At 48.4% G+C, this 59589-nt stretch overlaps 1 protein-coding gene across 2 annotated transcripts; it reads right to left on the bottom strand.

Moving 5' to 3' along the window:
- Positions 1 to 9673: 9673 nt before the first annotated feature.
- Tmprss4 (transmembrane serine protease 4) lies at positions 9674 to 44086 on the bottom strand. 2 transcript variants are annotated; one of them, XM_075966095.1, is made up of 13 exons: positions 43799 to 44086; positions 29027 to 29060; positions 24994 to 25107; positions 23539 to 23691; positions 22106 to 22235; positions 19625 to 19726; positions 18146 to 18180; positions 16760 to 16919; positions 15660 to 15826; positions 14703 to 14801; positions 14334 to 14476; positions 13074 to 13223; positions 9674 to 12671 (listed from the first exon to the last, which is right to left on the bottom strand). In XM_075966095.1, the coding sequence occupies exons 1-13, from the start codon at positions 43799 to 43801 to the stop codon at positions 12660 to 12662; spliced, it is 1302 nt and encodes a 433-aa protein (XP_075822210.1). In that variant the 5' UTR covers positions 43802 to 44086; the 3' UTR covers positions 9674 to 12659. The 2 variants fall into 2 exon arrangements, with proteins under 2 accessions (XP_075822210.1, XP_075822211.1); XM_075966096.1 differs by lacking the exon at positions 29027 to 29060.
- Positions 44087 to 59589: the final 15503 nt, after the last annotated feature.

Raw genomic sequence — 59589 nt, 5'->3', positions numbered from 1 at the left:
TTCTTCTCTAAGTTGTGGTGCTTTGTCACAGTGACTGGAAAGTGACGAAGACAGAAGTTCTTCTTGTTTCCAGGAGGCTGTGGGATTCAGCTGTGTGCCCCAGGACACTCCATGGACGTGCCAATTGGCCTCACTGACTTAGGTTGTCCCGCTTCCTGTGTGTTGAAGATGACTGAGGTGTTCTCACCTAGTGTTTTGGTTGCTTCAGGTGGGGAAGGAAAGCCAGTCCTTTCCTGTCACTCTGCTCTTGTTGGAAGAAACTTACAAAAATGTACATTCTTGTAAGGACTCATTCGAGATGTATTTAGACATTTTATTTTGTTTTTATTCAAAGCAAGAAGTAATGTGAATGTCTTTGGACTAGTAAGTAGATGTAATATGTTGTCTTGTGTTTCTCTAACAAAACACCAGATGCTCACTACTAGAGGAAGAACAGTTTTATTTAGCTCACAGTTCTGGAGGCCAGAGACCATAACACTGGCATGTGCTGGGTTCTGGCCAGGCCCTTCTGGTAGACAGCATCACAGGGGTTACAGGGTGTGTTGCAGAGACAAGCAGTGTGTGAGGGGAGATTCAGGGGAGAAGCTAGTCTGCTTTAGAACAACCAACTCTTGAGGCACTCCCAAGTAGGAGCATTATAAGGATGGAGCCTCATGGCCTAATTACCTCCCATGAGGCCCAACCAAAGTTCTATCATACCCCAACGCTACAACGCTAGGGATGAAGTTTCCAGAACATGGACCTCTGGGGAGTAAGTCAGCATTGGGTAAACATACTGTCACAGATACCTACAATGAATATCCTGCAGTTCCAGGCACTGACAAGGGTTGATCTAAAAAGAAACCATTAAGCTAAAAGAAGGAATTCAGATTCAAAAGGGTCTCTACTTCATTGGTTGTGACCACTGCTTCACTCTGGTGAGGGACATGGATGTCTATGGGGACTGTGTGTGTATATGGAGGGGGTCATATATGAGAAGTCATTTGACCCCCTGCTCAGTTTTTCTGTGAATCTAAAATTTCCTGAAAAACTAAAGTCTTAAACACCACCACCACCACCAAATATATTGTATCAGCCACTTTCTCATTGGTGGCACAAAATACCTGACAAAAGTGGCTTGGGAAGGGAGGAAAGGAGGGAGGGAGAGAGGGAAGGAGGGAGGGAGGGAGCGAGGAAGGAAGGAAGGAAGGAAGGAAGGAAGGAAGGAAGGAAGGAAGGAAGGAAGGGTATCTTGGCTTAGTGTTCTAAGGGATGCAGACCCCTGTGTCAGGAAGGCATGGAGGCAGAAGCAAGAGATGGCCGGTGACATTGCACCCACAGAGTGTGATGGATGCTTCCATTTAGCTTACTTTTTCCTTTTCATTCATTCCTAGGCCCCATGCCATGGAATGATGCTACTCACATTTAATGTGGCTCTTCCCCGCTTCCAGGAACCTAATCTAGATAATCAGTCAGAGACATTCCCAAGGACTTGTTTCCCTGGTGATCCTAAATACCATCAAACTGACGATGAAGTTTAACCAGCACCTATTACACAGTTCTGTTTCTATAACATTCTAGAAAAAGCAAACTACAGAGACAGATGGATAACGGAGCAGTGAGTGCCATGGGCTATGGCTAGGGGAAGGGCTGGCATGGAGACATTTTGGAGAGGATGCGCCACTGTGGTGGCTGCTTGCCCTACGTGTTTGTCCACACTGGCAGCAGTGTACACGGAAATGGTGAATGCCATTGTAAGCAGATTCCTTTGGGAAGTCTATGAGGAATCCAATGACATCCCTCTTTGACTCAGAACTTTCCAGTCTAACTTACCAGCCTAGCTCTGGTCCCAGTGCCTGTGATGTTTTCCTTTTCTGAAGCTATCTTGCTGACCCACTCTTTTTTAGCATCCCTGGGATGCATGTGTTTTTCCTCTACTGGAATGTGCAAGCAGGTGATGCTAGTTTGAGGTCTTTGGGTCATTGTGGGGATGCCCTCAAAGGGGATCAAGGACCCTCTGCATCCTCCTTTTCCTCCTATGTGTCTCTACTGTGATATGCAGACTTAGCATAAGCCCAAAGCAAAAACTGATCAAGGACTTCCAAAATTGTGGGCCATAAATGCCTTTTCCGTTTATAAGTTAATTATCTCAGGTATTATAATATAGCATCAGAAAACTGACCAATGTAGTTGGTGTATCAGTAGTAATACCTTCTACCCAGCTCATTGACTTTCTCATTATTTTTATTAAAGAATTAAAATTACAGCTGAGAGAGAGAGAGAGAGAGAGAGAGAGAGAGAGAGAGAGAGAGAGAGAGCGCACACAATTATATTTATGTGTGAAAGTCAGGACATTTATGAGTCGGTTCTCTCATTATACCATATGGATCCTGTTTTATGTTAAAATAGCAAAATATCTGAGGTTGGATATTTTATAAAACAAAGAGGTTTACTTCAGTTATTATTTTCGTGCCTGGATGGTCTAATGGCATGATGCCAGTGCCTTATCCAAGGACCCTGGCTTCCTTACAACATGGCAAGAATTAGGAAGGGGGACAGTTTTGTGCAAAGTGAGAGGCCATGTGATGAGACAGGAAGCCAGAGATTCAGAGGTTGAGCTCATTCCTTTTATACAAACTCCTTCTGTGGGAGCTGAGAGGCCTTGAGAATTGCATCCTCAAAGGTAAGGTTTGCAAATGTGCCCTTCAGGGACCCGCCCTACATGGCCTAACTTCCTTCCATGAGGCTCCACCTTCTTAAGATTCTAAGTGCTCCCAACAGCACTACAGACCAAGTCTATAACACAGGGACATTCAAGATTAAATTTATAGCTACTTCCCATTATAAATGGGTGAGGTTAATATTTATTATGATTATTGGCAATTTTCCAGCTGCCTTTTTCAGTGAACAATGATTCCACACACTTCTTAGTAATTCTTCTTCCTTGTTTTGAGATTGCTTGATTTTTTTTATTTTAAAAAAGCTATTTCTTCCTTTATTGTTTTGGAAGTAAAAGACTTTATTTCCATTCTTTTGATAATTAACCTTTGACCTCTTAGAGTGTACACATTTTACAGACTGTAACTTGAGCCAATATTTAAGCTATGTGAATAACTTAAGAATGTTAGAATATTTTAACTCCAGCTGTCCCTTCTGACGTACACACAATTGCTATCTCACAGTTCAGCCAGGCATTTGGAAATTGACCCCTGACCTTCCTCCATTCCCTGGGGATTCTGTCTCTTGGTGCAGACCCAGGATCCCCCTACATCTTTCCCAGCATCCCTTCTATGAGCAGAGAGCAAGAGACTTTATAGCACTCAGGCCTAATCAGATGTCCCCAGGTTCGGGGATCTATGCAGAAGAAGAGACAGGAAGAATGTAAGAGTCAGAGGCGATGGATGATCCCAAGGACGGTGTCCTCCAGACGCAACAGGACCAGTGCACATGTGAATTCAGAGACTGTGGCAGCACACACAAGACCTGCACAGGTTCAAGACAGATGGGGTCCCAGCGCTGAGAGGAGGATGTGCAAATGAGGTCCCACCCCTAACCCAGAAACTATCTGTAATTGATATCCATTGGCAAAGGGAAGATCAGTTTTCTATAATGGAGTGTCACTGTGTATATCAACTATAATCTAGGGCAGTTCCATGCCCGGGAATAGTTGGCTAATCTGATATAAAACAAATCCATTTTTAAGGGGGTTTTTTATTTTGGCATTTTACTGTTTTTTTTTCTTATTTTGATTTTTGGTATTATGGGTTTTTTTTTAAGAGAGAGAAAACACATAAAGTTAGGTTGGTAAAGAGGTGGGAAAGATCTGGGAGGGATTGGGGGGAAGGAAAAACATAATATATTGTATGAAAAAAATTTTTAATAATAATTGAAACTTTGGTACTTTGAATGAAAATGGGCCCCATAGGCTCATAGGGAGTGTTATTATTTGAAAGGATTAGGATGTGTGGCCTTGTTGGAGGCCTTATTGGCCTTGTGGGGATGGGCTTTGAGATTTCAGATGATAAAGCCAGGCCCAATGTCACTCTCTCTTCCTATTGCTGCCTGCCAATCTAGATGTAGAACTTTCCTTGACAGCTTCTCCAGCACCATGTCTGCCTGTGAACTACCGTGTTCCTCAACATGATACCATGGACTAAATCTCTATGCCTATAAGCTAGTACTAATAAATGTTTTCCTTTATAAGAGTTGCTGTGATCATGGTGTCTCTTCATAGCAATAGAAACCCTAAGACAATAATACTTAGAACGTATACTTTTCTGTGACAGACACTATTCTAAGTGTCTTGATTCAGTTAACACTCACATACCCCTACAAGACTTTATCCACTCAATAGTCTTATCCTCATGCTGTGGATATAGAAAAGGAAAACATTAAGGCACAATAAATTAAGAACGGTACCTGAGGTTAGACTGGTACCATGAGCTCACTCTATCAGCTACCACACTCATGGTAACACCAATACAGTCATTAAAGCTTGCTGGATTGAACCTAGGGCTCATGCAGGCTGGGCAAGCTCCATCACGTAACCATCTCTAGCTCTCCTTTCTTCAACTTTTCTTTTCAGACAAGGTCTCTTTATGCTTCTTGGGATAGCCCGCACAAGCTCACTCAGTAGCCCAAGCTAGCCTTGAACCTGTTATTCCCTTGCCTGTGTCCTAAGTAACTAGGATGATAGGCCTGCATCGCCAGGCCTGGCTTTTATGAGGTGTAGACTGCACACATGCAATGATTGTCTCACCCATTCTTTAGACGTGCTATGCGGCGACGTCAGGCATATTTGTGTTGTGTTGTGACCTCGCCCACAGAACTGCTTTATCCTGTAAAACTAAAACTTTGAGTCAGGTGTGGTGGCACACACCTTTAATTCCAGTACTCAGGAGGCAGAGGCAGGTAGATTGTTGAGTTTGAGGCCAACCTGGTCGCTGGAGTGAGTTCCAGGACAGCTAGGGCTACAAAGAAAAACCCTGCCTCAAAAAACAAAACAAAACAAAACAAAACTTACCAACACCAAACTAAAACTCTGTGCTCAGTAACTGATAACTCGTCATTGCTTCCTCCTTCCACCCCCTGGAAGCCCATTAATTTGATCATCTATCTCACATAAGTGGAACAAAACAAGATGTGTCTTCTAGCAAGCTTATTTCACTCAGCACAGTGTCCTTAATTCAGCTGTGGCATCTTTACCCCTGGCTGAAATGAGGCAGAGATGAGGGAAGGGAGGGCAATGGGACAGGCTTGTGTGGGAAGCACACTTAACCCACGCTGGCCTCCCCAGTCTGCAGCTCACTGTTCCCCACTCAGGTCAGGTTTCTATGTCTCTGTTTACCTCTGCCCACACTGAGAAGTAATTGCCTTTTAGGATCTACTCATCCCAAGGTATGCTGTAGCTATTTCCTCTAAATCGAAATGTCCCCTTCTAGAGAGAGGATGAGATGACAAGACCAGAAGTTAACAAAGTGTACCTCCTTCAGGAAGTTCACAAAACAGCTTAGAAAGCTGTGGACTCCTGAGGCCCCTTCCTGCGGTTACACAGGCAGTAAGCAATTGTCAGGGGCTGGTATGCACCGGGGGTGGGGGGTTGCTTTTCAGTGGTGCTGCCTGCAAGTTGTGCAGGAAAATTCAGTGATGCAGCTTCAGTGAGTTGGCAGCCAGGCTGCCTGGATATTTTTCTGCCTTTAAGTCACCCATGTGACCCCACTAAATTCCTTGTTAGAGTTTACCAAGCTAGACTTGGTGGAATCATTTCTTTGATTTATTTTTGTATACAGACATATACACACATATATGATATATATTATTTTATATATAAATTATATAAAGTTACAAATTAATAATATAATACAATATAATATATATTACGAATAGATACTTGTTCACATCTCCCCTGAAAAACACACTTAGCAAAATTAGTACCCAATAAAGAACAGACAGAACTAAAATGGGTTGGGTAGGGGCAGTTGCATGGATTCTGCAATTTCCTAGCCTTTCTGCCAAGACTGATGTACCTGAGAGTTGAGTATCTTTAGATAACTTTCAGAGTGGCATGGGATGGTATTCTCTGTGACATAGTGACAATTGTGTGTCCCCTGCTGTGGGTGGTAAGACTTGCAATCAAAGCTGAGTTATCCTAGGTGGTGATGAGCATGGGGATAGGGGTGGGGAAGACCAAGGGTGGTCATCTTTCTCTATGTAAATATTGTAAAACTCTGTCCTCTGGACTCAGAAGGGCTGTGATTACTTCCTCATAGCCTTGGGCTCACTAATATTCCATCATAAAGAGGCAGGCAATAGGGCACGAGTAGTTTGAGACAGTACAGTAGATGCAGGGGCATGAACCCCTCCCTAAGGTTATATGAGTTGTCAGTGGTTGTTGAAGGGAGACATTTCTTTAGTGCTATCCCTGCCCACAAGTTCCCTTTACTGCTGTGGGTAAGCCCTCACCTGGGTAGACTAGGGTGGAATCTTCCTTTTGCTTATTGTTGACGCCCTATCTGAGCTCAATAAATGTTTGCTCTTGTGTTTCCAGGAAAAGTTAATGGGACAGGCAGCATGCCTCTTTGATGAACGGGAATGCCTCCCAAACAGTGGATGGACTAGACACTATATAGCAATCGCCTAGTGTAGTACTTTTGAGATAGGGTTTTGAATACATTGTGGCAAGATTTATGTGGCTTCACTATGGGTAATCAGACATGCAGTTGAGGGTGGGCTGTCTGTCCGGAAGAATTTGCCTGAATGAGAAGAATTGCAAGCAGAAGAGATGAGGATGCTATCTATTATCCTCACTAGCCTCTCACTTGGCAGAAAGAGTGGAGGAAAGGGAGCCTGAGGTAGAGGCACCGCCCTGCTGTTTCTACAGTGGGCAGGGTGTAAAGAGAAGGTCCCCCAGATTAGATCTACGCTAAATAGCTCTTCCTGGAGTCTCCAAACCAGAAACTCTTGGGAAGCATCGGACAGTCGGGGATGGGGACCGTGTGTGTGTGTGTGTGTGTGTGTGTGTGTGTGTCGAGAGTGAAGTAGAAGTGTTAGAAACCTCCCTATAGGTCCAATCCTTATACAGAGGAGGAGAAAGTTCACTATTCAACATGCAGACAGGGACCTTCATAATGGCCTAGTATGGGAAGCTAGGATGATGGGAGAATGTGCTGCATAGGCGCTGTTTGGATTGGGAAGGACTTGTTGACAGGAAATGAAAGTGCCTTCACAGCAGAAATGAGTCTGTGGGACCCTGGGGTGCAGGAGGTCAGTCTGAGTGCTGTGGAAGCAGACAGAGTCATAGAACTACCCATCCCCCTTTTAGACAGAGGCTGGATTAGCTGGGGTTAGTCTCTGATGGACTGGTTCTTATGAGGGTTAGCACTAGCTGAGATCCCTATGAATAGCAAGGTCTGGAAGACAGCAAAGGAAAGATAGATGTTACTGAGGGGCCTTGGTATGGATGAGGTGCTGTTGGACCCTAGTTCACTGAGACAGAGAGAAGCGTTCAGAAAGAAGCTAAGCAGCAGGGATCTTAGGGCTGGCATGGGGCTTGAATTCAATCTTTACGACGTAGAAGAGGCTCTGACAGGTCAGCGATTTAGATTGGCATGTCGCTGGGTTTCTAAGGTAGAGTCATCAGGAACATATGAACAAAAAGGGGAAGCCAAACACGGGGCCTGCCTGGGTTACTTGAATGCAAATGAGGCAAAATTTGTGTTGAGCCTGGGCAGGGGGTGGGGAATGACAAAAAGCTAAATGCTGCCCAGGTGAGCCCCAGAAGGGGCTTAGACCTTGAGCAATACTTCACCAAAGGTGTGCATGTGGTGGGTACTGAGTGGGGGCTGGACAGGTGGCTCAGCAGTTCGGAGCACTGGCTGCTCTTCCAGAGGACCCACATTCTGGCTTACAATCTCTTTAGCACCAGTCCCAGGGCATCCAGTGCCCTCTTCTGGTTTCTTTGGGTACCAGGCACCAAGTGATTCATACATACAGACAAAATATCCATACAATATTAATAATTAAATTTCAAAAAGAAGTAGTGAATGACAAAAAAAAATAGGTGAAAATGTTAAGCTTGTCCCGGGGTGCACAATTACTCCCCTAGTTATGCTGTGCTTGTTTCTCCCCTGCAAGAAGGCATATGGAAAGTGAAGCTTTGTTCGGCTTCTTCAGATGCGGATGATGGAGAAGTAACAAGGTCTGAGAACCCGACAGAAGTGGGGAGCTGGCACCAGTGACACCCAAGAACACGTAAAACACTCTGGCTCTAGGTTGGGCCAAGCAGTGCAAGCCAGCCTTGCTAAGCCTGTTAGACGCAGGCGGATGCATAATGGCCCCACAGCGGGGGTGGGGAGCAGATGAGGAGATGGAATGATGTATTGAAAATTACGGTGCATTATTGTGGAGGGCTGGCTAAGAATGGTCCCCCATAGGCTTATATATGTGAGTGCTTAGTCATCAAGGAGTGCCCTTACTTGAGAAGGATTAGGAGGTGTGGCCTTCTTGGAATGGTTGGAGGAAATGGGTCACTGGGGGTGAACTCTGGGGCTTCAAAAGCCTGAGTCAGGCCTAGTCTCTCTTGCTTTTCCTCTTGCCTGCAGATCCGGATGTAGAACTTTCAGCTACTTCTCCAGCATCCTGTCTGCCCGTGTGCCATGTACTCCCTGCCATGACAACAGACTAAACTTCTGAAACTGCAAGCCAGCCCCAGTTAAATGCTTCCTTCTATAAGAGTTGTTGTGGTCGTGGTGTCTCTGCACAGCAATAGAACGCTGACTAAGACCACTGTGGAGATCTGGATGAGATGGCAGTCTCCCATCCCGCCTGCTGTACCTGACCAACCCTGCTCATTGATTTAACAACTGATGCAGTGGTGGCATCTTTCACGTGGCATTGGAGCTTGCTAATGTTTTATTCTAACTGTGCCCTTGGCTGCTGACTCTCAAGACCAATTGGCACTTGTTTGGAACAGACGGTAGTGGGCCTTTAGAGAGGCTGTCTATCTTCTATAAAAAGTTTCATTATATAATGCTAAACCTTGAATATCTTCCAGATTTGGAAAGGCATCTGGAAGAATGGTAAAAAGCAGCAATTAAAGAGCTCAAGGGAAGACACTCTGGGGGTGGAGGAGGCACACCCAGAAGCTGGAAGGTTACCGAACAGAACCATGTGCGAGACGTGGATTACCACCTTAGAAGTCATTGGCTGGGGAAGCCCTGAGGTCCCTCAAACCATAAACGTTATTGCCACTGCTGTTGATTGTACTCCAGAACTAGGTAGCAAGTTCTTCTTGTTGAAGACACCGCACACTTTGACTGGAGGCCAGAGAGAAATGAGAATGTAGCTGACCTGGAAACCTACTCCCTGCCTTTGTTTTCAGTGCCAGACGTTGTTATCCTGACTGCCAGGGGAGAACTGTTGGCAGTCCTGCTGTTATTGACCCTGTGGTAGTGTCATTGACACTACCAGTGTAGTGACTGGTGAGATGTGGCCGTGGTGGAATAGTGACACACTGTCATGGGTGTGGCTAGCTGCTTTCCAGTTGGATTGAAGTCCTGCTACATGGGAGAGAACTCATATTTAGTATGATTAAGCCACAACAAAAACTGGTTGCCAGAGAAGTTTCTGGCTCCAAGGTCCAGGGAAGCCATTGCTGCTATTACATGAATATGATATGCCTATCAAATTGCCTTCTAGACGTTGATGCTTGTATCCATAGATTACTATTGCTGTCAGCCTTAGTTACGGAAGGGGATTTCTTTCTTTTTCTTTTTTGCTGTTGGCAGTAGTTACTGTGGAAACATATAACTAGCTGTTAAGAATAAGTGACAACAGACACTGAGAGAAACAATTAATAAATGGGACCTCCTGAAACTGAAAAGCTTCTGTAAAGCAAAGGACATGATCAATAAGACAAAATGACAGCCTACAGAATGGGAAAAGATCTTTACCAACCCCACATCAGACAGAGGTCTGATCTCCAAAGTATACAAAGAACTCAAGAAATTGGTCAACAAAAGAGCAACAGACCTAAACAGAGAACTCTCAACAGAGGGATCTAAAATGGCTGAAAGACACTTAAGGAAATGCTTAGCATCCTGAGCCATCAGAGAAATGCAAATCAAAACAACTCTGAGATCTTACACTTGTAAGAATGGTCAAGGTCAAAAACAACTTGTGCTGGAGAGGTTGTGGGGTAAAGCGAACACTCCTGCATTGCTGGTGGGAATGCAAACTAGTACAGCCCCTTTGGATATCAGTGTGGCAATTTCTCAGAAAATTAGGAAGCAACCTTCCTCAAGACCCAGCAATACCACTTTTGGGTATATAAAGGATGCTCAACTGTGCCACAAGGACATGTGCTCAACTATGTTCATAGCAGTTTTGTTTGTCATAGTCAGAATCTGGAAACAACCTAAATCCCCCTCGACCAAAGAATGGATAAGGAAAATGTGGTATATTTACACAATGGAGTACTACACAGCAGAAAAAAATAACGACATCTTGAAATTTGCAGGTGAATGGATGGAGCTAGAAAACACCATTATGAGTGACGTAACCCAGAAAGACAGTTATCATATGTACTCTCTCATAAGTGGTTTTTAAACATAAAGCGAAGAAAACCAGTCTACAATGCACAATCCCAGAGAACCTAGACAACAATGAGGACCCTAAGAGAGACATACATAGATCTAATCTACATGTGAAGTAGAAAATGACAAGATCTGAGTAAAGTGGGAGCATTGGGACCTTGGGAGAGGGTTGAAGGGGAGGGGAGAAGCAGGGAGGGGAGCAGAGAAAAATATAGAGCTCAACAAAAATCAATTATATATACACATATATAACTTATATACATACATATATATATATATATATACACACACACATATATATAAAGAATAAGTGACAAGTGAAGTGGAGGTGGCAAATGACTTTAATCCCAGCACAAGGGAGGCAGAAGCAGGCATATTGTTTGTAAATTTGAAGCCAGCCTGGTCTACAGAGCTAGTTCCAGGAGAGCCATGGATGTTACACAGAGAAACAACTGTCTTGGAAGAAAAAAAAAGGAAAGAAAAAAAGAATAAGTGACAATTGTGGCTTAGTGGCCCAGTGAAGTGGAAGAAAATAACCACATATCCTGGTTAGTTTTGTACCAACTTGACACAAGCTGGAGTCAAAAGTGAGAAGGCAAATCTCAGCTGAGAAAATGCCTCCATCTATGCTGCCCATTTGCAAGACTGTAGGGCATTGTCTTAATTGATCGTTGATAAAGACCCAGTCGGCTGTGGGTGGTGCCGCTCTTGGTCCGGGAGGTATAAAGAAGTGAGATAAATAATGTGTGAGGATCATTCCAGTAAGCAGCACGCTGCCAGGGCTTCTCCTTGAGTTCCTGCCTCTAGGTCCTGCCTTGAGTTCCTGCCTTGGCTTCCCTCAGTGGTGAAGTGTGACCTGAGAATTATGAGACGACATAAACCCTTTCCTTTACAAGTTGCTTTTGGTCATGGTGTTTTATCACAGCCATAGAATCCCTAACTAAGATACCACCTGTCTATATCAGCCACTCTGAGGCTCAGGGAATATCACTGAAGAAGAGGTTCAAACAAACAGACAAACAAACAAAAGAGCTGGAGGAAGGGGTGGAGTGTTGTCTGTATCTTCTCTGAATTGAAATATCCCTTCCTGGAAAGAGGAGGAAGGCTTATGACATATAGAAAGCTAATGAAAGGTGTCGGTTATGAAACCTACAAAATACAAGAAGCCCAGAGAGTCGTAAGACTCATGAGGTCCTTTCCAAGTATATGCAAGCAGTCACCAATTGCCAGCAAAGGTGGATCTGCAGGACAGAGTGGTTCTGTTTGAGCTCTGGGTAGAGAATTCCAATGACGCCTCCTTCATGTATTATCGTCTAGGCCGGAGGTGGGCATTTTGGTGACACAGCTGCCTTCAAGTTACCCATGCACCTGCAAACAGTCCCAATAAACTCGTTGGTTCAGCAATCTAGACGTGGGTGAAATCATTTCTTTGCTTTGTCCTTGGTGCCTTATAAGTATTGACTGGACATTTGTTCACTTTTCCGGGGAACAGTCACACAATACCAGGCCAAAGACTAAAGATGTCACAGTCTTAGTTGGATTCTTATCAAGCTGTCCAGGCCTATGCCAAAGATTTTTCATACCTGTTTAATGATAGTGACCACAGTGGTAGGTGGTAACAGCAACGAAAGCGAACCAACACTAGACCATGCGTCTTCCGTTAGAACTGCCTGATTTCCTATCACAGTGGTTTTAAGAATGGGCAAAGAGGACAAAGGCCTTTTGGACCCTTTTCTCCTTGGCTCAGCCCTTAGTGTTCTGGGCTCTCAGGTGAGAGCCGACTTCCATTCTTTCAGTGTGAGAGAGAGTCTCCTTGGCTGAATAGCACATCTGAGAATTGAGTCAACAGTCTGGCTTCCCTCCCTGGACGGCACGTCTCCCTGGGATTGCGGGAGAAGCATGGGTGGTTGAGCCAGCACACCTGACATACTTCTGGGCACTCCTCAACATGTGTGTCTGCGTCCCTGGATGCTGCAGGAAACACCAGGGTTGTGTCCAAGGAGGCCTTTGCCCTGTGTCTGACTTCGACGTATCAGGCAGTGGGCGGGTCTGAGAGGAAGCTGCTTTCGGATGTGGCAGACAGCTGTGTTACATCTCAGACTAGAATGAAAGACAATGGCAAAGGGAAAGTCAGATGTCCTGACAAAGTTGTGACAAGGTCAACATTTTCTTTCCTAAGATCATTTTGCACGCCTGCTCTCCCCTGCAGGGGCCAGGTTAGCATCTTCTCCCTTGGAAAGGCTCCAGCAGTCTTGTTCTAGTTGTAGAGAACGATAAATCTCTGGGTGGGTTCTGCACCCTGAGGTACTTGTATTCCACAGTTCTTGCTAACCCAAGAATCTCCGCTTTAATAGAGAGATCTCAGGCTGTCAGCTTGCTGGGAGAGAAATGCATTTGGGATGTAAAAGCTTGTCAGAGCTATTTAAATCAAATCTAAGGAGGATGCATGCCCTTAGGGGAGATATCTGGAGGGAGGGCTCCCCACAGGACTAAAGCACTCACCTTCCTCACATTGTAGATCCAGTCGAGGTAGGCAGTGACCTTGGTATACACTCCAGGGTTAGTTGGGCTCCCACAGCCATAGCCCCAGCTCACAATGCCTACTATCTGCCAGTGGTTAGAGTGGTACATCAAAGGCCCACCACTGTCACCCTGTGAAAAGTGAGGACAGGAGCTGCAGGGGAGGGCAGGCCAGGTGAAGGGGGGCCTTCTCCTCCTGTTCCTGAACTGGCCCATTGGCTGGCTCCCTTGCACTCCCCATGGCTCTGTGTACTGACTTCCCTACCCTCCTTTGTGCTCGTGGTACTCAGTGTTCTTTACTCTTATGGCCCTTCTGTGGGCAACTAAACTGAGGGCAGCTGCCTGCCTTCTCAGAGGGTCATAAGTCACACTAGCAACTTGAATTTTGTTTAGCCCAGCAGTTCCTACATCGATTGAGCTACCAATGGAATGTCTGTTTATTTTTGATCCCGTTCTGGATAATCAAGGTTCAATTAACTAGGCCAAAGATCCTTGCCCACCCCAGGAAGTTTACAGGTAGGCAGAGCCAATAAGTGAGCAGATGACAAAATAAAGCAGTGAAAACCACACTCACGTCCTCTCTCTGAGCTTAGTAACACTGCTGCGGCCTGAGTGCCTGCTCTCATAGCCTCTCTGTGGCCACCAGGAGTTCCTGGAGGGCAGACACTGTCTCTAAATCTGCTATGTTCATGGCCCACAAGAGATGGCTCAGAGACAGCTAGCTCTTGAATGAGGTTTTTAGTGTCAGGGGATGGGAGTAGGCCGAGAAATTTGAATAAAAAGGACTCCAAAGAGTCTCTGGAGGTATGGGATGGTAAGAAAGGTACATAGGAATTGCTCAAAAGTCCTGGTGGTTATGGAGATGGGAAGAGGGGGTATGTACCAAAGCTCACCTAGCATGACATGGTCTTTCTTGTAAAGTATAGCAGTATAGGGGTAGTCACAGAGAAAACAGACTTGGGGTCAGTCCTCAAAGGGATCACAGATGATGGGAAATGAGGGTTGGGTGGAGAAGGTGGCAATGCCATCTTTACAATAAACATTTAAATTTTCTGCTCACGTAGCTCCGTCTCTTCATCTACCCACCCATCCATTCTTCTATCTTTACCAGACCTTCCTTAACCACAAACAGAGTGCTACAATCCGCAAGGCTTCATGTGGGCATCCAGTTTGCAGGTTTTCATATGTTTCCAGGACCCACATCCCTACTCACAGGACTCCCATGGTCTTTGGAGAACCCACCTGGCAGGAGTCCACGCCGCCTTGTAGGGTACCTGCACACAGCATCTCAGCGGTGACGTCCCCCTGGTAGGCATCCTCGGCATTGCACCGTGCGCTGTCAATGACCTGGACGGATGCCTGCAGCAGCACATCGGACATCTTCCCTGGGAGGTTGGAAACATATTCCCTCATTCTTGTCTTTACTCCCAGCCCCCGTTGATTTTCTGGACCACCAAGACTCTTTGATGCCTAGAAGTTTGGCAACTTGGTCAGCTAGGATGGGCTTCTCTGAAGGATGTTCCCCTTTCTTATTACTGATGGGGGTGGGGTGGGGGAGGCTAATAAAATATCTTCATGCAAGGGATCTGAGGTCTTGAGCCCAACACTCACCACCACTTTGCTCTGTAAAGCCCCATCCAATGACCCAGAGGGGTGTGCCTGGGATGAGCTCTTCATCAAAGAAGGGCAGGCAGATGGGCCTGACGGTGCCTGCCAGGAATAGAGAGAAAGACTCTATATTAGGGCTGATTTTTGTTTTGTTTTCTATATTTTGTGCTTTTACAAGTTGGGGGTTTTGCTGGTCTAAGTGTGACTAGATTAGCTAAGTCCTAGAGAGAACAAGCTACTTGTCAGTGAGGCCCTCAGTATCGAAATCTGGAGTTCACACCCTTGACCTCATTCACCATCACCCGACTCTTATGAATCAAGTCAATATTTTTCTCTGCCCTAAAACACCCCAGGGCTAGATATTAAACCTCTAGAGACCAATCTTTGCAGTCTAGACAACTATTCTCATTCTCCAGTTTCAAGCATGCTTAAACTGGCCTGCCCAAGCTCCCTCCTGTAGTCTGGAACCACAGACAACACTTGGGCTGTCCCCTGCCCCGCCCCCATCCTTTCTGTCTTCTGACACAAACACACAAGCACACACATAAACACGCACCAAGAAAAACCCAGGAATACTAGGTTCCTTGTTCCTGGAGGAACGCAGGCAGAGGCACAGTGACCTTTGTCAGGGTTACTGTGCCAGGTCTGGAGCACTGGTCAGGGGTAAGGAATGGACTAGACAATTCTTTAAAAGAGGCCCTAATAACTCCAAGATCAGGTAACTTGGATCTTCCAAATGGAACAAACAGACTTGAAGAATCTCCGCAAGGACCAGGTGTGAACGTTAGTTGGCAGTCAGGGCAGGTCCCCTGGCACCAGAAATGTTGAGATGTATATTAGCTGGACACCCGTGGGCAAGCTGAGGTCTTAGAAAGAACATGATGTGTTCAAGGCTGCTTGCTTAGCAGGGTGGAGGTAAGGACAACCTGAGGGGCTCTGTTCCCAGGGACCACCTCTCACCTGTGAATGTGAGTGGCGCCTGCAGCTTGACGAGGGCAATGTCCTTCTCTCTGGAGTTTAGGGCATTTTCCTTGGTGACGAAGATCTTGGCCACAGACAAGGAGGAAACGTGGTCCAGTTTGCTTGAGCCGACTCTCACCTTCCAGTTGGACACGTCAAGATATTTCCTAGGGGTAGAGGCGGCTAGATCAGAGGGGAGCCAATCACACGGAGGCTTTGCCTGAGGCTTGATCTCCAAGTCTGCTGGGAGATCATGTGTCTGGGACAGAAGTAGTGGAGGTGGTTGTCTGAGGAGCCATCTTCCTGAAGCCAGATTATAAAAGGAAATACAATTCTGTTTCTTATTAAAAGGGCCCAAGGAAACTTCCACCTGGAGGGCTTGGGAAGAGGTTGCCCATTGCAGGGCCTTGGAGTCCTGCCAGGTTCTCCTGCACCCTTGGTCTTGTCTATGCTGCTTGTATTGCGGTCTGTTGAGTTGTGGGCTTGCATTCATTCTTCTCCTTGCCAGGTCCTGCCTATGCACAGGGAACTTTCCCCAGGAGCGGATTTAGAGTTCTTGTCAGTCTCACAAAGGTAAAAATCCCCTGAGCTAGACTGAGGTACCTCGAAGGGGACAGTGGGTCTATGTGATGCCCAGGATCTGAAGGGAGTGGTTCTCGGTACTCACTGGATGCTGAGGGAAATGGATGAACGAAGGTGAAGAGGGCCTGAGTGTAACCCTTTCCCGAGGCCTGGCCGGCTCCTTCTCTGCTGGACCAAATGATAATCTATAGCTGGTTCAGTTTCTGGACATAGGGAGTGACTCCAGACCCTGGGGACCACGCCTTGCAAGACTGGCAAGGAAGAGTCAAGGTCTTGGAAGCACAGATGTGTGGGGAGAACTTCTGGAGTATGAGTGAAACTGGTACGCAGTGGTGTGAGAACCCTGGGTACCTGAGGCTTTTCACCCATCAGAGGTCAACCTTGGGGACCAGCACTCTCTGCTCAGATCCCCAATACCTAGCAAGGACATCACGGCCAGTGTCTCATTATCTCATTGCTGTACCTCAGCAATGGTTTCCAGGGGATCCTGGTGGCCATGGCCTAGCTGGGAGTCTTACCTGAAGCAGTGGGCTGCTGTGAGGATCCAGTTGGGATCTAGGATGCTTCCCCCACAGACATGCTGTTTGTCGTACTGGATGCTGACCTGCCATGGCCAAGAATCCACAGAGGCCTCCACTCCGCCCACTATACGAGGAGCCTTCAGGCTCTTTCCACATTCTGGACCCGGCCAGGAAAAAGGGAGGAGGGAGAAGTCAGGCTTCTGGGGAGTCTCCCCCGCAAAGCCCTGGATTGGTACTAGATGGGGAGAACCCACCTATGCCATTGGTGAGTGGACCATTCTTTGGAGGATAATGGACATGACATCACAGGTTTGCCTGACCACCCCCCTACTTGGTGTGTGTTTAGGAATCTAGATTTTTGAATATGGGTATGTTCATTGTGCTTGCAATTTATCATCTTCAGAACAATCTAAGATGCAGAATCATGAATTCTGAAAGCCCTGACTAAACAGAACAGTCACCAGATGCTCCCCACTGAGTAAACAAATAGCCAGTTACAAGTTCCTTTGGTATCAGGAAATTAGATAAAAGTTCTAAAAACTAGGTTTCTTCTTTCTGTTAAGGGAGATTGCAGTGATGATCTTTCCAAGGGGACAACCTTTGTACTGGTTTTCTTCTGCCTGGCCTTGTACCTGCCATATGCCATTTGGTCCAACCCTCCTTTCATCTTTGCCCCCTTGCTTGTTCACTTAGAGCTTCTTGGTTGGCAAGGTGTGGAAGGATCTAGACGCCTCTGGACTGCTTTCCATGGTCTTAATATAAAGCTCTGTCCAGCTCGTGACCTACTTGGAAGTCTCTGGAACACTTGGGCTAAAGTTTGAGTGTATCTCCTGAAGGGTGGACGCTTAGCCCTGAGCCTGGTGGGTATTAGGTGGTAGGTCCTTTAAGAGGCAGAGCCTAGTGGCCCTTATGTCATCAGAGTAGCCACCCTCTGAGGTGGATAAATATTTTTCTGTGCTCCTGCGCTCCAGTGAGGATTTAGGACAAGACAGAGTCCACCCCTGAATTGCTGTCTGGTTCCTTGCAGCAGCCACATTCCTTGGTGATCCCCCAACCAGCATTAGGGCCCCACTCGAGGACAAACCAAGTTGGCTTTCTGGTCTTAGACCTTTAGGTTCTAAAACGTAAGCTAAGCAAAACTTTTCTTGACAATGTTATCCTGCCTCAAGTACTTCATTACAGAAATAAAAGTCTAGTGCACTCAGGTTGTGGGCTGTGAGCAGAGTGTGGAAGGGAGTTCTTAGCATTAACCACTTGAAGGAATGCTGATCTGAAAGCCAAAATAGTGGGACCTAGGGAAGAGGAGAGCAAAGAAGACGAAGGCCTTTCTTCCTGCCCACTGCTGGTCAAGGTCCCACACCCTCAGAAATGGGGTGTACTCACCCAGGCAGCTCAGGGAAACCAGGGAGTGGCAGGGCCTGAAAGAGAGACAGGCTGGAACTCAGCCCTTGCAACATTACTGTTTTAACCCAGTCCCCTAGTCCTGGAGAACCCCAGGACCTCCATCATGGGCCCGTGTAGAACTGCATTAATACTCAGTGGGGTTAGATTTGACATAACATCCCCATTGCTGTGCATGCACCCTACCATGTATGGAGCCCTGGCAGGGCAAAGGCAGCCCTAGGTGGAGAAGCAGCACAGGCTGTTGTGGAGCATTTAACTAGGCAAGGATGTGCTACATTTGTCTATGCTGTGGTATATTACTTTAACTATGTAAAAGGGTGTTACACTTGTTTCTGCTGTCTTTGTTAGCTATGCAAAGATGTGTGACATTTGTTTATGCTGCATTTGTTCAATTCTTTAAAGATGTGCTGTATTTGTTTCACCTTGTCTGCTTAAGACACCTGATTGGTCTAATAAAAAAACTAAACAGCCAATAGCTAGGCAGGAGAAGGATAGGCGGGGCTGAATGGTGAGCAGAGAGAATAAGTAAGAGAAATCTGGGGGGAGGGGGAGAGAAAGAAGAGGGGAGAGGAGAGAGAGAGAGAGAGAGAGAGAGAGAGAGAGAGAGAGAGAGAGATGCTTGGGGCCAGAAGTCAGGCAGTCGCCAGTCAGATGTGAGAAGCAGTGAAAGTAAGATATACAGAAAGAAAGGTAAAGGTAAAAAGCCCAGAGGTAAAAGGTAGAAGAAGAGAAACAGGTTAAATTCTAAGAGCTAGTGAACAAACATAAGTTAAGGCCAAGCATTCCTAACTATAAAAAGTCTCCATGTCATGATTTGGGAGCCAGTTGGTGGCCTAAAAGAAAGCCTGCTACAACTGGCCACCCTGCAGCCCTTTCAAACAGAACAGGATTTTGAAGGAATCACACAGATAGTCACTACCAGTCCTGTCTCTCTCCAGATGGGCTGCAGTAAGCATCTGTCCTGTATCCTGAATGCTAAGAAGACAGCTGCTCTTGGCCTCTGCTGCCTTGCAGCAGGGTTTGTCTGGATTTGGATGTGCTCTAACGAGGTGGGCGAGGCAAGGGTGGAAGAGCCGCCTTGGGAGCATCAGAGGTGCTGCTTTGGCCTGAGGGAATTATGGGAAGGAACAACGCGCCTTTTGCGCTCTTGCCTATCAGGCAACTCATCAGGGAACATGAAGAAGCCGGGGAAAGGACAATCTTGACTGTTCAGACAGATAGAAGGTCATTGTTCATCCCTCTGCCTTTGAACAAGACAATGCACATTGTATTAAAAAACAAAAAGAGTCAACAGATAATACCCTGTGAACCCCAAAATGGGATTCCATGACCCTGGATGTTTAATGAGCTGCTTGACTAGTTCTTCCTTGTGTCTGGCTCATGTTCCCCTTGCTGCAGCCATGAGCAGCTTTCTGGTGGTAGTTAGCCTCTATAGGTTAGGAGGGGTCCCTCACTTACCCAGTTAAATTCTTCACCTGAAGTTCCTGGCTGTTTCCCGTGACTTGAGCTACCGTGAGATTCCGGTCTGGGCCGATCTCCACTGCTCGGAAAGTGGGTTGACTGTGGAGGGAGAAAACTGTGAGCCGGGGCCAACGCTAGCACTGGATGGTAGGGAGAGCCCCCATCCCTTGGGGAGAGAGAGAGAGGAGGACAACATGTGTGGGCTGGGTTAGTGGGCAGGGCTGGCTTTGCTGGATCACAGGAACGTTCCTGTGATCTCAGCCCAAGGCTGGCTGCCCTGGTCTTGCTTTCTTGGTCCAGAGCCCAGAGCTCTGCAGAAGGGCTAAGGGCCCACTTTCCTCACACCCGGCTCTCTTCCTGCCTCAGATGGCCCAGCATCTCCTTAAGTTCACACCAAAGCAAAGGGTCCCAGATACATTGTTGTCTTAGCACAGAGTGAACTGGAATGTGGATATCTGTTTTTCCAGGAGACCTGGTTTATCTTCGATAGTGTTTTCAAGACAGGAGAAGACCCATTTTCTCACAGGAGTGTAGGTGGAACTTCCCGAAATTTGGACTGCCCTCTCCCCTTCCCTTCTGCTAATCTATGTTTGTCTTCTTTCAAGCCCCGGATTTAAATCTTCCTCCTCCAGGAAGTCTTCCCTAATTACTCTGCTCTCTGGCCCTTTCTTCACCAAACCTGCCTCTTCCAAATCTCTCCTCCTAGTACAAGCTTTGCATAGAGATCTGGGATCATCTGGCTTGCTGGTCCACACTCAGGTAGGAATGCAAGCACCTTCCCCGGTGAACCAGGCTCTAGATCTGGGATGATCAGAGGCTGCTATCCTCAAGACCTAAGTTCTTATATGCTGGCTGTGACACCAGCTTGGTGTATGACCTTGGGTAGGTCACTTTTGTCTTGTGGCTCTCTCTAAGTCCTGATGTTCTCCTCTATAAAATGAAGCACGAGTCAGGGATTCCTCCTACATTGGACTTCCTATGATTTTGTGTTCCCAGATCAGAAAGGCTTCCTTCTAATCCAGGCAGAGGAAAGAAAACAAAGAGACCTAAGCAGAGAGCTCCATCCAAGGAGAAAGGGTGCTGGTGGCAAGCACACCCAGGAGAGCGAGTATTTGCTCACCAAGTCTGGCCTGGTGAGTAATTTAATGAACTCAGTGTCTCAGTGCCCTCCAGAAAGACAGACATTCTGGTAGGCTATCACCTTAAGAGCCGCAGGAAATCCTCCAGGTTTCATAACTGAGACAGCCTGCAGCATTTGGTCCAGCTGACACTGCAGTCAACTGGACTGCAGTGGAGGAGGGGCCAGTTGCAGGGGTAGAAGGGGACAGCAGGTGCTGGGCATGCCTCCTGCTGTCCTTTGAAATGAAGGTGACAGTGTCCCTTTTGGGGGGGTGTTGGGAGTCCCCTCCTGGAGGGGAGAGAGCAGAAATTATAACCAGGGGATAGAGGGGAAGAGGCCAGATGAGTTCATACTGGCTGTCTTAAGTATCGCTTGGACAAAACCTTGAGGCTGCTTTAGGGATCCATGGAGAGAGTTCTGTGAACAACTGGCAATGCCTGTCTACTGGTCATCATTTTGGTCTTGTCTCTGGACTTAGTTTCTTAGAGTCCTAAGGAAGTTCAGCTTGCCAGGGGGAGTGTAATCCCTCTTTGCAGCAGAACACCTGGCTCCAGGAGGGCTCAGTCCTCACTTCTTTCTTCACTGATGAAGCCCAATGCATAAACACTGAGAACTTGTGTCCAGGAAACGGGGAGCTGCCAGGCATAGATTCTGGTCCTCTACCTCCCAGCTTCTACCTAAGCAAGCCACTCACTCTTTCAGAACCTCCTTGTAACACAGATTTAATAATAACTGTGCTCTGAGCTTTCTGCCAAGATCAAATGAATATAAATACATGAAATGCTAATTACACTCCATGTACCTTCCATCCACTCCAGATTTGGGCTTGCTTCTACAGTTTGCTGAGAGCTGCTGCGGCTGCTGCTGCGGGGCCCCAGTGGAATCAGGCTAGTCTTTGCTATTTTTGTTTTCCAGTGCTGGGAATGGAACCCAGGGCTCTGCATGTGTGAGGCAAGTTCTCTACCACCAAGCTACACCCCCAGGCTTCCTTTCTGCTAAATTTTAACCAAGAGTTAATTTGCATATGCAAATTAGACTTTGTGCTGTGGTCGGGGATTTCTTACAAAAGGACAAAGGAGAGATAATTGGAGAAAAGGGCTCCGTCCTCCTCTAGTGAGATTGGTGTCGCTTCCTCTGGCTAACTCTGAAGGAAACTGAGGGGGGGGTTTAATTTAGCAACTTCTAAGTGCTGGGACTCACATTTAGTTTTATATGAATCCCATGCCTGTATTTTTAGGGAAAAGGAAGGAAGGGAGTAGGGGAAGGAGGGAGGAAGGAAGGACAGACAGAAGGCAGGCAAGAAGGGAGCAGAGGCTGCTGGGTTGAGGTGATAGCCTCCTATAGCCTTGTTTGGGTACCTGTCATAGCCCATCTGTCTGCAGGCTGTCTTGGCCAGTGCTTCTGTGAAGTTGTCAAAACAGGCAGAGGCCCAGGTCCCTGTGGCTACATCCAGCACTTGCAGTGTTGATCGGTCCTTGGAGAGGCGGACTGGGAGGGAAGGAGCCTGGGTCAGCTGGAGGGGGGAGCCTTTCTAGCCCAGTCCCCCTCCATTGCTGCTACTCCCAGTCCAGAACTGAGGATATGTTCAACATCAAGGGAAAGTTCTTCCAGTTAACTGGAGCCTAATTTGGATAGCAGCTAAGGGGAAGCCTGGCCGGCTGCTCAGGGACAATGATTGACAGGATCTCTTTTTGCTCAGAATTGCTTGACCATGGGCCACACAGCTTGCCCAGTCTCGGGAAACATCTCAGCCAGGGACCTGGTAGCTTCTCCATGGAAGGTCAGAGAGTGACTTTAAGTGAAAAATTTCTATTGTTGTTAGCAAGGCAGGAGCCCATGGGCATTTGACTTTACTAAATACCAGTCAATATACAGGAAGTCACTCAGCCCTGCCCCTCAAAGGGTTTCATTCTCTATCTTTTGGGCTAAGTGTTCGTGGGCATGTCCAAGCTAGCCGATCCTGGATTTTCTGCTTGGAACATTTGTTTCTCCAGTGATCGTCCTCTATTTTATTCCCTAGCATGTTCAGCAAACACTGTGAGTGCGAGGGTGGCTAGCTGGTTAAATGACATGATGGTCATGATTCTAGTCTCACTGAGATTCCAAAGAGGAACTGTAGCATGAATAATAAAAACCAGAGATATTGGGGTTCATCCTGAAAACCAGAAAACAAAGCAGCCAAGCCACTAGAGAAGGCTTACCTCTACCAAGGCTGGGCAATCACAGACTCAGCAGACTAAACCTCTCTCTCCTCCCATTTTATATTCCTTCTAGTGCTGGGATTAAGGGCATGTGACTCCCTAGGACTGGGATTAAAGACGTGAACCACCACCACCTGGATTTGTTTCTGTGTTGATCTTGTGTAGCCCAGGGTGGCCTTGAACTCACAGAGATCCATTTGTCTCTGTCTCCCAAATCCTGGGATTAAAGGTGTGTGTCACCATTGCCTGACCTCTAGTTGGCTTCAGCTTTGCCTCTGGTCTTCAGGCAAGATTTATTTACTAAACTACAAATAATATGCCACTACAAGAAGTCCTCCAAAGCCGTGCACTCTATTCCTCTTGTCCAAACCAAGTAGGTACAGCCCGCATAGCATTGCCCATACTTTCCTGTCCCCTCACTGCCATGAATTAACCCTTTTTGAATGTGTGTCCTATCTCAGTGTTGGGATCTACAGGTAGGCATGCCATGATCCCGCTCCTGGGACCTTTTCCAGCAGGACTAGAGAGTGACAAGGATGTGGGCAGAGGCTACAACTGAGCACAGTTCTCCCTTTAGTCTCAGGACTCACCTGCCACTCCAGGCTTGTCGGGGAAGTCTTTGACACAGTGCTCCTCATCCTCTCCCGAGGCACAGTCAAGGCGACCATCACACACCTGCTCCCTCGGAAGGAAGGTCAGGGGACTTCCGCAGATGAAGTAGTATTTATCCAGAACCACCTTGACTGGAAGGCACATGAAGCAGGGGCAGAGTCGGTCAAGCAGGCAGAGAGAGCCTGCCTTTTCTGAAAGTCAGGCTGGCTGGAGACAGGCAGCCAATTTGAAAAATAAATTTTTATTGTGTGCGGTAGTGTGTGTATCTGACTGGAGGTCAGAGGGCAACCTTTGGGAGTTGGTTTCAGGTGTTTTATTACAATCATGGAAAGCTGACTAACATGGCCATATCAGGTTGGAGCAATGTTGAGAAGAAATGATTTGGGGGTTTATACATCTCACAAACACCCCAGGCTCTCAAGGATAGAGGTGGTGTCTGAGTTGGGGATACCCATTGTTACTCTGATGAGGACCTGCTCATCTGGAAAACTCGGGTCCTGCCTGTGCCAGCCTCTGTGGACTCTGAGCCTCAGTGCCCAGGTGTGGAACAAAGGGTTAAAGTAGAGGGTCTCTGTGTGTCATCCCACGGGATGTGTCTGCTGCTAGTGCAGATGGCCTCACAGCCCTAAGTACAGGCTACCCAAAGACTAGCCATGGCCAGGTTGTGCAGGCTCTGCCTCCCCTGGCTCCCAGCTCTGCCTGTTACACTTTCGGCTTTTAATCCAGGTTCTTCACACAAGGAAGCTCATTACTGCTCATGATGCTCAAAGGCATTTCATCGTAGAGGATACTCGGCGGACTTCATGGACACACAGGTTCAAAGGATAGAACCGAGATCCCCATCCTGATTCCTAACCTTGTCTCCTATATTCTGAAATTCCCTGCTGTGAAAGCTGGGGTCAGTCCCTGTGGGAATCATTGTCACAGAGTGGGCTGCCCCAGATCACATCAGAGCTAATGCGCTAGCCATAGTGAAGACTGCGCTGAGGTGGGCAGAGGGTTCCATCTGCCTGGCCTTCTTCCCTGGTGCCGCCTGTCCCTCTCCTCTTTATAGGCAGAAATGCTCTCTAGTCTGCCAGACAGTATAGAGTTGCACAGACACCCTGTTCAGCCCCACCCCACCCTGCCCCTCCACCAGCTGTCAGTTTGCAGAAGATCGGAAGGAGGCGGCTGGGGGTGGGCACCTCTGCAACTGCCTGAGTGGGTTTGCGATGGGTGCCACGTGGATAGCAACCATCTGGAAAAGAAGCCATCTGGGAGAGCCGGGGGATGCGCTCACCTTCCCCTTTCTCTTAGAAGCCTCCCTCCAAGGCAGGGGTGGGCACATGAGGCATGAGGACTCATTCCCTCCTCCCAAGCTTTGCCCAGATCACCTGCCTATCACTGTGGGGGCGGGAGGATGGGTGAGGGTGAGAGTGGGGGCTGTCACTCACTGAGAAGGGCTATGATCACGATGGCCATCAGGCTGAGCAGCACTGCGATGATGGGGATCCCCACCTTTTTGAAGGTCTCCAGGGACCTGCGGGGTTTGCGAAAGCCAGCGATATCTGCAAGGACAATGTGAGAGGGGAGGAGAGTGAGTCAGGCCTCGGAGCCCATCCCTGCCAAGGCCCATAGTCTTCTTTCTGCCCCGGGGCCTGTACCAGGATGCCCTGGTGATGGTTTAGGCTGGTGGGGATTATCCCTGTAGGCAAGGCTGAGATTTATGAACATGTATTCACCCACCTCCCCTCCCTTGCCCAGATTTACCGATCTTTTGTAACCGCTTCTCAGCTGAGCTGGCAGCCTGTGCCACCTCCTCTTGTCTTGCCCTAGCTTGTGCAAGAGGATGTCACTCTTGCCTTGTCTGACCTGTCCCTGCCCTGGGAAGGACCCAAGATCACTAGCCATGTACTTGGGCCCCTGCCATGATATATATGTTATATTATCATTTATCCTTCCCCATTCTTGAATATATTTTTAATTGACACATATTTGTAAGTATGGGGTATAATATTTCAACACAAGTATGTAATACATAATAAGATCAGGGTAACTATTATGTTTATCATGTAAGACATTTGTGTGTGTATTTGTGTGTGTGTGTTGAGAAGTCCAGAATTCTCTTGCTGGCTCTTTTAGAACCTGGGGAAGGCTGGGGAAAGCTTCCTGAGCAGGTAGTGCTTCAACACAGGAAGAAGACAGGAACACAGGCATGGAGGGTGTGTGTGTGCTGTGAGTGTCTAGTGTCCTGGAATACGGGGCGGGGGGGGGGCAAAGCCTGTTGGGAGGCAGGACAACAAAGTCATTCTGTGGAGACTTGAAAACCATGCTAGGGTTTGGCATTTGTCCTGAAGGCAGTGAGGAGTCATTGAAAGTTTTGAACAAGAGAGAGTATGTGATTGGGCTGTCATCCGGGGAGAGCATTCACTTGTCTGGGAGAAGAGGGTTGGAATGAGTTTGGGACCGGGGGTTCTCACAGGAGGCTACTATTGCCTAAAATTTGTAAAACAAACAACTACACACCCACTTCAGACAGTGTCATATCTGAATCTGAAACACTGCAACAGGCTTATAGTTCTTGATGTTTGGTTCCCAAATGGTGGGACTATTTTGGAAACTTCTAGGAACTTGGGAAGGTAAGGCTTAGCTGGAGGAAGTAGATTCCCCAAGGCTGTATCTTTGAGAATCTATTTTCTTCTCCTACTTTTTATTTCCTTTTATGCACCCCATTTTCTGCAACATCCTGCGAATGGATGCCGGCCGTAGCCTTTCCCACCAGGGTGCACTGAAACATTTTGGAACTGTTTCAAAATGAGCCCCGTCTCCACAAAACTGTCTGTACCAGGTATGATGGTCCCAGGGGCATAGAGAACAAATACACACGGCAATCCAAGGAGATGAAGCATGACAAGGCAGGGAAAAGCTCTCTGTTGGCACCACAGATAGGTGCTGGGTCTTTTCAGGTCCCTTTCCTTCAGGCAATGAACTTAGGAGGTGTTTTGGGGACCTTGCTCCCAAGGGGAGCTGGGTAAGAAACACAGCAGCTCCGGAAACCTAGAAAGCAGTAGGCAGGCTGTCTTGCTCTCACCTCCTCATCAAACCCCTCTTCTCCATCTCCTTCCTGTGAGCCCATTCTAGAACTTCCTGTTCAAGATGCGACCATCCCAGGCTTCCCATCCCCCCTCTTTACTTGCCCCCCCAAAGCACTTATCTCTGACCTACTTTCAAACGTTTTGTGTGTTTTCTCTCTCCTCCCACCCCTCCCTGAAATGGAAACGAAGCCACCACGAAGCCCGTCTTGTGCACTGCTGCATCTCCAGTGCCCAGAGCCTGTTGCACGGCCGATGCCCAGTGAGTGAAATGGAAATGATCCATTCTTGACTCTGTTCTCTTCAGCACACCCCTGTCTGTTTAGCTCTTGCTTTATTCTACCTCAGACGATACGAGGCCTGTGTCAGGCACCACCCTTTCTTCTGCTCCTCGGAAGCTGAGGAGACCAGTACCCCATCAATAATGATATCAATGATTGTCAATAAGAAAGCTCAAACTTAAACTGGCCGGTGGTGGTGCACGCCTGTAATTCCAGCACTCGGGAAGCAGAGACAGGTGGATCTCTGTGAGTTCGAGGCCAGCCTGGTCTACAGAGCTAGTTCCAGGACAGGCTCTAAAACTACAGAGAAATCCTGTCTCGAAAAACAAAACAAAACAAACCACAAAAAGAAAAAGAAAAGAAAAGAAAACAAAAAAACTCAAACTTTGTGCTTCCCTAATGGGAAGTTTTAAGAGCACAGTGGCCCAGCAGTGGGGATGTGAAGATGATAGGGTATTGCCTGTAAATTTTTAGGGGCCTGACACAAAGCAGGTTATCAATAACGCTATAGGTAGTCCTTTTTTTTTGTTCTCTTTTAGTTTTTCAAGGCAGGGTTTCTCTGTGCAGCCCTGGCTGTCCTGGAACTCACTCTGTAGACCAGGCTGGCCTCAAACTCACTAAAATCCGCCTCCCGGGTGCTGGGATGACAGGCGTGTGTCACCGCCGCTAGGCGGTAGTCCTGCTTTTAAAGTTTCCACACTAACTCTCCAGAATTATTCTGTTCCTGTGGCCACGAAAGCATAGCAGTTTGTTCAACTATTCTTGCCTTATTTGTTTCTTGGAAACCTGCTTCTGGGGGACAAGAAATTGATTTGTTTTCTTGGATAGCGCACTATCTTTTGGAAGGAGTCACTTGCCTTGTGCCCAGGCTGTTTTCAGGAAAGACCTGCCTCCCTCCTCAGGAAGGGATGGGGTTTCACAGTTAACTCAAGTTCATAAATAGCCTCCCAGCCTGTGCTTGTCCCTTCTTTGTCCTGCCCGTTGCTTCAAGACAAAGTTTCCAGGAAGGTGGCTTTTACCTTGTCCCTTTCCTCTTGAGTGACACACAATAGAAGCTCCTGTCACTCACTTCTGGACTTCACTGCTCTGAACCTTCTAAGCGCTGTGGTTAGCCTCATTTTCTGAGCCACATGGGTGTCACTGCCAGTTTCAGCACCAGCCCCCACCCCAGCACCTAGTCACCCGGGCAGGTTGACTTCCTGGTGTTATTCCTGACTTCTGACTCTCAGGAGCTCGGATTCCTCCCCTCCCCTTGCCCTCCCTCACCCTGGCTGTTGCTAGGTGACTGTCTAGCTAGCCTGGTTTACACAGCCAGCCCCCGCCACTGCGGCCCAGGGCTTTCCTTTCAGTTTCCTTCCCCACCAGGTGTTTGGAGCTCATTCAGCTGTGTCCTGGTTTCGCAGTTCTCAGGTTTGTTCATTGGCTGAGGCCCACACAGGAAGAGCCACGGGAAGCCTGGAGCTCTCTGGGGACCTTGTGGTCTACTGTTACGTTAAACTCCAAAGTACAAAGGAGTCCCTGCTTCTACTTAGCTGAGTTATTGTTTCTGACAATTATTAGCTTGTGATGCAAATGAGATGTTAACCTGAGAGGGATTAAGCCATTGTCTTCTGGATTTGTTCCCATTAATTTGTTCCCTGTTCATTTGTCTTGCTTGTATAGAGGCCATCAGGAGTAGGCGGCAATGATTTAAGAAAATATACTAGGAGGAGGCAAAGCCCTTAAAATTGGGAGTGTTCTATGTATTCATTCATTTGTCCCCTTTAATCAGGAGCTCACAGCTACTTCCTTTCCTACCTGTAAAACACCAGTGCCCCACACTGAGCCTTGGACACCTGCTTCTGGGGACATGAGGTTGGGGAGCTGCAGCCCAATTCTGTGCAGCTCAGGGACTGACACAAATAATAGATTGGGGGAGTTGCTGTTCTTGGCCTTTTAGGCCTGCTGGTCATATTTCCTCAGAGACCAGACTTTTTTCTAGAACAAATCCCGGAACTTATGAATACTTGGTACTTTTTGCTGGATGATAGACGGACAGGGGATTGATGTCATGCATAGCATCTAGTACTACAGTGGCCTGGTAGCCGAGATTCCGCTGAGAGACCTGAGCTTACCATGGTTGTTCAGGGGCTGACCACTGTCCCGGTCCTGTAATTGAAGGAAAAATGGCAAAGTTAGTGAGGGGACCTCTGGGACTCAGACTAGCAGTGCCTGCTTCCCAACTGTAAGTATCCCCTCCCCCCGGTTTTTTAAAAATGATCACGTCTCACAGTAGATCTGCTGAGCCATCGAATCATAGATCAGCCTGTGGGTTAGTATCAGTGGATGTGACCACAGCATTGCTACAGTTTATACTCCACTAGCAAGTACTTCACGTAATGGATGGATGAACTGATTGATGGATTTGTAGCACAACAGCATTGCTGGGAAATGGTGAAAGTTTGGAAGCAGAGCCTCGTTGGCTATGGAGGCAGAAAGGGTGTCTAGCCCCAAGGTTTCCCTGTGCTCTTTTCCTTGTTCTAGTAGCCTAAAAAGTGAGTCAATTTTCACTCCTCACCCCCTCTTGCCTAAGTACATGCAACCAAGTACATGGCAAAGCCCTCTGAATCTGTGAGCCAGATCAGTCTTTCCTCCTTGAGGTTGCTTCTGTGGAATACTTTCTCACAAGAATGCGAGTGTAATCAGCACAAAGCTCGTACTAGATGTAACGTCGTGGATGAACTTCATGACATACTGGTGGAAGAAAGAACTAAACACAGCAAAGTATGCATGCTTAACGACACTGTTACGGAATTAGGAGGTAAAGTTTAGGGGTGCTAGCAGTAAGAACAGGGGTTGCTACTGGTGAAGTGGGGTCCTTATAGGAAGAAGCACAATGGAATGCTCTGGAATTTTGAGAAACTTCTAGAACTTGTGTGGGTGTTGACTACATGGTGTTTACATGTTGGACCCTCACTGAGAGGAGTATTTCCTGAGTGGTTTGCTGCATGTGGAATATACGTAATAAAACAAGCAAGCTCAAGCAAAAGTCTACCAGGATCCTAGGACATTCGTTCTGTAGTGACACACTCGCACAAACACACGCACAGGTATTCCTGCACTGCTCACCCACTTCCCATTGCACTCAATGTACACGAAGTTGTAGAGAATCAAACGTGGGAGCTGCCTACGTAAAGGCTCACATGCAAAGCACGTTTACTCCTTTGTAACATGAAGGGGGGCTGTTTGTTTGTGTTTTCTGTCCTGTCCTGTACCCCACAACTGTTTAGCCCCAAAGAAAATCACACATAGGTCTCCATAAATTATAAGCTGATTGGCCCATTAGCTCTAGCCTCTCACTGGCTAACTCTCACATCTTGATTAACTCATTTTTCTGGTCTATGTTAGCCATGTGGCTCAGTACCTTTTTTCAGTGGGGCAGATCACATCCTGCTGCTTCGGTGGTCTGGGCAGGAGTGGGAGGAATCAACTTCCTCCTTCCCAGAATTCTCCTGCTCTCATTACATCATTTCTACTTCCTGTCTGGTTTTCCCACCTTTATTTCCTGCCTGGCCAACCAGTGTTTATTTATAATATGATTGGCAGAGTACAGACAATTCTCCCGCACCACTCCTTTACCTACAGGGAAGGGTCAACAGGAGGCTAATACCCAGGCTTCCATTTGTAGGGTGATAAGGGCCAAGGCAAAGCACCCTGACCCTGACTTGACCCCATGACCAGGGCTTGGAATCACACCAATCCCTGAGCTTGCCACAGAGTCAGGCTGCAGAATCCCACCAATCCCTGAGCATAGAATTCCACCAATCCCTGAGGCCCCTTAACTCCAAATGCCACCAATCCCTGAGCCCTCTCCAGAATCAGACCACCAAAATGCACCAATCCCAAACCACCTTGGAAAGTTCTGCCCCTCAGGAAATTCTATGTAAGGTCGGTACCCTGTTCAGTTTGCTGTTGTTTCTTACTCAAGGCAGCCACCCTCCTTCCTTCCCAATAAGTCTTCTGAGTGGGGTTTGTTGTGTGGTGTGAAGACCAGCTGTAACAGTTTTTGCTGAAGCTGGAGCAGAGCAGAATTGTAACTCTTTCACTGGGGAAACCTTCCCCTCGTGGAGCAGAGTTGTTACACTCATGGGGACCTGAGCAGAGCTGTAACAGCTTTACTAGGGAAACCCACCTCTGCCTGGGCAGAACTGTGACACTGAGGAAACCTTTCCCTGAAGCAGGGTTGAAAGCCGCTAAGCTTACAGTGACTTTATGGTATTCCTTGGCTCCCAGCTGCCAAAATCCTTTTCCATCCCAGCCGCAATGATTACACCATTCTCTGAATACTTTCTAGCATCTCAGAACCTTCATGATCTTTCTGTTAAGGTCTGGTAGAGAATAAGGTGTTCCTGAGCCCTGTCTGAGCTTTAAGCCTCTACCTAGGGTCTGGCTTGCTAATACTGTATGGAGGTCATGGATACCCAATGATGATGGGAGGGTGTTGCACATTTCCTACTGGGGATTTTTCTGGTCCCGACTGAGAGTGAAAGGCTTCTTCTTAAGCCTTGGATGTGTGGGATTCCTAGGTTGGTTACGGGGACATACCTGTTCTCATGATTAAATATGGAACCCCAGTGATGGGAGGGGAGCTCCTTCCTGCCTTCCGTTCCTTCTAAATTTGGGTCTGCAATCTCCTGGAGGGGTTTTGCCCTTTGATGTCACTACGGGACGGCTGGTACGATAGACCACAGGCTCTGATTCCTACTGATTGGTGCCTTTGGGCAAGAAATAAAGGGAGCTTTCCAGTGGCCAGCTCACACCTGGGCAGCTCTTCCTGTCTGCCCATCCTCTGTGCTTCCGCAGGCCTTCTCTGTTTGGACAGTCATCATTTCTCGGTCTTTGTCTCTTTCTGTTTTGTTTTTCTTTAAAATTTTATTTAGAATCGACAAATAAAAATTGTATTGATCTCGGGGACTGGAGAGATGGCTCTGTGGTTAAGAGCACTGACTGCTCTTCCAGAGAATCCCGGTTCAGTTCCCGGCACCCACATGGCAGCTCACGACTGTCTGTAAACTCCAATTCCAGGGGATCTGGCACCCTCACACAGACATACATGCAGACAAAACTCCAATGCACATAAAATAAAATGAAAATCTTAAAAAAGAAGAAGAATAAAAAAAATGTATTGGTCTCTTTTCTGTGTTAAGCATTTGGTTTGTGCCTACAAAAGACTGAACTGATCTCTAGGCTTTGCTCATTCCCAGTCTCTCCTTGGTCATCACCAGGCTGGACAGAGGGGACAACTTTCAGGATGAAGATGACAACAGACCAGGGGACCTGGCTCTACAGCTACTCAGTCAGGAGATAACAACATCAACAGCAGTGCACACACAAACTGGCAAAGTCTTTTCATTCAACTTATAACCAGATTAATAAGTACTGAAACTGAGTGTGCGGTAACCAGAGTGGTTAGCATTAAATTAGCTAAAGTAAGTAGATGTATGAAGAGTGTCCACACCGTGCCAGGCCCTGATCCAAAAAGAAACTGGAGTCAAAGATCAATAAGCATTCATCTTAGCAGACTGGGAGAGGTGCCCAAACCAGATAACTGAGTGCTATATCCCTTGGAGGGCCTGGAGAGGATGGACTACCCAAGAAAATAAGCCAGGAAAAAAACTCCACAGGTTTGGGGGCAACTTTCAGAGGAAAGCAGATGGAGAAGAGGGAGTGTCTGGATGGAGACAGGTAAGGGTCAAGGGAAAGGGTCAGAACAGTTAGGGAGAATCTCCCAGGAGAGGGCACGTCTGAAAGAGGCCAGCAATCTGGAGCAAGTGTGAGGTGATGGAGGAGCTACATAGAAGTTGGCAAGTTTGGAGGGGAGGCAAGGGTACAAGGGAAAGGGAGGATTCTGTATGCGTTTGGAAGATTGAGACTGGCTTTCCCAGTGAGCTGGGTGCCTTTGGGCTTCGGTTAAGCAGGGCAGGGTGTCTGCTGGAATGTGGAAGGCTAGAGGAGGTTGTAGGGTACCAAGAGCGTGTATTCAGCGGGCCCCTCCCCTCAGTTCATCCCCTTTCATGGCCTCTACCTGTGTATACACGCCGGCATCAGTTAAGGCAGGTAGGATGAGGTCCCTTTGTTTTCTACTAATTCAGCAGGCATCGACTGTACCCATGATGGGCAAGAGATTATTCTAGAAGCCCAGACACAAAGAGAACAAAGAAGATGTGCAGTCCACACCTTTCTCAGCCTTGGGCGTTCACCATGAGCTGAAGTGGTCTGAAACCTCGCAGTGGGCAATGCTTCCACCCGCAGCCTACTTAGTTGTGGACGTCCAAACGTTCAGAACTCATTTATAAACAGAGACAGGGAAAAGAGAGGGAAGTCAAAGTCACAAGTTGTAGTCTTAAAGGACCGTGACTGTCCTGTTTGTCACGCACCCAAACTCTCCTTCAGTGCATAGGGTCGAGTGAGTGCTGAAGGATCGTGAGTGCTGAAAGGATCGTTGCATGAGTCAGCTAACGAGCCTGTCTATCTCAGTTTTAAGACTTGCCTCGGGACAGCCTTTAAGAATCTGCCTATAAATAGAGTCACACAATAAAATACCACACGGAAGTCAAAATAAACGAACTACAAGTTATATCACATAAAAAATGGAACATAGGCAACTGAATGACAAGAGCAAAGTCCCAACAGGTTCCATGTAGCTCAGAATTCTTTGCGGGAAGAAGCAAAGCAATGATGGACATGGGACCTCGGGGTGGGCAGATCTTCCCTCGGCAGAGAGCCTTTAATACTGTTCCTCCTCAGTGCAGACAGTTTTTGTTAACTTAATAAGCAAGAGACTTGCCCACCTACCGCAGCAGGGCATGTGTGTGCATGTGAGAGGCAAGGGAGGATCTCATGGTTATATAGAAGTTACCGCTAATTCTCAGTTTTTGTGTAGATGCGTGGAGGCTTACTATCTTCTTGAACCAAGTGACTAGCTAAGGCGTTACTAATGAACCCTGTGTGGGTCAGTAGTGAAGTGTGAGCATGGATCAAAGGCGTGGTCTAGCCAACGCTGTGTGCTCAAGGTTCTGAGAGACTAAAAGGCTGTCACCTGCCTGTGTTTTGGAGAGCCCGGCTCTTGTTCAAGTGCTACGCTGGTGCTACAGGTGCTATGCTGTAGCCTCTAGTTCTCCCATTAAGTGGCTCATTCCCTGCCCTTTCTTAAAGCCTCTGGACAAGCATCTATGACAGAGAGAGGTTGGACATATGAGGCTGTCAGACTTCCAGGAAGCAGAGATGCTGCAGGTCACGGGTATCAGCGCCAGTGGTCGATGGGGTGGGGGTGTTGTAGGACTGAGTGGTGACTGCAAACTGTCAGTGTTACAGACATTCTGGGGAGAACTGAAAGAAGAACCGCAGGGTTCTCCTATACCCTCCCAGCCCAGGATCAGTCCTGAACCGGGGAAAGGATGGGGCTGAGACAGGCAGGTACCAAGGGAACTCAGAGATCCCACCAGACCCCACCATGGCAGGTCCAGTAGTGCTCAAGGATGCAGAACGGAAAGAGAAGGTCTCTAGAGACCATTCTGGGTCACTGTCCCTGAAACCAGACAGAGGAAAAATATTGCCCTAGAGTCAGAGAAGAGGAAATTTTGAAAAGCAACCAGAGACCAATCGTGGCTCCTTCATTGTTATGCTCAGCTTGAACTTAACCTCTTGAACTGGTCATGTTACCACAGTGCAGTCCCCGTATAACCCAAGGGATGGCGCCTAGCTACTCCTTCTGTCAGAGCTGCTGGCTGGGCCTGGTCCCCTGATTTGTTGATTCAAACTGTACAGAGCTTTGACTCGTGGGTCTGATTCAGCCCATGCCCAACTTAGGACTCATCTGGAACAAAGCTTGTGCTGGCTCAACTGAAGGTTGAGAGTGCCCAGATCCTCGGTGCCCAGGTGGGAACAGGATGGAGGTAGAACGGGTGGATGATTGATGGTTGGAAAAACTTGCCTTTACCTGGCTAGCTCAGAGCATCTTCCTGCCTTGTTTTCCAGTCGCCCACCGACAAGAGAACAGCATTAATCTAGAACCCACCCGCAAAAGCTGAATGTCATTTTCTTGCTTGCAACATCTTCCTTTCAAAGGCGCTATTATAGTTAATCTTTGGGAAACTCAGAGACACCTCACAGAACTGAAAGTCAGGGTTCACATCCACGAAATGGCTTCTGTGACTTCAAAGCAAGGGAAGGGCAGCCCCAGCTCTCCAGGCTGGGCTTCTAGACTCGGGGGACTACTGTCTTCATTTCCTGGCAGTTTTAAGGATCTGTGTGATTGGGCATCTTTCGAAGGTAGTGCTCCCTTTTGAGTCTCTACCTTTCAGCAAGGTGGTCTTGTTGCTTCTGCTTAGCCTGCAATCAACCTGCAGAGATCACCCTCAGGATCTCCACAGCCCTTCCATGGTCGCAAGGCATTAGAGACCTGGACTTGCTTCCTGGGTTTGCCAAAGCCTCTATGAATGGGGATGGGAGCTGCCTCTCCAAAATCATATAGATAGCAGGGCCTTGGTGTCCAGTAGGGCCTCTGCTAATGTTACCGTCACCTCGTCCATCTTCTACCGCATTCACCCTTGCTCAGCCGTGGTTCCTCCCTCTCTGTGTGTTTTAAACCCTGGAGAAGTTCCTGGGCTTAGCTGAGCTCCAAATGTTGAATGGTTCAGTCAGAGACAATGATTCCAGATATCAGGTAGTTTTCTTTTTTTGTAGGGCAGGAGGATGGTGGTGGAGAATTTTTGAGTCAGGGTTTCTCTGTGTAGCCCTGGCTATCCTGGAACTTGTTCTGTAGACCAGGCTGGCCTCAAACTCACAGAGATTCACCTGCCTCTGTCTCCTGAATGCTGGGATTAACGGCGTGTGCCACTACCACCCAGTTTTTTTGTTGAGCTTTTTTTTTTTAAAGTCAGAGACACCACACAGAGATAGCCAAGGAGGTGTGACTTCTGCCTTGCTGTACGTCTAGGCTACTTCATCAGGACACTGGGAACCGTCTTTCAGAGACGGTGAAGCACTTGATTATTTCACAATGGAAAGGCCAGGGCCAATAATGAAGAGGCCCAAGGGACAGAGCAGAGCAGATCCTTCGCCTTGCTGAACTCTCTGCAGCTCAGACATTGCCTTGCTCTGAGAAGAGGTTAGCAGAGGTGACAAAGCAGAGCTGGCCGAGGAGGACAAACCAGAGCACCAAAGGCTGTTTCTCTGGTTTTGCTTTTCTCTGTGGCAGCTGCGGGGTCCCATGAGGAGGGCTCTGGCTTTCCTTGATCTCAGTGGGAATCCTGTTGCCAGGTGATGGGTAAACAGACCCTCTGAGGGAGTGACAGGGGCACCCCAGGGAGGGGTGGGGACTGCTTTGTGAGTGAGCCAGAAGACCTGGGGCTGCTCACAGCAAGAAGAGTGAGTCTTGGCCACAGCTGGCTCAGGTACTCAGGGGGCTCTCTAGGTGGCCTTAAGCCACTTTTATCCCTGAACCGTCGGTCCCACTGCCAGCAGGTATCTGCTGTCCACCTGCTGCAAGGCAGGCAGTTTGATGCTTTTATCAGGCTGAAAACAAGACTCTGCCTCTTGGGCGCCTCCACAATGGCAGGTAAGGTGGCTAGAAGCTTGTTGAGGGACTCTCCATCACCGGGCCAGGGAGAGGATGCTGAGATGCAGCAGTTCAAGGTGCACGCGGGGTTTCAGTGGCAACAGCCATGCTGGCTTCCAAGTGGTCCTAATCCTGCGACCTTGTTTTCAGGATGTCTATCCAGCAAAACAGGCTAGGCACCAGCTCTCGCTATAGGAGCAGCCGTCTGTACCAGGGGTGCCAGTGCAGGCGCCCTCACAGAAGTCTACTTTCTATAACCTAACCTCAGTCCAGCTGCTACATTAGAAACCACTGTGCCTTGTAATAAACCACATAGCTGCTGACCTGCTGGCAATTTGAGTAGAGAACCTCACCCCCACTCCAAGGTATAATAGCTACAGGGCAAGGCCTGGGGCGGGAGGCAAGTGTCAGGTGACCCACCTTTATCCTGCTGCCAGCCCGCTGCTCAGCTCTGGCATTTAAGAATCAACCTTTGTTAACTGCAGGCAGGGCTTGGGGAGGGTAGAGAGGCAAGGATCTCTGTTTCAGGGATGGAGGTGTGGTGCAGGGGTTAGAAGCTCTCCGCCCTTAACCTATAGGATAGGACAATGAGAAGGCCAGGAGTGAGGCAAGAGCGCAGGCCTCTTGAGTGGAGTGGACGGTAGACACCCTGGCTTCCTGGGGAGGCCCTATGTTCCGGATGGCGCTGCTGTGAGCTCTCTTGCATGTTCCTGAAACCCGGGGGAAGCAGTGTGTTCTCTCCTACATTTCTGAATTCTTGACTATTGTGCTTTGCCCAGGTCCACACAGAATTCTTGTGCCCACTTTCTCCTTCTGACAGGATCAGATTAGAAGAAGGTGTCTTGGGCGCTTGCTTGTGGGGGGGGGGTGCGGACTAGAGCTTAGCGGGGTTCTCTAAACACTGTATTTACCAGAACCAGATAGCTGCCACCTGCAATGCAGTCTGATGGTTATGAAAGAATTCCACAGAGTTAATGCTGTCCTTAAAGACATACTGCCTTTGCCTGTCCTGAATTGTCCCTTAAATATTTAGGGGCAGGAAGAGGTGGCAAGGGAAGAGGGGATTTGCTATGGAGGGCGTGGCTCCTTTACTGAGCTCCTAAGCAACCTTGAGCAGGTCTCAGTGTCTCCGGGGCCCAGCGTCCCCCTTTGCAATGTAGGTATAAATCTAACTTCCTGTCATGACTGACATCAAGAAAGGCTCCGCAGAAACACTCCACCAGCAGGGTGCTGTGCGCCTTTCCAAGGCTGTAGGGACTTCATCTTGTCCTCTCATGATCTCATTGTTATTTATGGTCCTTTTGGTTGATCTTTGCTGCCTGAAGGGTCTCAGAGGCTCTGGTGGGGGTGGGGGTCCTCAGTGACTCTTCTTCCTAAGCAGGCATGCTGGGCTGGCTCCCATCCTGCCACACGCTGTTCAAGTTCAACACCAAGGCTCTCTCCAAGGGCAGAAGGGAGCACTCTGTTTTGTTCCGGATGCCTCAGGGACAGCCACCTCTGCACACAAGTTTAGCTGCTGCTGCTGATCTGCCCGCAAAAGACTTGGTGACTCCTTGATGGCTTTCCTGGGAACTCTGAACTCGAGAACCTATAAATAGCATCCCGGTGGTTCTTCCGGGACCTCTCTGCATTATTACTTCGGTGTTGCATAACCTGGCATTCTTCTCCCACTTCCCTGCCCACTCACATAACTCTGCAAGCGCTTTGGAAGTTTCTCCTTGCTGTGATGCCGCTGCTAGGAGAGGCACTTTGGCGGTGGATGGAGCACCTGCCATCCTGCCACCTGGGTCTGAATCCCACCTCTGTACACAAGTGTTGACCACTGAGAGCCTCAATTGCACGTGCGCGTACGTGTGTGTATGCTTGTGTGTGTGTGTGTGTGTGTGTGTGTGTGTGTGTGTGAGAGAGAGAGAGAGAGAGAGAGAGAGAGAGAGAGAGAGAGAGAAAGAGAGACTAGTTTTCAATAAGTCTTCCCCTTAAGGAGCCCCAAATATGTAAGGTCTACAGCACATTACCTGGATCAGAGTGCGGTGACCATTAGCTGTAATAATACTATTTTATTCAGTCAGAAAGTCATCGTTCAGGGGCTGGAGACCCAGCGATGGATAAGAGGCAGTTTTTCATGCCCATGAGCAGAGAGCCTGTTCTTAATAATTGCTAACAATATTTAAATAGAATCTGACAAGTACCTGACATAGTAGATACTTGGGAATTATTCATTTTTATCTGGTGAGAGCTTCGCAGGGCATCTGGCCTGGATGTGACAGGAGCCGGACAGCTATTTTGATGGCTTTCTAGGTTCAGGGGTCTGATGTCAGGAGGGCAGACTGTGGCCCAAGGGTAACCAGGACAGTTAGGAAACCTGAACTGAATGACATCAGTTGCTCTCTGAAGAGGAGGTAGCAGAGGAAGGTCAGAGAAGCAAAGACAGACAGAAGGATAGAGCAAACACGGCCATTCAAACCATTTTACGGGAGAGGCTCAAGAGGACTCTGAGGACAAATGGGGGTCATGCAGCACTCTCTTGGCAGAGGGAAGATTGCAGCAGCTAGAAGCACTTTCTAAAAGTGTGTGTGTGTGTGTGTGTGTGTGTGTGTGTGTGTGTGTGTGTGTCGGGGGGTGTCTGTGAATAGGAGCTGGGCCATGCAGGAATTTCCCAATCTGACAGGTAGGCCTGGGAGAAGTTTCTAGGTTACTAGGCAGAGCCCCACCAGTGCTGGGGATGGGTAGGTGGGACAGGAGTAGGTGAGGTCACAGTCCTTCCAAACGCTGCCACTCTGGCTGTTCTATTTTGCTTATGGAATTCTGCATCGGGTTTCAGCGGGGCTCTGAGGCTAGAACACACAGGGCCTCATAGGTCCTTCCTCGGGGCCTGTGATCTGGGAGGACTGCTGGCTCGCAGCTTCTACTGTCAGTTAGGACCAGTCTGCTGCCTGGTTCACTGACAGTCATTTCTCTAGAAACTTGCTAGGTAGCTAGGCGGCTCTCAAATTCATGGCGGTCCATCTGCCTCAGTTTCCATAATGCTGGGATTACAGGCATGCACCACCATCCTGGGCTTGCCTTTAAATCAGTTTTCTCTCCTTAATGGTCTCATGGCAATATGGGTAATTTTTCTTGAGCAGACTGGCTGTGAAACTTTGTCTCAGCTTTCTTGAAGGGTCATGCCCAAGGGCTTCCTTCCGTGTGTTTTGCTCCCTGGAGCCCCCACTGCTGTGATCTTTGGCATCTTAAGGGGGGCTAGAGTCTGCAAAACCGCCGGGCTCGTCCTCCGTCCTCTATGTTAGCGGCTCCACTTCATGTGCACCTTTGCTATAAAGCCCAGCAGCATGGAGGTAGTGAAATGGGGTGTCCTAGTCCCGCAGTGGCTCAGGGTATGCCATGTGCTGGTCCCATGGGTCTGCAACCTGAGAGAGACGAAGAGACCTCCAGGGTTTGGAGTCTCAACTCTGCCTTTTAGAGGCTGAGTGACCCTTTTCAACTCACTTGACTTCTCTGTGCCTTCCTCTCCTGATTTCTAAGTCTCAGAGAATTGCTGTCACACTCAGAGGGAGACCCTGCATATCAGAGTCCCTCTTGAGCACAGGGGCTGAGCTTCTTGTATCAGGTTAGAGGCAAGAAGTCAGTTGCTGTGGCTCTGTAGGACATGGGGGACTCCAGCTCTCAGGCCAGGCCAGTAGAGGTGTCTCCTGTGTCAGCATTGCACTGGGGCAAAGGTGCCTCACTTACTTCCTTATTTCCTTCTCGCTGGCATCTGTGCGAGAAGGAGGGCCATGTTCTTCCTGGAAAGAGGGGAGCAGTTTAGCTGACCCTGCTCCTTCCGTGCAGCCTTGGAACCCGGGGTCTAGATCCTGAATCTTTTCCTGGCCTTCCAAGGTCTCTTTAGAACCTAATCTATGGCAAACTCTCAGGTTCCCAGATGGGTAGTGGAGAAACTAGAGCCGGCAGGCTATAGTGGGAGAAATTGAGACCACAGCCAGTTCACTGAGCATGGGGCAACTCTGTCTCACCAGCCAGGCGTGTAGCATACCCCATGACCAAAGACCCCTCTGCACCCTGCTCAGGCCACTTCATTCTGTCACCCACGTCCTCCAGAAAGTGTTCTTCACCTGCCTCCTCAGAGTTTCCATCTGCACGTGGATCAGGCTAGAAGCTGGAGGGCAGAACCCTGGGAGCCAGCAGGAGGGGAGGGTGTTTTGCAGTTCTGAGTTCTGTTTACCAGTTTTTCTGCTGCAATCATGATGTTTAATCAGAGTGGCAGGCTGGGCGGTGCCACTAAATACATCACAGGGGGATTGCCACACTGTCTTTGCTAGACTCTCCCTTTTCCTGTTGCTGGGGTTCGCTAGCAGGCTCAGGCTTGTTTTTCCCTCACCCCCAGCTTCTGTTTTCAGGGTCCAAAACACATTTTTTTTCCTGGTAGGATGCTGCTTTTTTTTTAAAGTTGGATTTGGTGAACTTTGCTTTCTCTATCACATAGGTGAGAATCTTGTGACAAGAGAACTGACACGTGAGTTATGCACTGGCTAGGGGATTGCCTGATGACCTGATGCTCTCTGGATATGTTGCTTTCACCTCTCAGTGCTTTCCTAGGGCCTGGTGCTGATGAGGCAGGCTGTGTTACTGCACGAGGAATGGAAACCGTGCTCTTGCCTGGTGGGAAACATGGTCCTTTGGAGGAAGGCCACTCAGCTGATGGCACCGGGGCCCTTCTCCAGCCTTGCCTTCTGAGCCATGGGCCAGTTCTATGAGACCGAGTTCTCCGATAAAGGGATCAGACTGCACGCACCCTGTGACTTCTCTGCTCCCCAAACATATTGCTCCAGCTGTAGCATGTTGTCCCTTGTCCTTGTACCACCATTCTGTCTTGTCAGCTCATCAATTCTCTCTCTATAGACACCCTTCCTGGCTTCTCTGCCTGGAGAGAGTTGGTTTATCCTTCCAGAAGTCCAAAGCAAACACTTTCTCTTCTGGGATAGCATCCAGCCACCCTAGAGTGATCTGCCCTTTTGGCTCAAGAATATCTTGTAATCTTCTTTTGTGAGTGCCTCTGAGGGAGCACCCAGACATTGTCTCAGCACCCCCACCCCTTGCCTAACAGTTGGCCATTGGCCAGGGTGAATTTTTTTTTTTTTAAAAAAGTAGCTGGCTACCTGGAGCCACGGTGATTACAGATTCTCTTACCCAGGGAGAGAGAGAGCTGGGGAAGCAGACGTGAAGAGAGAGCTTTCTTGGTACTTCACCAGTGTCTGTCTACTGCCCAACTCTCAGTTTGCCACCCCAAAGTCAAGGATGAGGTCACCAGAGTAGAGGGCTCCTGGATTCTGTGGTCAGCTGAGGTCTCTATGCCAGCAAGCTGATTTATTTATTTGCTACAGCCCTCCAGCTAAGCCCACCAAATACTTTGGTGCTGTATAGGTTGGCAAGGAAAAGAGACAGAGGGGAAGGACTGAAATTGATCTTGGGTGTTATCACTCTTGCCTTGATTGGATATGATGCCCTCTTCTTTGGCTCATAGGCTTGGATATAATGCTGTTTGTTTTCTTTGGTTCATGGTGTGCTCAGTACTTCCTGAGAGTAATGAGTCCTGGCCAGGATGGCTATCCAGGGATCCCCAAAGATCCTTTTGGTCTCAGCGCAGAGCACATTTGGTACAGTCCTGCCCAGGCCCCGCACTAGGCTCTTACTCTGCCCAGGACTGGTGGCCCGCTCTAGCGCTCTCTCGACATAACCAGCTGAATCAACGGAAGGGAAACCATTGTTAAGAGGCTGCTCTGTGCGGACTTTGACCAACTCTGACAGGGAGAAGCAGGAGGACAGATGGGAGAAACAGGGAGGGCTGAATCCGGCCTTGGGTTCCCCATCCTCTCTTCTGTGGACTGGGAGCTAGGCTCATCTTGGCTCCATCAGTGGGAAAGGGCAGATTGTTACACACAGGTAGCTTAGCGGTTTGCTCAGGGCCTGAGTCTGGCAATTCTCTTCTGCAGTCTAGCCGTCATGTTGCCCGCCTCTGCTCCGTGATCCTTAGCCTGACCCTGCACCCATGGTGCCCACTTGGCTTAACCCTCATCAGCAACACCAAGCTTTCCTTCCTTGCTGGCAATGGGGCAGAGTGAGATGTGGTCCTGGCTATCACTTCCTGAAGTGGGTACAGTTCTTACATTTGCTCAGGCTTCCTGGTTTACAGAGTCTATTCACCCATGTTGGTTTGCTCAGCCTCTCTGTTCACCATATATGTTCCAGGGGTTTCGTGAACCACACTGTTTTCCTTCTGCAGGGCTGGCGAGTGAGTTGAGACTCAGTGAAATTAAAGTCTCGGGACCTGTATAGAGAGCTAGGCCCTTGGTTGGACCACAGGTTTTGTTTCTGTTAGCTGCCCCAGAAACGGTACCCTTGTCAGCAACTCCTCCAAGAGGCAACCCATGGCTCCCCAGTGCCACTCAGCAATGGCTTACGGTCAGGGGACTGACACTGCTCCTTTCCTCCCCACTGACCCCTCCCTGGGGTGGGGGACACCTCTGCACAGCACCATCTGTGACTGGATAGTAGGCAGCTCTGGTCCAGTACAGCCAAGTGGTCCTGCCACTCTGCCCTCAACTGGACACTGGAAGTTTGCCAGACTTTCTACTAGGGGTCATGGGAAATGTTTGAATATCACATACCCTTTTCTTGGTTCTTTCTCCGACCCTTTCATTTTAATGTGTGAGCAATTGTTGAGGACTGGAGAATCAAGACCCCCGGGCTCCCACCTGGTGATTATCTCGTCCCCGTCCTGGTCCTCAGTTGTCCTCCTTAAAAGGACAAACCAGCAGCAGAAGATGCTGGGGATACTCAATGGAGGTGAGCTCTAAAGAGACCAAGCAGAAAGCCCCACAAACATCCCTGAATGTTTTGGGGGCATCTCTTTACTGTTTTCTTTTAAAATGACAGGAGCCAGTTTTCTCAGGAAGTGTCCGAGGCCCACTGTGGCACCAAAGCAGCCTTTGGTTTGAAGAAACAGTCGCATCTTCCAGCAAACACACCCGAGACAGTACACAAAGAAACACGCATGATTTAGAAGCGATCGGTGGACAAAGACAGCCCTGACTTCTGTGCCCACCTTCAAGGATGACTAATGATGGAGAAGACAGATGATGGGCACAAAGGGCTGGAAGTGGAGGTGTTCGGTTATGACCTCTATTTTTTAACCTGGAAGGTGTCACAACATTCTCAGTTAATGGCCCCATGGGCCACCTGAAGGGCCCTTTATGGCCAGCTGCCCTCCCCAGCCCGAGGGCCCTAGACTTACCATGCTGCTTTGGTAATCCTCCTAATTTTCTTACAGCCTGGAGCCGAGATCTGCAACCCAAGGCAGCAGGAGGGGTCCTCAAATGAGTCTCGTTAGCCAGTAGGTCAGAAAGCCCGGGTCAGCACTGGTCAGAGGGCGCCCAAGTGCAAGGCTGCCCTTGCTTCCTGACGACCAGCATTCTCTTCCTTCAGCAAGCCAGCTTCCTCCTGCCACTGTGTCTTGGAGTGACTTGGGGACTCTGGGGCTGGTCAGTTCCTACAACCCAACAGGTGAAGTTGTCAAACTGGAATGATTATGCGTCTTGTAACCTGACACCCAGTTTGAAGGGTTGGGACAACACCTGGAGTCATTCACAGACCTTAGAACAGGTGACACACCTAGAGTCCTTACAGAAGCCTGCCCACTTGAATGCTTTCCATCCAACCAGAGGGCAGGAGGGCGGGCATTGGCTGAGGCTGGGCGATGGCAGACAACTTTTTCTTTCTCTTTCCTCCAGTTGTGTGTCTTTTTACTGTGTGTGTGTGTGTGTGTGTGTGTGTGTGTGTGCATGCACACACGCTTTCTATTTGGAGTTGAAGGAAGCTGAAAGAGTAGATTGCTGGTTCGTGCCAGGCAATAGGATCGGGAGTTCGTGCATCTCTTCCCTAAAGAAGATGTTTGCTCTGTCATCCCCTGGACCCAGAGTGACACTGTGGGGCTAGTGAGCTTTCTGTTAGTGTCCTTTCACATTGTTAAAAGTCACCAGGGCTACAGCTGGGGCCAGGTCATCGTCTCCACAAGCTCATTGCTGATTCCCTGCCACCTAGGACGGTTGGACCCCTACCTCCCCCAGCCAGGGGCTGTACAAAAGGGAACCTCAGGATCAGACCATAGAGCTGGAAGGGACCTGGTCACTTGTGGACTCTCTGGGGAAAACCTACCATCATGTTCAAGTTGAAAATGTAGATTGCACTCTGTTTCCCATCTGATTCTCCTGGGAGAACAGTCAGCCGTATGTCTTGGCTCTTCCATTTAGCAATGTGCTTCTATGCGTCATCTCTTTTGTTTTTACAGTAACCTCACCAAGAACATTTTGTTGTATTTGACCATTGAGGGTGATGAGTTGTTTCTGACAGAAGAAAAGAGGTTGCTGGAGCCTGGGTCCTCTCTTACTGCCAGTCAGGCAAAGGGGTTGCTGTTCTGACAGGGCACGAGAACGCTCTGGGGGTTTAGTTGGGTCAATGCTAAGTAGCCTTGGCTCCATCTGAGGACACCCTACAGGTCTTCTGGGCTTAATGAGTCCATAAGGCTCTCACTCTTCCCTAACCTGGAGCAAAGACCTTGAAAGCAGGAAGTCTGGGCAACATTGAGATCTCTGAAGGGATAGCTTCAGTACTCAGGCCCCTCTTTTCAAAGGAGAATCTCAGCAGTGGGGCAGTGAGGGGGCCGTAGGCCTCTTGCAGCTCGGCCTTCCTTGTTTGGTTCCTGTCTGTACCTAGGTAAATATTTGGCCTACGTTTTCAGGCAGCTGCCCAGGCAGGATTGCTGCAGGGCAGGGATGCTGCAGGCAGGGCTGGTGGCAGGATCATTGCTCAGCACTTCTTGCTCTAGCTTTGGTCCCAGCTCCCAGATGAGTCTGGGAACCAGGGCAGAGGCCTGGCAAGGGGGCACGCAGGCCGGATTTGGTAGGCTGCTGTGATACTCAAGGGGAGAAAACGCACAGTAGAGATGAAGGCACTGTGGCCTGCAGAAAACAGGCCTGCCTTTTCCAGGGCCTGGTGCAAATGGCTAAGCCATAACTCCATCTTCTGGAGGAGGCCTCAGCCTTTTCTGGGGGTGTGAGTGGGGTACAGCATCTTCTGTAACCAAGCTGGTCTCTATCTGACTGTGTTAGCTCAGGATGACAGAAACTTTAGGTCTCCTTGCCTCTACATCCTGAATACTGAGAATAAGGTGTGTGCATCATAGCTTTTGGTTTGTGCGGGGCTAGGGGTCAAACCCAGGATTTTGCGAGTGCTATGTAAGCCCTCTCCTGACAGAACTACACACCAGCTCCACCTCTCCCTTTAGATTTCCTGTATGCTCTTCCCTTTTTCTCTCTTGCCTTTGACTCCTTCCTTATTCTTTCTTCACCTTTCCAACATAGTTTCCTCTTCCTTCTCCTTTCTCCTCTCTTGTGAGTATGTCAAGTTCAGAGGCAGAGTCACTGTGAAGTTTGAGCTTTTGTATCCCTCACTTGTGTGACCCCCTTCTAAGGCCATTGTCTCAATTAGGGTTTACTATTGCTGTGAAGAGACACCACGGGCACAGCAGCTCTTATAGAGAGAACATTTATTTGAAGATGATTTGCTAACAGTTTTGGACGTTCAGCCCATTATGATCATGATGGGGAGCCTGGCGTCGTGTCAGAAGATGTAGTACTGGAGCTGAGAGTCCAGTACTACAACAGAAAGTCAACTGATTGTCACACTGAGGGAAGCCCGAGAAAAAGACCTCAAAGCTCGCCCCCACAGTGACACACTTCCTCCAACAAGACCACACCTATGCCAACAAGATCACACCTCTTGATAGTTCCACTCCAGTTGGGGGCCATTTTCTTTCAAACCATCATGGCTATCTAGTGGGTTCCAGCAGAATATTTTTTTTGTCATTTTTTTTTTGATTTTTCGAGACAGGGTTTCTCTGTGGTTTTGGAGCCTGTCCTGGAACTAGCTCTTGTAGACCAGGCTGGTCTCGAACTCACAGAGATCCGCCTGCCTTTGCCTCCCGAGTGCTGGGATTAAAGGCGTGTGCCACCACCGCCCGTTTTTTTGTAATTTTTGTAGGTACACACACATACACACAAACCTTCAAAATGTATAAGCTTCAGGGCTGAAGAGATGACTTGGTTAAGAACACACACTATTTTTGCAGAGGACCTGAGTTTAGTTCCTAGTACCCATGTAGGGCAGCCCAACCTGTGCTTCTGGCCTCCATGGGTTCCTGTATGTGCCCCCTCAACATACACAGGGAAAAATTAACCCAGATAGGGGTGAGGGCTCACATCTTTAATCCCAGCACTTGAGAAGCAGAGGTAGGCAGATTTCTCTGACTTTAAGGCCAGTTTGATCTATATAGTAAGTTCCAGGACAGCCTGAGCTGCATAGTGGGAATCTATCTCAAAGAAAGAAAAAAAAAGAAAGATAACAATAAAAGAAAAATATGTAGGCATGTATTGTATGTATGTATGTATGTATGTATGCATGCATGTATGCATGCATGCATGCATGTATCTGTGCTTCAGGTTTCACATGACTTGCATCATCTTTGGTCAAGAGCATGGTCTTTGGTAGCCCGGAGTCCTTGCCACCTAATCTCAATCACCGTTTGTGGCTATGGGCATCTTTATAATTCCCCTGCGTTCCATCCTCTTTGTCTACACAGGGATCTTGAAGGGCTGGCCTCATAAACTTGTTATGAGAGAGTTGAGCGAGATGGCCCAGGTGATGTATCTGCTCCCTGAAAGAGATTTGGTGAATGGAGCTGTTGTCCCCAATTCCTGTGGATAAAGCCCTTTTACTAAGTTCAGGGTTATGGGAGAAACATCAGGCCTGGGCACACCTGCATTGGTCTGTTGCAGGAGATAGGGCACACTCATAAATCGTGTTAAGATTAATTCCAGATAACACGAGAACGCCTTGGGAATGTGGAGACTCTTTCTCAACTTTCACTATCCACTCCCTCTCTTATTTCTCTTTCCATTCTCACCTTCTGCCGTTTTTCCCCACACCTTTGTTCTAACCCCAGTTTAGAGAACTACATATTATTTGATCATTGTTTCCAATTGTGCATTTGATCTTAATATCAGCTGTCAGTCATTCTTCCATCCATCCACACTCAGCCATTCATACTCATTGACCCACCCACCCAAGAGATGGTTCCTATGCGTTATCAATGTGGTTAGACATTATGGTTGGGGAAACTAGAAAAGATCTCTTTCAAAGATCTTAGTCAGCCCACACTTTGCATGTTCCCCATTAAACAGGACCTTCAAACACCCTGTTAAAGCAAGCCTTCTAGGCTCTCTGCTTAAGGCATGAGCAAGGTGTGTCTCTGAGAGTTTGCAGGAACGTAGGCTAGCAGCGCTCCATCCCTCCTCCTACACACCCCAAACTCTCTGGGTGAGGGATCACCTGCAACTGAGAGCTTACACTGGCAGTCTATTCTCAGGCTCAGGGAGGAAAGAATCTGTTGTCTGTGGAATGAACTGAAATCAGAGTTAGAACTTGACAAAGGCAAATCCCTTTGATCTGCCCTCTGAACCCAAGTAACTTGATAGTCAGTTCAGTGACCGATCTGTTTGTCTGACCTCATTCAAGAACCCGGGCAGAACTGACCTTTCTCTTGTGACCCCTGCCGATGAAGCAGCTACTCCTACCCATATATGTCCAATTATGGCTATGGTCAGGAGAAGGGTGAGGACAAATAGGGGCCCAACTGAAAGACAGGAGGCACAGTTGCTTCAAATAAACTATAGAGAACAAAAGATGACCAACACATCACACGGGTTCTTGTACGCTGTGTCCTTAGGCATCTGTGTGATATCACATTGATTCATTCAACGGCATGGATGGTACCGCCATCTCTATGAAGCTTAGAGTTGGAGTCCAGGTTGATGTTACGTAGGAAGCCCAGGCTTTTCTACTCCACCTGGGATGATTCATAGAGAGGGTCTATAGTGGCCTCTGCGGTCCTTCAGGAACCTCCGAGAAGCCCCTCAGACTCCCGGAGCACCAGAGCTCTGTGTGAGCAACTGTGTCTCAGGGAAAACGTTTCTGTCATTGCCCATGTAGCTTGGTAGCAGGCTCGGTGCGAGATCTTTCCCTTAGCCAGCCATCTTCCCCTAAAGTAGGCAAAGAACAAATTTCAGATTGCTTTGGAGTCCAACCCCTGTCTTTTCACCCATTTTCTGAGAATGCTTTCTGACTTGGGGTTTTTATCACTGCAGTGAGATGCCATCACCAAAGAGCAAGTCAGGGAGGAAAGAAAGGGCTTATCTGGCCTGTACTTCCATATTGCTGTTCATTATTGAAGGAAGACAGGACAGGAAGTCAAACCGGGCAAGAACCTGAGGCAGGAGCTGAGGCAGAGGTCATGGAGGGGTGCTGCTTACTGGCTTGCTTCGCATGGCTTGCTCAGCTTGCTTTCTTATAGCACCCAGGACCACCAACCCAGGAATGGTCCCACCCACAACAGGCTGGACCCTGCTCCATCAATCACCAGTTAAGAAAATGCACGACAGGCTTGTTTACAGTCTGATCTTGTGAAGCCATCTTTTTGTTTTGTTTTGTTTTTAGCTTCTTTTTTTTGAGATGATTTCTTCTTGGATGTCCTGGAACTTGCTCTGTAGATTAGACTGGCCTCAAACTCACAGAGATCTGCCTGCTTCTGCCTCCTAAATGCTGGGATTAAAGGCGTGCACCACAACCACCCATCCAGAGGCATCTTCTTAACTGAGGTCCCCTCCTCTCAGATGACTTTAGCTTACGTCAAGTTGACATAAAACTATTCAGGACCCCCTTTTTCTTCCTCCCTCCTGCCTTCCCTCCTTCTTCTTTCCTTCCTTCCTTCCCTCCCTCCCTCTCCTTCCTTCCTTCCTTCCTTCCTTCCTTCCTTCCTTCCTTCCTTCCTTCCTTCCTTCCTTCCTTCTTTTTTCATTGAGATAGAATCTTGCTATGTAGGTCAGAGTAGCTTCAAATTTACTATATAGCCCAGGCCGACCTCGAACTTGTAATCTTCTTGCCTCAGCCTTATGAGTTTTGCAATTACAGGCATGATCCACCATGACTGGCTCATGTCACTCAATCTTATCTTGGGCAGCCCATAGCACATAAGACAGACGGTGGGCAAATGGACTGGGAGATTTGACTTCCATGTGTGTTAGTAGGCATGTGTGTAGATGTGAGTGCGCATGTGTGTGCATGTCTATGGAGGCAGAGTGTGACATTGGGTGTCTTCCTTAACCATATTCTTCCTTATGTTTTTGAGGTAGGGTCTCTCACTGAACCTGGAGCTCAGCGATTCAGCTAGGGGACTCACTGGGACCTTCCTGTCTCCGCTGCTCCGGTGCTGGGATTACAGGCAGGCACTGCCATGCCCTGACTTTATACGGGTGCTGGGGACTGAAATCAGGTCTTCGTGCTGTTCATGTACTTCACTGACTGAGCCATCTCTCCAGCCTCAGATTCTACTTTTTGTTCTACGGTGTTGAGTATTTGAGAATGAAGACAGGAAGGACTTGGCAACTGTTTGTTTCTGTTTTATTTTGTTTAAATCTGATTAGAAAGCAAACGATTATTTTCTCATGACCCAGATATGTACAGTACATACATGGAATAACCATGTATTAAATCTATGCCATCATGGACAGCTCTATTGTCTGCCAGCTACTGCACCTTAAGAAAGCTACTTAGTCTCTCTGTACCTCTCTTTTCTCCTCTGTAACATGGGGACAGTAATAGGTCCTGCCCACGGGGACTGTTGCAAAAAAATGCCTACGGGGATACCTAGAACATATTAAATATAGGCAGCGAGATGAAAATGAGCATTAAATGACTCTTTCCCATCAAAATGGACCACATGTCATTGCCATCTCTTCCTTATATATCTTTGATTCGTTGTTTCTTCAATAGTCATACATTAACCAAGTTCCAGCCCCTTTTGCCAGTTGTGTGGGTAGGGGCCAGGTGTGTCTTTTTTTGGCTCCAATTACCTGGGTGGTTCAGTAGCTCCACAGCTCAACCTGCTGTGGGATTGTGTGATGTAACATTCCCACAGGAACCAAGATGGGAGGAGAGCGTGCTGTGTGTGGCTCTGCCCACTGAGTAGCAAGATCTGGCTTCTTTCCTTTCTGTGACTGAGCAGAACTGAGACGATCCTGGTGAGAATCATTGCCCTAGTCGCTGTGGAGTTGCTTCCTCCTGCTCCTGTGGCCTCTCCATATAGTTAGTACATCATACGCATTCCCGTGAGCTATTCCTTTAAACCGGTACGTGTTCCCGTGAGCTATGTCCTTAAACCAGTACATGTTCCCGTGAGCTATGCCCTTAAAACTTTACGTGTTCCCATGAGCTATGCCCTTAAACCTGTATGTGTTCCCATGAGCTAGGCCTTTAAACCTGTACGTGTTCTCTTAAACTTGTATAAGCCTTGTTTGGCCCAGCTGTGTGCTCCTTTCATTCTGCAAAGGTCCCACCCAACGTTTCCAGTCACTGCGTTTGCAGGGGGTGGAATTAGTTTTCTTTTCCAACTCTGCCCGAGGGAAGCTGAGTGCAAGCAGGCGCCTGAGCCCAGGGAGTGGCCGGTCCAGGTGAGGAGGGACTAACAGGACAACTCGCTAGGTTCTTTCTAGCCCTGCCCCCTATGACTTCAGCGAGGCCCGAGTTATAAAATGGCCACACTCTTATCTTTATCAGAGGGACTTTGGAAATGTTTTCCGAGGACTTTTGCTCCCTGTCGTATCCAGGAAGCTAGCTTGCTGGTAGAGGTCCTTGCAGAAGTAACGGGGTTGGAAAGAGGCGGTAAGGGGTTGGTCTTTTATCTGCAGTGTGGCGAGGAGAAGGGAGAAGCAGTCTACTGGGAAAACCACCTAATTGCTTCACAGCCCCAAAGCGCTTTCTCATCTCTGACTTTTTAAGCCACCCAACATAGTCAATGAGAGAACAAAGACGCCGAGAAATGAAGTCACTCGTCCTTGTTCCATAGCGGGAACTGACACCTTTCACGTGGCACTTACTTCTGTCTTCTACTGGCAGTTGGCACAGAAACTCCTGAGATCATGAAAGGAAGCAAACCTTTCTATTAGTAGTTTGGGCATGGCAGGTGTTTTGCTATGGTGATGGGAAGGAGATCGGCATGCCTGGTTTCAGCGGCACCAAGTGGACGGTGATAGATTCTCTGCTAGACAGAGTAGACACTGGATGTCACACATCTGGCCTCCAGAACTGTGAGACAGCACATTCCTGTGCGTGTAAGCCATCCAGCTGTGGCGCTGTGAGCCTGTAGTTCTAGGAGGGGAAGGCAGAACCAGTGTGTCTCCTTGTTTCCTTCAGGGTCGCTCTATGATTCTGCTTCCACCATGACTGCACACAAAGAGCATCTGAGCCCTGGACAGCCTGTGCTCTGTGCAGACCAGGTTCTCCATCTGTGCCCCAGTTATAGTTACCAGAGCAAACTCACCTGTCTAATCCTGTCTAGCTCTGATTTTTATTCAGTGTACCTTCTACAACCTCAGATGCACCACGAGAGTGCTTGGTGTGTGTGCAGGAGCGAGCCTGGGCACAGGCTCCTCAGAGAATCTCCCAAGTCCATCTGCTGGGGGCTGGCAGTCTCAGGCTGGGGATAAAGGGGTTATTCCGTGTTTTACTCTTGACCTTCAAAGGCCAGTTGGAACTTGAGTCCTGAAGTCATAGAGCTCTCATGGGGCAAAGGTGTTGGGTTTTTCTGCTTTTGTGTGAGGACATCTTCTTGGATGAGGATCTTATCTTGCCTAGTCTGCCACCCATAGGAAATGGGTGGCAAATTAGCAGAACAAACAAGCAACCTGCTACCCTTCCAGGCACATGCTTTCTCATTCCTGTAGAGAAGCACAGTTTCATATATCAAATGTATTATAAAAGGCTGGCTTGTCCAGCAACAGCTTGTGCATGCCAGAGAGCCACAGAAAGCCGTAGTTGCTCAGTCTAAGAAGCTGGAAGTTTCAGAACTAGAGGACCATGATGAAGCTCTGGAAGCTCTCTGGAGAGCTTCTGAAGGCAAGTTGCATTAAAAGATTACAGAAGACAGATGCTCACAGATGAGAGCGGCTTCTGGATACACGCGTGCTGAGGGAAAGTGAGGCATGCGTATGCTGGCTGGCTCCCGTCTCCACTCCCCTATTTTTCTGTATAGATTCCTGCCCTTTGATCAGTGTCAGCTACACAGAGACAGTCTTTCCTCCCTTGGTTTCTACGCCAGCTGTTTCTGCAGATCTCACAGACTCACCTAATGTGGGCTTTACTAGTAATCTAAGCATCTCTCAGCCAGTCTAGTTGGCAATCAGGACTGACCAGCACGCCTGTTTACAGTTCATGCCCTTGGTTCCAGACAGTCTGCACCAGGGTTCCTTGTTACTGGCCCACGCTCTGAAAGTAGGCGGAGGTGTGCACAGAGCGCAGGGCAGGTAAGAGGTGGGCAGAGATTAGAACGTGAAGCAGAAGAACACATGTTCAGTTCGAGAACCAGGTTAGTGAGTATCTTTGCCATTGTGTGCTCCTGCAACAGCACACCCGAGACTGTCATTTTAGAAAGAACAGAATGTGATTGCCCCCTGGAGGCTGAGAACCCCGGTCTCCAGGAGTTGGTACATGGTGAAAGCCCTTTTTGCTGTGTGGAAAGGGCGTATCCACCAGTTATTTCTCACAACACTGTGACCAAGACACCACCTGAGAGAACAATTTGAAGGAAGCAAGATTTTTTTTTTGTTCATTATTCTAAAGAGGTTAGTCTGTGGTGGCTGGGCTCTGTGTTTCTGGGATCATGGTGTCCAGAGCCTTTGGAGGATGAGTCTGTTCATCTCACAGAGACAGAAGCAGAGAGTGAGGAAGGCATGTCTTCAGTGATTCAGCTTCTCCAGCTAGGCCACATCTCCTAGAATCCTCACTGCTTCCCCAAAGAGCACCCCCACTGGGACCAGGCATTCAACGTGTGAGCTAATGGGGAGGAGAGGGAAGAAGTGGGGAGACATTCCCTGTCTGGGAAGAGTCTTGTTTAGGGAGCCCACTTCCTCCCCAGGAAATTGAGTTCACTATCATGACATTAATCCATTTCTCCACCATCACAGGCTAGTCATTTCTCACTAGGCTTTGCCTCCCAGTGCTGATTTAAGGATTCTATTTCCAGTATATGCTTTTAGGGGGGGACACCTGGAACCATAGCAGTATGAGGCTATACCTGTCTAGTATTTCCAGAGACCCTCTGCGGGCCTCTCCAGAAGAGACCAGTACCTGGCCCCTACATGGTGCTCAGCACTGACTATATATACTTAATTTCAAGCGCGGCTCCAGCCATAGTGAACACAATTAGCAATGTAAGGGAGAAACAGTGGGACCAGGTGTGAGGCAGCTGTGTCAGTCCAGGTGAAGGATGGAAAAGGGATGAAGATGAAGGCAGAGCAATGCTGCTCCGCTTCCCTCTCTGAAGCCTGGTCCTGTTTTATATGCTTGATCTGCCTAATTTTGTCTTAAGGACATGAAGTCTGTGTGTTCCCCTTTTCTAGATGTGGCTACGGAGGGATCCGTCCTAATACCACCAGCCTGCGCCTGGCAGGACAACCCAAATCACTGGCTTGGAGCAGAGTGCTAGACGTCTGGGCTGTTGAGATTTTGCTGATGTCAGCCGTGGGGATGACTCAGGCTTCTATCTGGGTGGCAGAGTATGAAGTGGACCATTAACAGATGGGTTCAGTGGTTGACCCCATGAAGAGGAGAAGCTTTTAGATGCTCTGTGTCCAGGCCTTGGCACGTCCTGCAGATCATTTATTGATAATGCTGGTGCCTCTGGCTTGACTGAGTGCTTTTGGCCACATAGTGATGCTTGGGGTGGGAGGGTGGTGGTTGCTGGCTTCTAGATACCCCTTGGCTTCCACAGGGCTGCCAGGAACACAGACACAGTGGTGCCAGGCCAAGGGGGACTCATTTCTCTGCCCTAGGTTCCCCGAGTAGACTTCATCTCCAGCCTGAAAGGCATTAGTGAACACCACTCTATGAGGTCGATAGGGAGAGCCGTTCTGGGTACTCCTCACAACACCTCCCATTACCCATTTCCTTCTGTCTTACCTAGGTGTCTGCAGAACAGTAGGCATAGGGCCAGAATGAACCATCTCGAGTCTAACGTCATCCAGATGTCCCTGTGCCCCGGCTCTAGGGGAAGAGTGCACTGGGCGCCCAGAGTGTGCTGGCTGTTGCTGCAGACCCCACTGGCTGCTGCAGACCCTGCTGTCTGCTGCAGACCCCAGCCCTGGAGCTCTTCAACAGAGAGGAGAGGGACCTAACACAGACATCACAGGGTGATCCGCCGGCAAATGCTAGGCTGAGAACAAACAGAGGCAGAAGCTCAGGCAGCTGCCCCGGGAGGTAACATTTGAACTGAGCTTATGAGGATACATTGGACTTTGCCAGGTGGGAAACTGGACACAGTGGAGAGAAACACCCTCAGCCCACACAGGAGGCTTTGTATGTTTGGAGAATTTATGGTTAATTCCAAAGTACCAATTGAGCAACCTCTCTGGGGGCAGCTGTGCTAAGATTAGATAAATAGGGCTGGGAGACGGCTTGGCAGTTGAGAGCACTGGCTCCTCTTTCTGAGTCCTGGTTTCGATCACCGGCACCCACGTGATAGCTCACAGCCCTCTGTAACTCCAGCTCCTGGGAGATCTGACACCCTCTTTCGGCCTCGGAGGGCACACAAGTGGTGCACAGACATATACACAGGCAAGACACCCCCCCCACACCCACATCCCCCACACGACTAGATAAATAGTGCATGGCCCTGTGATGGGAAACTCAGAAAAGCAGCTTCATTTGAGAGCCTTGTGTTCACGCACAGAACATGTACACAGACTTTATACATGGCAGAAGTCTCCAAATTAGGGTTCTTGAGCCTTGAGATTGTGCAAAACAATGCATTGGAACAGAGGAAAAAAACACACAAAAAAGTTTATGTATATCTCTTCCCTTATAAAACAAATTCCTTATAAAATAGTTATTATTATTATTATTATTGTGTGTGTGTATATGTGTGTGATGCTTCTGTATGGGCACACATGCTACAGAGACAGGTGAGGTCCATAGACAACTCTGTGGAGTCGGTAGTTCCTTACTGTCTTTAGCAACTATCAGCCCCTACTTATATGTAGTTATCCATTGAAACCAAATAAAGCATTCACTCACTTCTAATATTTACCACAGGGCTTGGCCCTGACACCTGTGACTGTCCTCTTGTCAGGGGCTCATTTCTCTGTCCCTGTCCCAAGGGTCCCGCGGAAACAGAGTAGAGAAAGCGCTCCTCTAGGTGCAAACGGCTTCTTGCGACTTAGTTCACTTCCAGCCTCTCATCCCATCTCCCTGTGCTCAGAGAAGTCAATTTTCTATCATCTTATCTTGTTTTAGGTGACTTAATCTGCCCAGAGTGGACAAAACAGAAATTTCTGAAAAGATCCCAAGGTTACAAACAGAGCGATAATATAGGTGTGAGCAGAGCGCTCAACAGTGGTAAGGGTGTGGTCATTCCTCTTCCGACCTACTCTTTGCTGGCTTCCCTCTGGAGTCTAGACTTATCATAACATCATCAGAACCAATAGCAGCTAGCCCCAGATACTCCAAGTTTTCAAAATAATTGGAAACAGATTCAAATCTCCTGCTATTAGGAACACTCAGAGAGATTTACCAACCTTGGATGTTGGCTAGTGGTGGTGGTGGGTATCTACGAAACCTAGACATAAATAAACACAAGTATTGGTGGTGTACACACACTGTGTGTGTATGCATATGTGCGTGCGTGCATGCGTGTCTATGTGTGTGGTTGCAGAGATCAAAGAAGTTTGGAGCTCACAACTGTAGGTGATGAACAGCTGGCAGGAATTGTGTAAGCAAAAGGGTGACTGGGTTGTTTTTGTTTTGTTCTGAAAGAGCACCTGACTCTGGGTGGACTGACTGAGGTGGCGGTGGCAGGGGCCAGGACAGAATGCCAGTGAGCTCCCCAGCCCAGGCTGGCAGCTGTTTGGAGAACCTGGGTGGCTCAGGGGCAAAGGTGCATGATCCGAGTTTAACCCCTGGAACCCGAATGGTTTACGGAGAAAACTGACTTGCCATGGTGACTGACTAGATTTGGGGAGACAAAGGGGATAGCAGGAGCTTCAGGCTGCCAGGGGAGATTTCTGGGCCACGGGGAAATTTTGGGCACCATTTTATTTCCTACGATGGTGGACAGAGGCAAAGGGTGGGTTTGGGGAGGGAGAGGACAGGGTTGAGTCATGCTGGGAGAACCTTGGGTAGAGTCGTTCACTCTATCCGACTTCCAGGTGTCCTACAGCCGGCTTGGAGCAGGGCCCTGGTGAGCGGTGATGAAGGCTCTTGAAGTAATAACAGGAACTAAGGGACAATGAGGTGTCTGTCTACACCTCTAGACCCCAGCCAGACCTCCGGGATCAGTTCCTGGCCACTTCCCATATTCCACCAAGTGTAGGTACCCCAAGTTGTTCTCCAAGTCACCAAGCCACTGTAGACGTGATTCAAGCTACTTATCTTTGGGGCTCCAGGCCAAAGTCGTTGGGAAATCCTAATTGGGCTGGGAGTGTCCTTGGCGTCATTGTCAAAACTCAGATAAACAAAGTGAACGGCAGAGGAGGGGATGGGTGGGGAGGGTGCGGGTGTGCCCAGCTGTCAAGACTGGGCAGGCGAAGGCATCTGACCAGGAACACATACTCCATCTGGGTCCTGTTTTGGTGCAAACATTTCAGTTCTGGTCATTTCATTTTGGTTTTCTGAATGGGGCTCTCTGGATTGCCATGTTCATCTGGGGCTTGGCCTAGAGAAGGCCAGCCTTTAGTAGCAGTGCTGAGGGACCAGTGAGATGGCTCAGTGGCAAAACGTGCAGGCTTTCAAGTCTGATGGCCTGAGTTCAGTCTCTGGCCCTCACATGGTGCAAAGAGCAAAACAACTCCTGAAAGCTGACCTCTGACCTCTGTGCATACACCATGGGACACGCTCACCACACACATGCAAAACAGGTAAAAACCAATAATAATAATTTAAAAGAATGTGTTAGTCATGACTCCAAGGGTGGTACCCGGGGACACTGACTTGAACCTCTGTCCGGATGTGTGTGGGGAGGAAGGTGGGTGAAGTATTGATGAAGGTTGATGGCTATCTTATTTCTCATTTAAAATCTTTCGTTGGGGAGGAAATGAAGAGTAATACAGATAGGCAAAAAAGTTCCATATTAAAAGGGTAAAGGTTTAGAAATAAAGACAGGAAAGTAGAGGCAAAACAGTGACCCATGTCTTTAAACCCAGTTACTTTCTGGGAGTCCGAGGCCAGGCTTATCTATATCGCAAGTTCTAGGAAAACCAGGGCTACATAGTGAAACCTGGGGTGGGGGGAGAAAAAAAACAACTATAATAAAGATAAAGACAAGTAGAGTGAGGGCATGCAGAAGACATGATGTAAAAGAGAGAAATAATAAAACAAACAAACAAAACCCAGATCCAGATGCAATCCATCAGTTTGGAACCACAACCTTAGCCATTCAGAGAAACGCTGAGGGAGAGAAATTATGTGGAGGCAGAGAGGGTTGGGGGAGAGAAGGGAACAGGGAGAGGAGGGAGCTTGTCTTTTGTATATTCTCAGTTGCAAATCAAAGGAACACCAACTTGAGTGAACTGCCTACAGTCACTGCTGGGACTGGGGTGCCGCTCACTGCGCCCCCTGTCTGCGCTCTATGTGCTAGAATCCATTTCGTGAGGCTTCGGGCAAGGGGCTGGAGGTTGAGGAAACACCCGCAGAGACAGACCAATACACGGACCTCTAATCGCTGGTACAAAAGCCCCTCTTTAATAGCACCATGGAGGTTTAAATACCCTGCAGTCAATGGCCAACGGGTGAAAATCCCATCGTCTGATCCTCTAGGCTAGGCACAGCTTCTAGTAACTTCAATTAGAAGGCTCTAGCAGGGAAGAGCAGCTGAAGGCCAGGACTCAATTGGTCCCAACACTGGGGGAGGTCTGGGTAGCAGTGGTGAGATCTGGCTGCTTAGAGTGACAAGCGTCTCCAAGGGGCAGGCCTATGACCTAACTGTTGCAACACGGGCTAAAGCCAAAGAGAAGGAAGCAGAACCCCAAAGCATGCCTTTCCTGGCCCATAGATCCTGTTTGGTGTTTTCTTTAGACAGTGGCTTTAATTAGCACCAGGAGTTGATGGTGAGATGGGGAGATGAGAGAGGGCATCCACACTCGGCATGGAAGCAAAGGCTGGCATTCTCACCGTGCAGAACGGCCTCAGCTCCCTTCACCATTCCTGTTCATCATGGAAGCCGATACACAGGGAGTTGTCAAGGCTCCTACCAGTCCCTTCACGTTCCCTCTGCACCCAGACGGAGGCAGGACTCCGGGAATCCAGTCTGCTTTCCTAGGTAAAGCAGCAAAGGCGTAGAGATGGAGCACACTGGCGGTCACACTGAGACAGAAGGATAACCAGAGGCCACCACACTGGAAGACCACATCCTGTGGCTTGTGTTCTTAAAGAAGATGGTGGCCTGATAGCCGTGTAGTGTGCTGCTTTGGAGACATCACTTTACATACCTTTTTTCTGGGGAGAGTCTCATTCTGCTCTGCCCTGGTCCTGCCGTCTTTCCCATCCTGTTTGAAACTTGCCTTTCTTATCCCTTTGTGGTCCTCACTCCCACTTAAGCCCTGTGTGTGGACATCAGTTCTCTCCTTCTACCAATTAGTTCTGGGGATCAAACTCCTTGGGCTTGGTGGCAAGTGCAGTTAAACCTGAATCCTCCCCAAGTTTCTTCCTGGTCCCTCAGGTTACCCTGACTGCAGGGCATATTTAGTGCTTCAGCCTTGAAGACTTACCTGGACCCAGGGACCCTGCCAAGCACGTAGGCTCTTCACTCATCTGCTCTGCCCTGACTCTCGGAGACTCTCCTACCCCGTGTTTCCTCATACTCTGAGTTCTCACATGTTCATAAAGTCTGCTTCTGACTAGGTAGCTAGTCCAAGCCCAGCCCTTGGC

The sequence above is a fragment of the Microtus pennsylvanicus genome, chromosome 3, assembly GCF_037038515.1.
Source record: "Microtus pennsylvanicus isolate mMicPen1 chromosome 3, mMicPen1.hap1, whole genome shotgun sequence".
NCBI classification, from domain to species: Eukaryota; Metazoa; Chordata; class Mammalia; order Rodentia; family Cricetidae; genus Microtus; species Microtus pennsylvanicus.
Note: the sequence above shows the minus strand (reverse complement) of the source record. Positions and strands in the feature narration are given on the sequence as shown.

What these genes read in the sequence shown, in the direction of transcription:
- Tmprss4 (XM_075966095.1), bottom strand. An exon ending in TCAGCCCCTGAACAACCATG is followed by an intron (nt 25,108 to 29,026) that starts GTAAGCTCAGGT and finishes TTGTCCTTGCAG; the next exon opens with ATATCGCTGGCTTTCGCAAA. An exon ending in GCGGCGTGGACTCCTGCCAG is followed by an intron (nt 13,224 to 14,333) that starts GTGGGTTCTCCA and finishes CACTTTTCACAG; the next exon opens with GGTGACAGTGGTGGGCCTTT.